Source organism: Ambystoma mexicanum, chromosome 6q, assembly GCF_040938575.1.
Source record: "Ambystoma mexicanum isolate Mex_15411 chromosome 6q, UKY_AmexF1_1, whole genome shotgun sequence".
NCBI classification, from domain to species: Eukaryota; Metazoa; Chordata; class Amphibia; order Caudata; family Ambystomatidae; genus Ambystoma; species Ambystoma mexicanum.
In genome coordinates this window covers 12,103,327-12,175,415 of record NC_090937.1, presented here as the reverse complement: position 1 = coordinate 12,175,415, position 72,089 = coordinate 12,103,327, and positions in this window count along the sequence as shown.

Genomic DNA, 72,089 nt, shown 5'->3' with positions numbered 1-72,089 from the left:
AACACAACCTGGCGGCAGTTGCAGAGCAGGACTCCCTTGTAAGCTGGTCAGTCAACTGGATGGCCCAGAGACACTTCCGAAGGCTTACTTGGCAGGAGATGATGAAGTCGCCGGGAATAGCTGTTCCTGCTATTCCAAAGGTCGAAGCACCAGTACAGGCCTTCTGGTTCGATCCAAGGAGGAAAGGGTTTCACAGGACGACAGCAGTGCAAAGGAGGATTCCTTCAGCGGGTCACCAGCGATTCCTCGGTCCAGCCTCTTGGTTGCAGGATACTTGGCTCCTGTATTCCTTCGTTCGTGAGAACTCAGGAGATCGACATGGTAGTGGTGTTTCCAGCTCCCTCTTATCCACGGTTCCCTTCGCGCCAAAACGGAGGGGAGCCAATGGGAGATCCGCTCATCAACACACATACCATACGTGGACCAATCACGGACCACGGTGGTCCCAGGCATTCACACCACCCTAGACTCTCTGGCACCCAGGATGTGTATTGGGACCAGACATCCCAGCCCACACCCTGGAGGCACACAAACGACATGTAGAAGCCCGCGAAAGCAACCACGTTTCGCGGGAAAGTACATGCCCAAATAAGGAAGGCCCCGGGTCGCCCGACCTGGGGAAGGTGAAGGGAGCAAGACGGTCAGTGGACAGGACAAAGGAGCCTCGTGGACTGGCCATTTTGGGAGCCAGGCCACCATTTTGGGTTCAGTGCGAAAAACGTGCTCAGAACGCCAAAAGGAGCTCAAAATAAACAAAACGATCGCTGCCACCATTCCAGTCCCTGAATGACTTGCACCGATCAAATACCATCCTAAAAGAGTATCTAGGGCCTGTAGAAGGCTAGAGACCCAAGAGAGCTGTAACTTAGCTTACAGTGCCCTCTTGTGTCATGTTGCACTAAAGCCGCAACACGATAAAAGAAACTACGGGAAACAGCGTTCCCCGGTACTGACTGTCTTAAGGGCATGTCAGTTTCCCCGTAAGAAAAGGAGCGAAAGCCCAGAGAAGTGCGGCAGAAGGCTGTACTTCTCTGGCAAAGTCAAGAACAAGGTTAAAAACAATAGCAAAAAGTTTAGGGGTTGCCACATGGAAGGAAAATTACTTACAATTACGAAATCTTTCCTAACACGCGTACACACGTAAGTGACGCTGTGCGTGTGGGCCACTTTAAAAGGTACGTGTAGGACACCATTCCCTTGTACGTGCTTTTCGTGGAGAGCGAGTGGGTGAATTCTGTACTTCTTTTCGGTTCACACGCGATTACCTCACAGCATTTCAAGTTCGTACTCCCTGTTACCTCTGACAACGTTCTTTATTTTTTTAGGGCATGTTTCCTCAAACAGCGTTCACTTCTTCTTTTGTCCTGTCTCCTCAGACAGCGTACAATTCTTCCTTTGGCGGGGGTGTTGCCTACACGCACACGCGCATTTTTTTCACATTATTTTTCCAGGCAGACGGTGAGTCGCGCATGCATTTACCAACTGTGCTTGCGTACCCCTTCAGAGGTCACTGTAGGCTGCGTGTAACACGCGTACGCTTATTTTTGTGTTTCTTGGTGCCACAGCGTAGTGCGGGTTCATTTTTCCACACACGTGGTCTACGAGGGGTTGCGTGCATGTTGCTTTTTGTTTTCGGGGTGCCTGTGCGTTGCGTGACCCGTCATCTTCCCCCAGGGGTCACAGACAGCCTTGCTAGAGCACTAGGGTACGAATTCCATCTAGTACCCTACCCCTTTAACCCCCAATTGCCCAGGACAATTGTTTACTGCAACTCCCATACGCACAACAACATCAGTGCCATGGTTGGGAGGCAACCAAGCGGTAAGGGAGGCAAAGGTGGCTGACCTCCAAAAGGTGGGTGTGGTGGGTGCGGTAGGGGACTTGGCCAGGATTTGCAGGGTCCCTCTAGACCCCCATGTGTGGAGGACCAATCAGGGACACCCATTCTCCCCCCCCCCCATGGTTGAGGGAAACGTGGCTGACACCATCCCAGCTCAGCCCTTGTTGGACCAGCCCATTGTGGCACCTGACCCGGCACAGGATGACTCCCAGGCTGACTTCCAGGTCAGCAAGTCTAAGCCATGTGTGCCGGTGCAAGTTGGTGTCACCAGGCCACCTGGATCTGGGGCAGCAATGTCATCTGCTGCCCCAAGAAGGCAGGGTGGGGAGGCTGCAGGGGCAGCAGCAGCTCTATCCACCCCAGCTCTGAGTCTCCCAGCCAGGACAGTGTCGGTCCTGGTCCATCAAACTGACGTTGCCCCTGCCAACATCACACTTCAGACAATGCCTGCACCAAGACCTATGGTCATTGTGCATTCGCACACTCCCAGTACCCAGTCCACCTGCGCTTCTGCCCCTACTGACCAGAGCGGCGCAAGCCACTCAGGCTCTGCTCCACCTTTGAAGAAGAGGAAGAAGGGTGCTCTGGCACTACAGGCTGAGACCCCAGATACGGCTACACAGTCTGGCACATCAAGGAAGCCTAGCTTTAATGACCCCGAACTTGATGCACTTGTGACCTATGTGTCAGCACATAGCCGCGAAATGGTGGTGACTGCAGGGTGCAAGACCACACCTGGTCAACGTAGGGCACACTGGCAGACCATTGCGGACCACATAAGTGCCCTTGGATTTTTGAGGCGTACAGCTGATGATTGCTACAAGCGGTGGAATGACCTGAAACGCAGAGCAAAGAACAAGCTGTCCTCAAATCATGCCGCTACTCTTTTGACTGGCTGTGGGTCTCCACCACAGGACAACAAACTCACCGAACATGAGTCTGTTGCTGGGACCTTCGTCACAGAGGAACAGATCCAAGGCTTGGGAGAGCTACCTGATTACGAGGCATTGTCCGGTGAGTGCCCATGCATGTGTGTGTAATCCATGTGTATGTTGTTTGGGTGACGGGTTCTGATTGAGTGCCAGGTGAGGGAGTGTTATGGGTCACCCATGTGCTTCATCCAATACATTCACGTGCCTTTGATTTGGGTATGACAGTATCCCTTATGCCCACAGTAGCCAATTAGCCCCACATTACTGCTGTTGCACTTGAACTATCATCTTGCAACAACATTGTTCTGTTTTTTTCTGTGTTCATTCAGGCTCATTGTTTAGATTATCCAATTTTTCATATGCTTTTTTCATTCCTAATGCCACATATGTGACATGCTTCTGTCATTGTTTACACCCCACATTGTGCCACTTTAGTTACCTGGTTATGTTAATGATTAAACCATTCAGGGCGAGGGAGTATTGGCCTGTTGAAATTTATTTTTAGGGCATGTTTTCATGTGGAACATGATAGTTGTTTCCTGTCATGTTGAAGTGACCAACCATTGATGTGTGCACCTGCCTACAATCACTGTCTAATTGTACACTGGATGTGTTGCAGTGTGCGGCACATGCATATTTTGCAACACTATTCTGCATTAATCTTCTCATCATGTCCATGTGACATGGATGTGTGACAGTACTCATTCACTGACATATCGCTGTAGTTGTCTAATTTACCATGGCTATGCTACATGACATCTGTGTGCTGGCATGTGTCATGTATGTGTATTGGACATGCCACTCACAGGCTGATGTGTGATGCCAGTGCTAGACGACATGCTGCGAATGTGTTGCTTTTCCATCTTGGTGTCCTCATTGTCTGCCTTTTTGACTCCCCTTCACAATCATTGACAGTGCATGCATGCCAGGGTTATAGTCATGTGGGACATGTGTAAACCATGTACAGGATCTCTGTCTTGTCAGGCCTATGTGTGTGCTATGGTGCTCATGCCTGTTTCCATTTCTTGTGTTTCATGTTTTTGCAGGTGACGACGCACTTGATGCTGGTGAGGTTCAGGATATGGTGCAGACCCAGGAGGATTCTCAGCCACGACCAGGCACCAGTGGGGGACGTGGTGTGGTGGTGGGTGAAAACACTTTGGTACTGCAGACCATACTGTTGAGGGGTGCCTCTGGGTGCAGCTCCCCAGACCTCTATTCAGGTGCTGAGTCGGATGATGAGACTTATGTGCTGTCGCAGGTCAGTGATTCTGGCAGGGATTCTGTTCTGTCCAACCCACCTGCACCAGGGTTAGAACCCTCTATGGGGATGACAGTGTTGGTAGGTCCGCCTTTGGCGGTTACGGATGCAGGGTCACACTCCACAGCATCTGATCCTGTTCCTGGGCCAGCAGATCAGAGGGGGAATGCAGTCCTGCAGCCTCAGGCAGTGCCAGCACAGCAAGGTGCAGAACACCTTGCCCCAAACAGGTGTGGTGCCTGCCAACGCGGTGGCCGTGCGCCATCAGGCAATACTGTATGGGAAAACTCCATGTACGGTATGGCAACCCAACAGGCAGCATCAGTAGAAATGATGGCTCAGGCAATGGAGAGGGTGGCCACTTCCATTATCCCCCTGAAAGGCAGATGGAGCAACAACAGCAGGCAACAGACTCCATTTGTCAATCACACAGGGAAGACAGACGGGCGGCACTGGAGACTCTGCACAAATCCATATCAATAGAGTCACAGGGCCAACAGGAAGCCCTGAGAGTGGAACTCCATAACCTCAGGCAGAGTCTGCTTGAACTTGAGGCTTCCCGAAATGTTAGGGCAGAACAGCAGCTGGAGCAGCTCACACGTTCGCTCTCAGCTGAGCTGCAGGCAACACGTGAGGAGATCCGGGCATCCCGCGAGGCCATGCGTGCAGAAGTGCAGGAAACCCGTGACGTGCTGCATGGGGATCTCCGCACTTTAATCCTCCAGAATCAGACCTTCCAGACCCACATTCTTGCTGCCATGGAGGACCATACCAGGGCTTTGCGTGGGCTGCCTCCCATAGTGCCACCACCTCCTGATGCAGCAGCAGAAGGTGAAGAGAGCGACAGCAGTTCTCCCACAATGGCATAGCCGTGCAGGCCATGAGCCCATGGAGGTATTTTATTTTCCGCAACATCCACACAGGTGGGTGTTGGTGTGCACCCTGTCCTCGAACCTCCTGGGTGCCCCCCCTCTGACCTCCACATGGCCATTTTTGATTTTTTTCTTTTTTCTTTTTCTTTTTTTTACAGTGTGTTGCCTTGTGTGGCTCCCGTGGGCATCCACTGTATTCCGGCTGGGCACATGCAGGCTTGTCCTGAGTTTGGGTTAGATGCTTGAGTTTGTGACACACACACCCCTCCTGCTTCCCGTTTCCATGGGCTTGCAAAGGGTGTGACCAAGTGACAGTGACTTACACAGTGACATTGGGCTCCCATGAGCTGTGTGGGCAGTCTCTAGTCAATACTGTGTGTACATCCCTAGTGGGTATTGTTGTTGTATTGTACAATGCATGGTGTATTGATATGTGCTTGTGCATCCATGTCTTCCTCCTAATTTGCAGGTTCCTTCCTCATGTCTTCACAAGGCTGTCTACTTTGCAGATGGAATTCATGTTGTATGCAGTACACTGACACATTTGCGTGGCAGCAACACTCTACAGTTGGAAGGGGTCGATGTGCTGCCTTATTCAGGTTGTAAGACTACCACTACTTTCACTTAGTACTGTCATGTTTTTGCAATGTTTCATGGTGTGTTGCTGTATTGTGTTGGTGGTAAGTATTTGTTCATGTGTGCTCTTTGTTATTGATTACTGGGAGCATATTGTCTGTGGGCAGTTTCCATTTGGGACAGTGCACTTTGTGACACTTGTCTCAGGTCTTGTGCATTGCTTTGTTTGCTTTCACATTGCATGACATGCCATGGTGTGTTGGGTGGCGGAGCTGGGGAGGGGTTGGGTGACATGGCGCTATTTTCATGTTGTATTTTGCAAGGGGGTAGTCATTTATGCAGCATAAATGTGTGTTATTTTTGTGACACAGCATTCGTTGTCTTTCAGCAGGTAGGGATGCACACAAGGTAACAATTCCAGGTGACCAATCTCAGGCTGGTATGGTTGTGACAGTTGACTGTCCCTTATGTCATCATCATTGTTTGTCAGCTGGTATGTGCCAGGGCTGTGTGCACTCCACAAGGGTGTGATTTTAGGTGAAGTAATTAGCCAGCTGCATACGGGCTGCCTCACCACGTGCCCTTTCCCCTCCCATGTGCAGCGGCCGTGCTTGTGGTTGGGGATGTGGGGGCACCAACATGTCCACTGGCAGGCCCCGGTGTGTTGCAACGTTGTGCAGGACACATGCTGCCTCTATGATCCTGCACACTACTGGGGGCGCGTATAGCAGCTGCCCACCAGAGCGGTCAAGGGAGCGAAAACGTGACTTGAGCACTCCGAATGTGCACTCCACTATGCCCTGGCTTGCAATATGGGCTGTGTTGTATCTTACCTCGGGTGGTGTGGTGGGGTTCCGAATTGGCGTTATCATGTGGGTGCTAAGTGGGTAGGCACTGTCCCCTGGGGAGGTGATGATGGGTATCATTAGTGGGGTTGTGACATTACTCAGTATCTGACATGCATGCATGTGCAGGGGCATTTATACTCACCAAGCAGCCATGTATCGCCATGCTGCCCAGCTTCTAAGTCCCGGTTTAGGGTTGACCTTCTGTAAAGGAAACTATCATGGGTGGACCCTGGATAGTTGGCATATACTGAGGTGATGATTCCCTTGGTATCACATACTACCTGCATGTTGATGGAATGCCAGTGCTTGCGGTTTCTGTAGATGTGCTCAGTTGCCCTGGGAGGACGTAGAGCCACATGGGTGCAGTCAATGGCACCTAGCACTTTGGGGAAGTGTGCCACCCCGTAAAAATCCTGGACGATAGCCTGCCTTTCTGCAGGTGTTCTGGGCAGGTATATGTGCCTGCGGACTGATGGGCGTGCAGTCATGATGGCCAACACCTGGTGCAGGCAGCGTGACTGCATGGCCTGTGAGACCCCCACACGATGGCAGTTGTTTGCTGAAATGAACCAGTGTTCAAGAAGTGCAGTACATTGAGCACCTTTTCCAAGGGGCTCAGTGCTTGGGAGCACAGGGTGGGTGATGTGAGGTCATCCTCCCACTCACTCACCAGGTCGAGTATTATGTGAGGTGGAAACCTGTACCTCCCATACACCTGGTCATCAGGCATCCCAAAAAGGCTGGTTCTGGGTGTAAGAATTCTGGGCCTGACTATCCTCTTCCTTCTCCTGCGATATCCCACAACCACTGCTGCGAGGAACGCTATATTTATCTTGGTGTCTGAGCTTGTTTGTTGTTTGCGCGCACTTTTATGCTGCGCGGGTCCACGTACGCCTGCTTCCTGCTGGCGTACGTGTTTCCGGATTAGTACGTCTTTTTTAGTGCACGCATTGGCCCCATTCGATTCAATGAATATGTGTTGTAGACGCGCGTGTGGGCGTTCCGCGCATTTGGATCCTGTACTTCCCACCGTGATGGCCACATTTTCACGCGTTGTTCCCCATTCCGCGTGTTATGCCCCCTGTTCCGCCTACTTTAGTTGTGTGCGCTGCGCTATGGGCGCTTTCGCTGTGCGCGTAGCGCACGCTGTTTGGAGAAGTGTGCGCCAGCGTGCGCCATGCGAGATTTTAGCGCACATCCAGGGATTGACACCTGCACGGACTTCCATGAATCGCTGTGTGCGGGTTTCGCTGCGATTTTCGCACTTGCGCTGCGATTCGCACGCTTTCGCACGCTTGCGTGGGAATTTTCAGCGCACATTAATTCCATGAATTGGCCTCTTAGTGTCATTCTTGATTCCACATTATCTATCCGAGAACGAGTTAATTCTATTAGTTTCACATCAGCTTTTTATCTGAAACTATTATGTTGTATTAAACCATATCTTTCTTCTGAAAATTGTGCAAGTGTGTCTCGTGCCATTGTAGGTGCAAACATGGACTATTGTGGCAACCTTCTTTTCGGTACCGCACACAAACACGTGACTAAACTGCAAGTCCCGCAAAATAGCGCAGTTCGTATTGTTTCTAATATCAGTCGAAGAGCGCATGTCACAGCTGCCCGAAGAGCCTTTCGCTAGTTACCTATCAAACATAAAAGAATCTATGGTAAAAGTCCAGAGTATTTGAAAAATAGGATTCAGAAGAAATGTCACACTCGTTCACTGAGATCACGTCATGGGAACCTGCAGCGTTGTGTATCAGGCTGGGCAAGGGGCTGGGCTGCTCCCCCGGTCTTGTCAACCTCGCCCTTTCCATACATGCGCTTATGATGTGCACTAACTTATCTGATGGATTGTTCCCGAGTGATTTGTTATGCTTTCTTTTCTACAGTTTTTAATCTTTCCATCTGAAATGGCAAAAAGGCTGACCAGGGAGCAGTAGCACAGGTAGACCTATGTGGCAACTGCCTCCTCATTGCCAGTTTGTGTTACCTCTCATGTATAACTGATGAGCACATGGCATGATCCCGTGAAGATGGCCGTTATAGCCCTGCTGGAAATAATGTCACACACTTGCTGCAATACATTCTCTTCAGGATCGGCAGTGCACGTAGGTTGCCTAGATATTTATTGGCATAGCACAGACAAAATTGTAAAATTAATCCCGTCGAAATGTGAACATTTTGCGCCATCCACTTTTCTGAGCGAAAAGAAACACAAAAAAACTCAGGTACCTTCAGATGGGATGATGCAAGCCTGTCCAAAGAAGTTCATAATACAGAAATAATATGACGCAATAGTCCGAGAGATATCTGAGGTGCCCACCTTGCAGATGACATGGGAACCCCAGGATGCTTATACAACCCCCGGAAACTTACACATCTGAAAATCCAAGATAGAGTAGCTTACATACAGATCCAAAAGCACCTTGAATCCAACAACCTACTTGGCCTGCATCAATCTGGTTTTCGCCCCAGTCATGGAACTGAAACAACCATCCATGATTTAAAGAGGCAAATGGATGAATGCATGGATAATGGTAAATGTGCCCTTCTCCTCCTTCTTGACCTCTCATCCGCCTTATAACTGGTAGACAACACACTCTGCCAACACCTGACCTCAACAGCACACTTCTCACCCGAAGCGATCACCTGGATTAAATCTTTTCTGTCCAACAGAATCATGAGAGTCTTCTCATCATGAGCTGCAGAAGGCCCAGCAACAGTCACCGCTGGTGTCCCGCAAGGCTCATGTGTCTCCCCCACACTCTACAATATCTTTACTGTGATGCTGGAAATGCATCGGAGGGACAGGGCCTCCGTATCCTTGTCCTTTACTGCTTTTTATCGTGTGTCTGTCGTGTTTTCCGTGCAGGAGTTCATGTGGGACTCCTGGCTGTGCAGCTCTCTCTCTTTTGGTTTGGTGAACGGACCCGTGGGATACCCTTATGGCACCCATGGGTGGGGCTACAACCCTGTGCCCCTAGTGTATGTTTTTGGGCACCTGTGGGTGGCCCGCAGAGGAGGGTATGGGCTGGTGGCAGCTCCATGCTGAAATTGACAGGTGCACGGAGCATCCTCCATTTTGGGATATCCCGGCCCTGCCATTGGGATCAGTTGATTCCTGATGGAAAACAAGATGGCCCCTGTGGCCTCTTGCTTTCTATTACCCAGTACCTTGTTTTCCCAAAGTCCTGGGAAGCCCTGACTCTGTCCCTTCCCCCTGACTGGCTGTTGGGTGGAAGTGCCATATATGGTGTTGTTGTGAAGGCCCGGCCAGACTAGCTGGAGCCTTCCCGGTGATGTATGTTGTGGGTACCTCCTGTGGGTGGGACCTGGGTGAATAGAGTGTGTGACGAATATGCATTCTGTGTTGTGGATGTCTAGTATCTGGTGGTTGACACAATGACTGAGACAGCCCTGCCCGAAACCGGTATGAATGCAGCTTGGAGTGTTGAATGGCTCGGTACTTGTCCCAATACACATAACTTGTTGTGAGTGTCTGAAGAGAAGTGAATGGCCTAAATACCTCGTGTGCCTGATTGGCTGCCTGCCTGCATGAATGCCCTTAGTCGTGATTGGATGCTTGAGTGTGACCCAGCGGAATGAATGGGAGATCAACAGTATATCTGGGGACCTCTCACTGCTAGGAATCATGTTCAGAAGCTGAAGTCCACTACGACGAGTAACTGGAGTAACTGAAGCTTGACCTTGAAGCACTGCTGGAGGAGAAGAATTGCTGTTGCTCTCCTTCACAATCTGAAAGCTGCTGTGCCTCCAAGGACTGACCCAGAGAGGACCTGGTAAGACGCCCTCTTCCCGAGCTACGAGGGACCATCGTGCACAGCTGATCTTTGCCAAAGCTCCCTGGTAGACAGACCTTCGACAGGCTGCCGACCTGAGACGGGGACTGCCGTGGAATCTCAAAGAGAAGCACTCGGACTGTTGTCCGCCACTTTCGACGACCGCCGTCGATGACCGGAGCCGCCGTGCTCCCGTTTGCCTAAGAACTTCCATTGATCATCGGACGCTCTCGTCTGCATCGTCACCCGCTTTTCTCCCGCTGGAGAAGGCCCGACCGTCGACGCGCTGAGGAGCATCCGCCGGTGGGTTTCCCGCCACCTAAAGACCACAGAGACGCCGACGACTCGACTCCCTTGCGGGGCCACAGTTCTTCGTCATCTCTTTGCGGTCCAGAACTATCGTCACCGAGGTGCCCCGCATGCCTCTTCCTTGCAGGGCGCCAATGCTCTGTCGTCGACGAGCACCGCTAGGAACAAAGCTGCCACTTCACCGCCGTAGTTCTACCTGTTCTCCGTCGGACGTTCGACGACCCGTGACTCCTGCCTTAAAGGGAGGGCACTCAAGAAGGGCCGTCGATTCCCTGACACCGAACGCCACGTTCCCCCAACGCCTCTCGACGATCCGTGGCTCCTGCTTTATAGGGAGGCACTTCAAGAAGGATCGGTCGACACATCTGCGGAGAACTCTACTCCACCAGGTACATTGGGGGGGTAAAACCTTAATAGGAGGAAATAAGACTATTGAACATTACATGGACTGGGCTTGTGCTATATATCTTTATTTACAGGTTGCCCAGGTGGGGGGATCTCCACACAGAACTGTCCCTACTGGTAGGGGTCAGCATTCTGCCTATTGTTTCAACCATCTTACGTTCCTGCCTATCTCTATTGCTGGTTTCCTCGTTATGATCTGTGTGACATTTTAACCGTACAGTTGATGCACTTTAATGAGATTCGATAACATTGGTGGTACCACTTTAGAATTGTATATATTTATCATTATTGACTTTCGAGTACAAAGTGCGTTATTGTGATCGTGTATATACCTTTGAATATTAATTATATAAAGACTCTGTTTTCAGTAATACAGTGTGTGGACATTCCTTTGTGGGGGTTCGGGGACTACACTGTACTTAAGAACCAGCCTGCATCGCCTCCTGAGAAGCTAGGCCTTGATTGCTCGACTACGTTACCAATAATAGAGAATCTTGGCTGGGGTCCTCTGTGCCTCTCCTCTACCATATAGAGAGCGGAAGTACAGACACCCCCGTCCAGTCTTTGCATTTACCAAGCCCCTTTTCGACTGCCTAGACTCCCTCGGTATCTTCTACACCAACTACACAGACGATACCCAAATCCTCATTCCCATCACCTGCAACTATGCCACAGACTGATGCGCCGTGAACGCCGTTTACCAAAACATCCAGGCCTGGATTGCCACGCACTCTTTGTGCATCAACGTAAAAAAAAACGAGCTTCTGCTCATTGGCTCACACATCCACCTAAACAAACTCAACAAATCCTACGCCTCCTGTGAGATAGACAGAAACACTATCCCTACCTCCAAATCAGTAAAAATGCTAGCAGTATATCTCGATGTCTCCCTCACCTACACCAGACAGGTCAATGCTATATCTGCCTCTTCAGCCTTAACAGCAAAATGAATGAATTACTGCAGATGCTTCCTGTCCACGGACAGTTGCCTTACCCTAGCCAGAGCCCTAATCCACTCAAGACTTGACTACTGCAATGCCCTCTTTTCAGGAACATCCACCAGTAATGTCAAAAAACTCCAATCCAGGATCATCCACCAGGGCGTGCACGGACTCTGTGTGAGCTCTGCACCCAACGGTCCTGAAAGTGGCATGAGCCCCCACCTAGGGACCCCCGCCACTCCAAAACTGATGGTTTGCTATAGTGGATGAACACCCCCCGCACGGGCCGACCAAAACAGCCGAGGAAATCGGACACATTTTGCCAGAGCAACATCCACCAGACCAACTGCTCTCCAAAAGAAACGTCTCGTGCCAATGATTGTGACTGTGGGCACCTCAGAACATACGTTTCATGCAGTATGGGCCCATATAGGACCTAACACGGAGACCCTTTGCCCTGGAGTGGAACCGAGAAGAAGGAGAGAGAAGGCCGGGCACCCCGATTGATCACCCCGACCCGAAACACATGACGCAGAGAGGATAGTGCTCCGATCCCCACTCCGGACCAGAGAACTGAGGTAAGGACACGCCGACTAGATTGCACCGCTGGACAACGGACGTGACCCGGGGAGAGAAGCCCCTGCAGTGGTCCCTGCTCCTCTCCCTCCACACCGGGTGAGTGTTGGGCAGCGGGTAGAAAAGAGGACTGACCCCCTTGTGGCACGCTTGGAGCTGGCACAGAGAGAGCAACCACTCTTCAAGCCCTCTGACTCACCCAGACGAACTCAGGAAACTCGGGGTACCCCGCCACTAGCGGCCAGAGCGACCCACGCAGGATGCGCCCTTCACCCCTGGGCCCAACAGCCCTCAAGACGCTACGCTCTTAAGCGTGGGACGACCTACTTCGCTCTGGACTGGTCCTGGGGGTGTCGGGCCTCCTATTGACATGAATATTGAACCTGAAACACAGGAAGAAGATATTAAGCCCCCCACAAGCCCCATAATCTGCTACAACAAGCAGATCACACGAATAGAACCCATTGACTCCCATTTGGGGCCTCTAACTACCTGCAAATTGAACTAATGCCTGCACGAGATGTGGGGGAGAGGGTTGGTGCCGGTTAACCCCTCCATCTTGATCTGCATATAATGGACGGACAAGGCCCTCGAGGGAACTGGCCTCCAGTCATCAGAACATTTGCAAAGGCACACGACCGCCACGGTTGCACTGGAGCAGGTGGGAGCTGACACCTGACTGGCAGTGGTCCGAGGAGGACCATCATACAACCCCAATTTCACCCGAGAGCACCAAGGGCCACAGTCCCACTCGCCTATAGGCACCTGCGACACCGGAACAGGAGGAATGGGCCCCCTGAAGGGAACCCTGCATGCACACACTGGAGGCAGCACCCATAGTTCCTGGTAAGATCTGAGTCAACGATCTATGGAAATAGGCGGGCACAATAGACTGGACTATTTCCGGACCCCTCTTGATGTTCTGCATTCCTCCCAGGCGGAGTGAGATTGGCCCCGAACCGGACAGAAGTGAGTACCCAGGGAAACAAAGGGTTGGGCCCCCTACTTCCCTCCAGACTCAGTGAACTAGGTCTAGCCACAGCGTGCCTGACCAAGGGGAAAGAGGGAGAAAGTGAACCTGAGGCCTCCCTACACGCACCTGGTTAAGTTATGCAGATCCAGTGGCGACTCAAGGCAGGCGAAAGAGAACAGATCCACGGCGGAACCACAACAGGAAGGCGCCCATTGAGCTCCTGGGTCGCACACTGACCTTGATCAAAATGGTTGACGGGCTGACTCTCCTCATGACTGTGAATCTTCACGAGGTTCCAGCAATCATGGTTCTGAAATTCATAAAGACCTGTTGAGTACATGTAAGTCTCACCTCACCCCGCATGGTGGTGCAGTCCCGCCCCAGTGAGACACTGTCTGTTCCTCTCAAATTATACACTGGTCCCCTCTGAAACACCTCTCCAAAGGTAGCCTGGGACTTTTCTGAAAACCCGGCTCACTTGAACCAGTGAGGGTTGGGCCCCCACAGCTGCTTGGGCGTGTGTCCTCCTCCAGGGTCTGAAACATCACAATCGAGTCAAGTTAAGATTGCCTCCACTGAGCAAAGGTAAAAAAGCCTGGTCACTACCAGTGTGCCGACAACTGTGCACCATCACATAAGTGGATATCATAGAATCCATGGACATGAGACTGAAACTGGCACTGTATGAATACACTCCTCCTAACCAGAGAACCAACACCTTTCAAGGATTAGAAATGGCGGCGTCAGGAGCAGAGGCTACAGCCACCAAGGGAGACGTTGCAGCTCTGTTGGATGAGATAAAAAAATGTTGGCCAACATTGGGGGAAAGATTGACAAAATCACACAGAGGATGGACAAGATGGAAGAGAGACTCAAAAAGGTCGAAAATAACCAAACATCGCTCAACACCTTGGAATCTCAAATGGACCGAAGGATCGCCGAAATAGAACAGTTGGAGGAGGGGTTTCACCTTAAGATGGACGATTTGGAAAATCTAGAGAGGCACAACAACCTATGCTTTTTTTTAATCCCGGAAAAGGAGGGCGAATCCGATCAGGGCCTGAAAAAGACGCTCCACGACATAATGCAACTCCTATTTGAAGATGATGCCATTGACAAGCCAAAAACTGCAGGGGCACAGAAGGAGGGCTGACGACAGTCCTAGTTTGTTTCCATAATTACCAAGACAAGGCCAGAATTCTGGAGAAGGCTAAACGTAGTGGGCCTATCACCCTGCATGAGGCGAGAGTGACCATATTCCAAGATTTGTCCTTCCTGGCTCTGGCCCTCAGGCAGACGTGCATCCCCCTCACAAAATGGTTGAAGGAACGAGGAGTCCTTTATAGATGGGGCTACCCATTCTCCCTTACATTTGAGTTGGAAGGCAAAAAAGAGAGGCTTAGATCTGAAAAGGACATCAAGAACTGTATCGCTGATTTTTTAGGCAGACACGAGGAGGGACAAAACCAGGAGCAGAAGAGAAGGGATGAGAGGCAATGGCGCAATCAAGGCCCAAGGAGAAGACGTATTCTTGGCTCCAGGAAATACAGAAGAGGGAATGTTTTCCCGGATGCAGAAGACTGAACACTTGTGATAATATTCAACATGGCAAATCGAGACCACGCATCACCCACTCCCAGGTTGAGATCTGAACATGCATTATTATATAAGTGCTTGTGGGGAGGGTCTGCAGGTTAATGTTAACCTATGATTATCACTTGGTCACCCAGAGTATGACAACCTAAAGTGCGCCGACCCTGAGCCTCAAGAGTGGGTGACTGAATATACCCCAGACCCCAGAGGGGGCTTAACTACGGAGGTGGTGATGTGAAAGAATTCACCCACTCTAGTGAGCTAAAATGCCGCTGTACGCATTATTATTAGAAGTCAGCATTTCAGATCCTAGGGACACATTTGCCAGGGGGAGGAGGAATAAGAATAATATTGGTCTGATTAGAAAATTAATGTTTTGATTTTGGTATGGATGGAGGCGGGGGAGAGGGCTCAATGTTATTTTGGTTGTTTTTCAGGCAGGATCGTGAGGCAACAGTCTCCACTGGTGGTCCTCACTTGACTCAGTGACTACAACTGGGTTGAATCGGATGCTGTCAGGGGATGGGGTTAGGAAGGAGGGGGTTGTCGCTGGGGGAGGGGCCAGATGGGGGGAGGGGCAGGAACGGGATCCTCTATAAGCTATGATTTTGCAATACTGTGGGTGCTCTCTTATGTGCCGGGCCGTCGATCCCCACACGGGGGACATCTAAGGTACACAATAACAGATGGTGGATGATCTGGAATCTCTGAGGGGTGGTCTCCTCAGGGTGGGAATGCTGAAGATCAAGGGTCTGAACTCTCCAACTAAAAGATCTCTGGTATGCAGGGAGTTCCGAAAGGGCAGGACTGGATGTGATGTTCCTTCAGGAAACCAAGTATGCTTGTGGGAAGGAACAGAGAATATTGAACCCGAGAATAGGGACCGAAAACTGGGGCTCTGCCCCCCTGAGGAAAGCGGGGGTGGGGACTTTCTTCAGAAAGGGAATAGGATTTGAGGTTACCAGGGTATTGGCAGATATAGAGGGAAGAGCGCTACTCGCGGCAGGGGTGGTGCAGAAAGTTACGATCACCTTCACCACAGTGTATTACCCCAACTTGGGACAGTCCCATTTTCTTGCCGGCACAGTCCCCAAAATAATGCTGAAGGCCTTGGGACATGTAATCCTGGGATGAGATTTTAATATGTTGGCCAGATCTCAGATTGGACAGTTGAGATAGCAGTCCCAGTACACGTGAACCAGTAGAAGGGGGGCGGGTGGGGGTCATAGAGATGTTAGATCTGTAAAAGTTGCAAGATGTATGGAGTGGATTCCACCCAGAGGAGAGAGGTTAAACCTTCTACTCTGCCCCACATCGAACTTTTATGAGGATTGATTACCTCTATCTTACTGACGAACTAAGCGATGCCACGAGGGGGTCTGACATAGTTCTGGTCATATAGTCAGACCATGACATGGTCACGGCAGACCTGAGCTGGGATGGCCTCCCTCATGAGGGATCAAGGTGGTGATGCAATGAATCCCTCTGGAAGGACCTGGTCTTCAAGACTGAACTGGAGGGCGAAATCAGGGAATACTTTAAGACAAACAACATGGGAGAGGTCTCGAGGATGATGTTGTGGGAGGCGGGGAAAGCAACCTAGTGGGGTATCTTTATTCGAGAGGGGGCCATTAAAAAGTGGGAGAGGGGTCTAATAGAAACTAAATTGAGGAAAGAGACAGCCCGACTATACGAAGAGGCGTGGAAAGCTGGGGACAGTAGGGAATTGAAGGTCCTGGAGGCAAAACAGAAGAGGGAGGAGCTTTCACTCCTTGAAGAGGGGCAGGTAATCCGAAAATTGCAACTTCTCAAACAGAGGTTTTATGAAAAGGGGGACAAGGCGGACGTGCTGTTGGCTGCCAGACTACGGGGCCAACGTGCTGAGAGGAGGGTGGCGTCTATAGAGGGAGGTGTTGCTGTCCAGGGAACAGAGCAGGGCAACATCCCGGAGGCATTCGCACATTTTTATGAGGCGTTATATAAATCGGAGGCCAACCCTACACAATCGTGTTTAGACAAATATCTAGTACAGGTTGAGATGCCGAAGCTCACCCGTGACAAAACCCTTGTTCTAGACGTCCCCATAACCGCCGAAGAAATTAAGAAGGCTGTGAAGAGGCTCTCGCTAGGGAAATACCCAGGAGAAGACGGTTACACTGCCGCGTTTCACAAATCCTTCCTCTCCCAACTCCTCCCCTTCATGGTCGACCTCTTCAATGAGATCCTGGAGACAGGAACTTGTCTGGAATCTTTCACACAGGCCCTCATTACAGTAATTCCCAAAGAAGGGCGAGACCCCAAACAGTGTGGATCATATCGCCCCATATCCTTGCTCAATATCGATTCCAAGATACACAACAATCAGGTTGGATTCATTATTGGGAGACAAGGGGTGGTCACTATGCGAAAGACCCTACATCTGATTCACGAATCAAGAAAGATGACTAGCGATCCGGCCCTTCTCTTGGTCGATGCAGAAAAGGCCTCTGACAGGGTGGAATGGGGCTTTTTGATAGGGGTCTTGGGCAAGGTGGGAATTGGTCCCAAATTAAGAAAAGGGATACAGACTGTATACACGTTGCCAAAGCGTCAGTGTTTGTAAATGGTGAATGCTCTCGCTGGTTTGGCATGGGCAGAGGCACACCACAGGGGTGCTCCCTCTGCGCTATATTGTTCGCCCTCTCTCTGTCTCTCTGGAGCCTCATGCCCAGAAACTTAGGGAAGACAAATATGTGGAAGGACTTCAGATGGCCTGGAAGGAATATAAGGTTGCTCTTTATGCAGACAACCTACTACTACACATCCAGGATCCACTGTCGCCCATACCCATAGTGGTACATCTGATTGAAGAGTATGGTGAATTCTCTGGGTTTAAACTAAACAAAGCTAAGTCCATCCTATTCCCCCTACATGAGCCCACACAATCTGATATCGAAAGATTCTCCCCGATGGGACTAACAATCAGGGGCAATACTCTAAAGTATCTGGGAATAAACATCACAAGAGACTTAAAAATGTTGTATGACACCAATTTCCCTCCACTACTCATGAGTTTTCATGATGATCTGGTCAGGTGGGAGAAGTTGACAATATCATGGATAGGAAGGCTAAATGCATTTAAGCTGGTGTGTCTCCCTAGATTCCTCTACCCTTTACAGATGCTCCTGATTCCAATGCTGAAATCCTTCTTTGATGAAGTATAAAGGGCAATTTTACAATTCTTGTGGCAGGGCAAGAGGGCCAAGGTATCTTATGAGATTTTGACACTACCCAAGGACAAGGGTGGTGTGGGCCTACCAGACCTCAGAAAGTATTATGAAACGGCCCAGTTGAGAATCCTGGTTCCTCATCTGAGAAAGCAGAAAGGCCTCCAATGGATTGAGCTAGACAACTCCCAACTTGTCCCAGCCACTGTTTCTGAATGGCCGTGGGTCCCGAGGAAAAAGCTAATAAGGAGATTGAGAGACCACCCGATACTGGGGACCATATGGGGCATATGGATAGAGGGGGTCAACATGAGGGGAATCACTTCACAGCCATCCCCCCTGAGCCACATCTGGGCACCTTGAGTCAGAGAGGACATCCCCATCCACGGTACATTTCAGACCTGGTTTGAGGCTGGTTTGGAGAGGGTGGGCCAATTGTGGAGGGAGTGGACCTTTGTCACAATTTCGGAGCTGGAGGAAGCAGTGGGGCTAGGCCCCTTTCCCATCTTCCCCTTCCTACAACTCAACGGAATCTTCATGAGGGACAAGTGGAGGGAGAAGATCCAGAGGGACCTCACACTCTTTGAAAAGCTGTTGAATTCGAAAACCAAAACTAAAAGCTTGATCTCTGCTATGTACAGAGAACTCATTGAGGCTGGAAAAGGATCAACCCTAAATTTGAAACATAGGTGGGAGAGAGACCTAGGTGAAGAAGTTGAACCTGGCATGTGGGTGAAAATGTGTAAGTCTGCCTCCCAAGTCTCGATAGCCAGCTAGAATAAGCTGCATGCCATTAAACTTTTAAATAGATGGCAGTATGACCCAATAAGACTCTCAAAGATGTTTCAGTCAACGAGCCCACTGTGTTGGCGGGGGTGTGAAGAAAATGCAAATTATTGGCACATGTGGTGGGGAGACCCCCATATCAGGATATTTTGGAGCCAGTTTTTGGGGTGGATCAAAGACCTGGATGGGATTCAATGAACCACCGACCCCCTTCTAATATTGTTTGGGTTTGAAGAATGAACAGATGAACGTAAGAGAGTAACAGGGCTGGCAGCCCCTCTGTTATTAGCGGCACGGGTCACCCTAGTGATGAGGTGGATGGCAAACCGAGTACCAGGAAAGACTGAATGGGTGAATGTGGCCACCAATATTTGTATAATGGAGAAAATCGCTGCAGGCCCTCCATGGGAACTCCACTTAATACAAACTTTTATGGGGAGACTTTGAGAAAAAATATATCCTGGGATCTTGTTAACTTGTATCGGAAGGGAATGATGACTCGTCACTGTCTACTGCAAATGGTAAGGCAATCCCCAGGAGGAGACCATTGTGACTTTTTCAATTAGATATCAAAGAAGCGGCCACAATTCCTAATGTTTGATATGTCGGATCTTCACACACGAATCACGATCAAGACATCTGTTATAAGGAGCTTAGTAACCAGAGGACACACCGTTCCAAAGTACAGGGAGGGGGTTAAAGGGAAAAATGTTGTTGGAGACTTGGCATTTGGGGGTAGTTGGGGGTGGGGTTGAATTGGAATGTTATTGAGTTTAATATGTTCCTTACAATGTAACTGTATTTTTTTTTGACTGTTCTGAAAACTCGAATAAAAACAAATAATATAAAAATAAAACTTCAAGTCACCCAAAATAACACTCCCAGAGCAGCCTCGAACAGCCAGAAAAATGATCACATCGCTGCTGCCAGAAGGAACGCCTACTGGCTTCCTATCCGTGAGAGAATCCACTTCAAAAGCCTCACCATCACAGATACATGCTTTGCCAACACTGCCCCCAAATACCTCACCACAAAATTCAAGAATATCCAAACAAACACATCAACTAGGGCATGCATTCCTGTCCAACATGCTCTGTAAAACACCCAAATTCAAATTGCAAAAATCTGGAGGCCGCAGCTTTCCTCTAGTCGCAGAAAAACATTGCAACGTCCTCCCGACACACCTGAAAGCCAACACCTCCTATTGGGCATTCCGCAAATAAATCTAAACTTGGCGGTTTTCAGAAGACAACTAACTCCCTTAGCATATACACCCAAAGCCTACCTGCCAAGAAATGTTAGCCTGCTATTGTAACTGAATAATGTTCTCTTTTTTGCACTGTACTACTCCCAAAGCAACGAAAGACTGTCTATAAATTTAATCTGCCAATGTAACTGAACTTTTTTGCACTGTACATTTTCCAATTTAACAAACAATTGTCTATAAATGTCTGTATAAGATAAAGGAGATAGAGTACAAGGTACTGGGAGCAAAGATCAAAGTGTACAAAAATGTAACTCTTTGTATAGAAAAACAATAGAAATATTTTAATACTGAAAACAATGGTTAAAACAGGATTAAATGGATACATATAAGAAAACAATAAGTCTTGCTAATATACACAAAAGTCTAAAAACCAGTAACATAGGAAAACTTCAGAATCAATAGATGATTTGTGTCACAAGAATTAATGTTCAGTGTATCAATGCATTTCATTCATTAGATACATTTATCAACTTGATAACAATCATCACATATGTATTTTCTCTGTTAACATCCAGAGCAGAGCTGTCTCAACATGTTTCTGTTCATAATAAATTAATATAGAACATTTATCATGAGAAAGATTATGGAGCGAGATCCTATTCAGAAACTCCCGAAGGAGAGAGAGAGGTCTAAGCAACCTGTAGAATTAAAAGAGATAGGACAGAGCTAGTTACTAGCTGTGAATCCAACTGGGTTAATTAAATTGAACTATGAACCTAACTACAAGTGTAAAAAATACCTTGAGGGGTTCTTGTGGGGGCAGACTGCTTCACAAGTGAGCTAGGACTTCTTAATGTGTCCTCAGTTGCAAAAACTGCAAAGAGAAGCAAACACTAAGCATTTCTAACGTGCTAAAACAAGTACCAAAATACAGCTGTCATTAGGGCGGAACGTCGGACACTCACCTGAAAGGTACGTTTAGGTAATAAGATGGCCGGTGAGATAAACTTATAAGATTTGGATTCACAGCTAGTAACTAGCTATCTTCTATTTCTTTTTAATTCTACAGGTTGCTTAGACCTCACTCTCTCCTTCTGGAGTTTCTGAATAGGATCTTGCTCCATAATCTTTCTCCTGATGAATGTTCTATATTAATTTATTACGAACAGAAACATGTCGAGACACCTCTGCTCTGTATGTTAACAGAGCGAATGCATATGTGATGAGTGTTATCAAGTTGATAAATGTATCTAATGAATGAAATGCATTGATACACTGAAGATTAATTCTTGTAACAAATCATCTATTGATTCTGACGTTTTCCTATATTACTGGTTTTTAGACTTTTTGTGTGTATTAGAAAGACTTATTGCTTTCTTATATGTATCCATTTAATCCAGTTTTAACCATTGTTTTCAGTATTAAAATATTTCTATTGTTTTTCTATACGAAGAGTACCATTTTTGTACACTTTGATCTTTGCTCCCTGTACCCTGTACTCTATCTCCTTTATCTTATATAGTTTACCCACTCCAGGCCTAGATAGAGTCTACACTCCTAACCCACGTTAGTTTAGTGTTTACCGGGATTCCTCACAGATCCCAATTATTCTATAGATGTCTGTTTCAGCGCCCTGATGCCCACGGGTTTGATGCGCTATACAAATAAATAAATAAAGTAGAAAGAGCGTGGCAAGTAGGCACAGAGATCTGAATGAAGCAGGCACTGGGCCCTGGTACACTGTTCTCAATGTCTGTGAATTTTTTTTTTTAAAGCCTGTGATAAATGAGTGTGACTTCTGCACTATAATCACTCTATTTTTCGCAAGCTTCATAGGTGGCAACCTTCAGATAGAAAATCAGTGTCTTCGTATTTTACTGAAGATAAACAAGCACAACCAAAAATTCAGAATGATAAATTGACATTAAAAATGCCTTTTTAACCTACTTACAGCTCGGATTTCAATGCTTGTGTGTCGGAATCAATAATAAGTCCCAAGTGCAGTCAAAGGGCCCGATTCATGGAATAATATGCACTGAAAATAGAGTACTTGTGTGCAAAATCGTGCGCAAGTCCCCGTTCGTCAATTCATGGAAAACAATGCGCGGGGCTTATCCGGGACTTGCGAGGAATCTGCGCTGGTCCACCACGTCATTGCGACTCGACTAACGCCTTGTGCAAGACTCCAAGAGAAGGGCCGGCCGGTTCTGCGCAGCCACCTAAAAAGAGGGCGGAACATGTGGTGTAAGAGGATTCAATTCAGCACTACAGCTAAGTCAACGCCTAGTCTAGAATACTGAATGAAAACCCTTATTGATATATCTTTATGTCCAGTTCATGCGTTCTGGATGACTACCCCTATATAACACCCCTCCCTTGGAATCCCCCTGACCCCACTGAGCCAAGAAGTAGTTCTGTTTTGCAAGTTAAAAGGTTTATTTGAGAAGTAAAGCAATATATATCTATCACACTTTTTAATAATTAATAATTGAATATCACACTTAATCTGATATGATAAAGATTAACAACGGAGAATCTGGCACTAGCACACTTCTTTATAATCAATGATGAGTGGTTATAGGATGGATAAGATAGCAACAATACTTTTATGGTTTCCAATGGATGCAATGTGGAATGAAATGCAGTACAGAAAATAACTTGATAGGATTTCAGCAAAAGACAATGTAATCACTTTCTTGGACAATTCACCCCCCCCCCTTTTATGCAATGCAAGGAAATGGAAGGTAGGCACACAGTTCTCAGAAATGCAATTAAATGTGATTCAGTTCACCCCAGCAAGCTTAGACTACAGAAGTTGGAAACACAGGCCCAAAATGCTTTTATATGTGCTGGCAATGAAGTGAAAAATATGCTAAAATGCTTTTAATTCCCTCTAGAGGTTCAGGTTGAGGATTAGTTGGTTTAAATTAGTTGCAGGCTTACTTTAGCAATGTCCTAGGAATGATTAGCAGGTTAAACGAATTTCTGCAACGGAAGCAAAAACAAACTGCTGTTTTCACACGTGGAGAAATTTGCAAATCGCGGTAAATTCGCGGGTGCGCCGGGCGCGATTACAGAGGAACCACAGGGACTATCACTATCGTTTTGGGGCCCTAGGACAGCCTAGGATCTCAGCCTCCAGATGAAAGTTACTGCAGGTCTCTAGCACAAACGGTCACGGAGATAGGAGCGATTAAATAAAGGTCGTTTTTCAGATTTGAAATTTTAAAGTTCAAAAAGACAAGTGCAGCTTGCAACTAGAAAATGACAAGTGACAGCTTTACAAATGACAGGTGACAGTTAGGAGACAGTTCTACTTAGATTAAAATAGGATTGAATTATATTATTTTAACTAAGTGTCACGTCCCCCGGTTTCTTAGGGTATTCTTATGCCCAGGGAAGAAGCCCGTGGCGTTTAACTTGGCGTTTGCGGCAACGCCGACGCCACCGCCGGTAATCAACTACATCTCCCAAGAGGACGATGCCCGCCAGGAACCTTTGGAACGTTTTTTACTTTCTTTTTGTGTGCGTTCCACGCCTCGATTGCATTTCACTCCCTATAATTGGCCACGCCCCCAGTAAGCCGGTGCTCCTAAACCATTGCGTTACGCGAGCTACGCTCTTGGAATAAGTTCCTTCTCCCCTTTTCCTTGCCTTTCTGGTTCCTGAATTCTATGCTTACCTTGGACCTTGGACCTTGTTATCGTCTCCTTGGTTCTGCCTTAGACCTTCGTTTGATCAACTCCCCTGCTCGACCACGGAATACACCTCGGACTTGTTTTGGATTCTGCTTCTCATCTCTGGTTTCCGGCTCCCTTCAACCCCGTAGTCTTCAAATCACTCCTGGCCACCCGCTCCCCGAGTGGAGAAACCTCACTTTTTGGTTATTGTTGGGACGCTTTGCTGTGCTCATCACTTGTGGGATTTTTTGGGACGCTTTGCTGTGTTCATCACTTGTGGGATTTTTTGGGACGCTTTGCTGTGCTCATCATAAACTCCGCCCCCTTGGATCTTGAGACACTTGGCTTCACTCCTTGGATAGTGGGACGCTCTGCTGTTTTCTTTTGCCTACTTGCTCTTGGAACATTTGATTTTGTTTTCACTCATTGGAATGGGGGACACTCTACTGTTGACATCACTAATCCATCATTGAGGGAAGTCTATGGTCCCCCTTCATTCAAGCAAGAAAACTTCCCCTGACCTTCACGCACTCCCATTCTTGTGTATTGTCACAAGTAGGTATTCCGCTGAAGGAAAAGAATACACAGGTAAGCTTGTGGGGCTCGGAGGGGGTAGAGGGACTGGAATTGTCAACAAACGGTATGCAATATTTGCTTTGTTTGTTTTCTTCCCTCTAGCTCCGCTGTGCGTTCTGCCTTTTTGCCTGAGCCCTTGGCCTGACAGGTGTGAAGTGGGAGAATGGAAGACCAGGCTCCCGTCCTTCACCTCTCGCGCCTGGCCTAGAGGGTCACGGCCCAGACACCCGCCGCGAGAAGAGTTTGTCCATTTACCAGACGACCAGGTACCCTGGTACAGGAACATACGGATGTGTCCATCTGCCTGCCCAGCAGCCCGCACTGGCCATGCCGACACCTGCGGCTCGGATCAGCTAGACTAAAATCCACACGTCGTTAGAGATGCCATGACGACCTAGACAACGGGAAGCACATCTGTACAAATATACACACTGAACATTTCCACACCAATATACACGAAGAACATACTCAGTGCTCTGACGTAGGCGACAGGCATATTCACGGACGTGCATCTTTATTATTTTTACATAGGCTTTCAGAATGCAGAAACGCAAGACGCATCATGAACTCATCTATAACGCTTGCTCACGCTTCTCTTGAAACCCGTTACCACCATGAGAGGTATAATGGAAACACGATACTGGTCATGGAAATATATGCCATTATAACCTAAAAGCACCTATGCACCAAACGGACTACTTAAGCACCAGGCCCGAGTAGGCCTCAAACAAGAGCTCCCGTGGACATTAACAAAGCAAGAGTCAGGTTGCTGATCCTGCAGAAAGAACCCGGTGGAGCAACCAGCCAAGGTCGCAATGTTGCAAACCCACATCCAAGAACAAATCATCAAAGGCACGATGTTGCAACCTCGCACTCCGCGCCCCAACGATAAAGGCACGCCGGCAAATTAAACCAGACGCGCAGTAGAAAAAACAATATTAATTGTGCAGAATTCTGCCTCTTTCACGGTCCCTCCCCACGTGACCAAGCCGAACCTGACGAGATGCCAAAACCCAGGAGAGAAAAGGCGTCTGGGTCCCTCGCTACGAGACACAGGCCGATACACTTGAAAGGCTCAATGGACATCTGCTACAGTGGGAGCGGTCAGCCTTCCACCTATGAATAAATCCTCACATTGTCTGCACGTACCCATATTGAAACATTGTTGCAATCACAGGTACACCGAGAGCTGGGAACAACGGTGGTCCTAGGCTGGGAAGCTCACGGGTGCACCAATCAGAACATGGGGCTCTTATCTCAGACGTCAGTAATATTAGCCAATCCTCAGGAGTCTTCATGTAGCAATTCTTATGTATCTAATTGTAGGGACAACCCAGATATACCACCTGACTACACCTTGTCCACTAATATCATTCTCTATATGTGTACTATACTAACCCTACCACTCGAGCAACCAATTAAGAGTGGCGATAGGTTTTTTGTTAACTTTCTGAAGTGACGCAAGTAGCGCGTCATAATGCAGTAAAAAGGGCCTGCGAGCCCCACGATTGTGTGTGTGTCAGGACGAACGCGTACGCTCCTTGACCCATCCCTGCCGTTTTGTCTAAATAAACAGCAGAGTCACCTTGCTCCTTGTGTGTGTCTCATACTCTATCTCATCTGGGATATACGGGAGGAGTTGGGGCCTCCCTGCCCGGAGGTCTGCGGACGGCCCGGCCGACCCCGGCAGAATTTCCCCCCGACAAGTTGGAGGCACTGCTGAGATCTGTTTAAGATCGACTTTTATTTTTAATTTTTCCAGGCACTCCCGTTGCGAGGAGGCCCGGCGGCGCGGCCCCCTCTGCCGTTGCCCCCTTCTGAGGACTACAGGACCATCGCGGAGCTGCGAGAAGACCGGACAGCGCAATCCGGATATTGGCCCTCGGGAGCCGGTTGAGAAGTATCCCGCCCGCGGTCGGCGAGTGTCCAGACGTGGTCCAGACGAGGGGAGATGGCGAGCCGCTTGGAGGGGTGCACGCAGTCGAGCGGCCCTGCATCGAGAGAACTTGGTGAGCATGACACGCACAACAAGCAATGCGAAATTGTGAGGGAGGGGGAGGAAGTAAATAAGGGAGGAGGGAGGTATTGTACAGATGTGCGGCGAAGGTTTAACTGAGTGTTGCCAATGGAATGAATGGTAGCGAAACGAGTGCGAGAGCAGTCGGCTACGTTACGCGAACGAGGGGGGCGGGGCACGAAAACATCACGTGCAGCCGCTCGTAAGACACTGATGGCCAAAATTGCGACTACGTGTGAGGGTGGGTGTGTGTGGTTTCCTACGATTTGACATTTATTGATCAATGAGTAGATGAGGTTCCCTATTGTTCGAGCAAGAAACTCGATAGGTAGATGACGTTTCCCTGTGGGCGGTAGCTAGTTACATAGTTGCCCAAAACGGAAGATAATTGGCTGGTTAAGCCCTCCTGTTGAGGGGCGTATCACACGCGAGGCGACGCAGCGTGCGCAGTCCGGTTATATTATTGATGAGATTACCTTGTTCCAGGAGAGACAGGAAGACAGCTGTAGGGTTAGCGGGGTAGATTGCAAGTGTATTTTGAACTTAAAGAACATAACAAGAATATACCAGTAGCTCGAAGAAATCGGTGACGTCACCAGTAGGGATTTAATAGGATATCGCGAGCACAAGGAACTTTGGGTTTGAGAGTGGTGGGGAAGAGAAACATGATAAAGGAGCGGATACGGAGATAAACGATAAACGAGTGGATCGAAAGAGGAGAAGGGGAAAGGGGCGTGGCTGCGGAGAACGCCGGCCACGGCAAGTGTAAAAGGGGGAGGAGAACGGAGAAACAGGACGACTGTATAAGATCGTCGTAAGGGGTACGCAGCCGCAGGGGGCTGCGTGCGCTTCGGCCGCAGGGGGCCGTAGGGGAAGGAATATAATATAACATCATATACATTAGTAATCTCTTCGGAATTCAACCTTATCTGACTAGGAGCACTTTTAAATCAGAAAGGTGGTTGATCACGAGGGCCCGCTTTGACTGCCTCCGGCTACAGGGAAATACATGCAACTGGAAAAGTTTTCCTAGTGATGCCGGCTGTCCAGTCTGTGGTTACAAGCGCGAGGACCTTTCGCACCTATTGTTTTTTTGTATAGGATATGCGGGTATACGCAGAGTGACCTTGGTCCCCGCGCTTAAGAAAACGGAGATCCGTCTACATAAGGCAGCACTCGAGTTTCTTCTGAGGGCTGAGTCAGTTTTTACATCCTGGGCCCTGTTGTCTTTCTTAAAAAGAGCGATGCATTTTAGAAAGAATCTATTGAATCTACAAGATGGGGGCAGTTAGCGCCACCAATTTTAATAATGAATTATGTTGGGGGAAAAGTGGTTGAGTTTTGTTTTATGCTTGATTATAATGTACAATTTTTAAAACATTGCCCTCTTGATTGGCAAGCAAGTGTAAGTTAGGATTATTAATGCTGATTGTGTTTTGTAATACTCGGTATCTATTTCTATCCGTTTTTTTATTCAATTGGTGCTTTTGTATTATTGGAATTGTGTAAATTATATTTCTTTTTTCTGTCGTTTAATGGAAATTTTCTTATTTCCGAATAAACTTGTTTGACCATTGACCACATCATATTTATTATTATTGCATAATTTGTCAAAGGATTGTCGTAAGTCCCCACACTTGCGGGGCAAGGTAAGCAATACAAGGTTGTATATTGTAAACTGCTAGTAAAGGGAAGGGTAACAAGGGGAGTGCCACTATGTCATACGGGAGAGGGTCGGGAGGGTGGGGGAACACCCTCACTACCCCACTACAACACATATGCACCACACTGCCACCACATAGGGAGAAATTAATTAAGTACAGCATAGAGTGGACCCAGGGGACGGACAACAAAATGTTAACACCATGGCCGCCTAATGGTAGTTTCGATCCATATGCCCAACATTCACTACTAAACCATCTGCACAATACATACAAGGGGAAGAAGTTGGCAAACCATGTGGAGGTGTTTAACTTATGGAGGATGTTCCAGGGGTCCCGACCAGGACCAAATGGAATGTTCACTATGGGGGAAACACCGGAAGAAAAGGAGATTAAGAAAGAAGGAACGGATGGGGAAAAGGGGTGTGAAAGCACAAAGAATACGGGGAACGGAGGACAGGGAGGAGAAAAGATTGATAAATCAGACGACATAAAAAAGGAACCGAGCAATGAGATACCCATAATACCGGGAGTGAAAACAGAGGGAGGAGGGTTGTACCCTTTAAGAGAATTAGGAGAAATAGAAGGACAGTTCAGGGCGGCTGAAGGATACTCGAACCCGGCATACAGCCCTCCACCATATGTGGCTCATAGGAAGATACCAATGGGGGAAGGGAGGATTGGAGAAGAGCAGACTGTAGAGATAGGAAACGATGAGTGGGTAGCTGCACAGATATTATTGAAATTACGAGGCTCACTAACTGGAGAAGAAAGGGAGGCGGTAAAGAGAACAAACGAGGATAGTGCCAGAGAGAGTGAAATGAGGGGAGAGGAGCTACTACGGCAGAAGTAAGAGATTTTGGAGGAAAGATTAGCAAAACTAAGGGATTAGCAGAATGAATTGATCAAACAACTTGAGAGGGAGGAAAGAGAGAGAGTGAGGAAAAGGAAAGAAGGTAAGAACGAATTGGAAAAATTAAGGGAACGAAATGAGGAGCAAAAGAGAGAAGCTGAAAGGGTAAAAGCAGCAGCAGATAGGGTATCAAGAGTAGTGCTGAGAGAGAAGAAGAAGGAAGAAGAAGAAAAGGAAAAGGAAATGGAAATATGGAGGAGGAGGATAGTATCAGAGACAGCTAAGAAATATGAAGAGGGGAAGGTAATAGAGAGTATAGTAGAAAGAGAAAGGGTGAAATGAGAAAGGAAGAAAGAGGATGAAAGAATATTGGAACAGATGAGCAACGAAGTAATGGAGGAATTGAAAAGGAAAAGGGAGGAAAATAGTAGGGAAATGGAGGAGAGAAGTGAAGGGGGAAGAGAAGGGAGGAGTAGGGAGAGTGAAAGATGGGGAGATGTATATAAAAGTAGAGAGGTAGCAACAACATCAGCACTAGGGGGAACAGTTGGTAACAACGGAAGGGGAGAAGGAGACCTAATAGACTTAAAAACAGTAACAATAAAAGGAAAAAAGGCAGAGTGGGGGGTGCCATTTATGAATGACTTTTGCAGTGAGGAGGAAGAAGGAGTGGAGAAGGATGGAAGAAAGAGTGAAAGGGAAAGCTTAGATAAACTATACCTCACTAGAACAAACATAGATTCGCCATGGATGAGTAGAAGATGGGAGGAGCTGGAGAGAAGTAAGGAGGGAGTGAAAGGAATAGGGGAAACACAAACCCATGAAACCACGCCACCCACATCCCCATCACGCCCTCCCACATCACACCCTACATGTTCAACCACCGCACGCTCACTGCACAGAATAAAGCTCGCGCCCTTCATGAACGAACTTACACCTTATGCATGTCGGCTTAGGGACCTCCCTAGTCGCAGGCAAGACAGACAAATAAACATACCCATATTGAACACAGGAAATGACGAAAAAAGGGGAAAGGAAGAAGAGGGAGGTAGGAGCAGAGGTAGTAAGGAAGAATTTGAAGTAGTAAAGGAAACGGGGGAAGAGGAGGGGTGTGAAGACCCAATATTATGGAGCGTAAAGGGTGACACAAGACAGAATTTAATGCCACTGTTGGAGAGAGGAGGGGTTAGACCACAGTATGTACCTTGGAAACATACGGATAAAGAAAATATAAAATGTAGGCTCCCATCACTAAGTGGAGGTGCGGGTAAGTGGATATATGAAATGGAAAAACACACCGCAGGACAGAAACTAGCAGTAGGAGATGTGAAGGGCCTGTTAATATCAATATTAGGGGATAGAGCGGATGACATTTGGAAGAGAGCGGGATTCCATGGGGTAACAATAACGAACACATCGCATGATGGGGCACCATTTGCAAACTGCAGACATGCGCTATGGCAGGCACTGAGAGTGCAGTACCCAGACACATCAGACATAGGAGCCATTACTTCCCGTAAGATGGGTGAGAATGAGGATCCTGTTGATTATATCCAGGATATTCAAGAGAAGTGGCGCATGGAAACTAGAGAACAATGGGACAAAACACCAGCCATATTTTATCATATACTAGTACAAGGGCTCCCAGAAGGAGTTCAGAAACAACTAAAGAAAGTAGTGGGGATGGAAGCAAAACCATGGCCAGAAATACAACTGACTATAGTACACCACTGCAGGACATGGCAAGGAAAAATGAAACAAAAGGAAGAGGACAGGAAAACAGAAGAGGCCAAACTAGTACAGAAAAAACTTACTAAATACACAATGGAAGGGGCACTAATAACTACGCCCACACCAATGGCCCAAAGCCCAACGCAAGTAGTGGCTGCACAAGATCCCGCTCAAATAGCGCCTCCACAAAGTGTAATACAGCAAGTGCCGCCTCTGCAATTACACGCACCAAACATGGGAGGAGGGTACCCAATGCAAGGAACTGGGTATTATAGTTATAACAGAGGGAGAGGAGGATTTATGAGAGGGAGAGGATACGGATATAATACCCAACAACAGGCTGGGGGACTTAGAAATTACTACCCCACAGGGCAACCCGTATACCAGGACAACACAGGGAGCTTCCCATGGCAAAGCAGGGAACCACCCGTGTGTTGGAGCTGCGGACTATTAGGTCACATGTCACGTACGTGTAGGGTCAGGCCAGGAACACCAGCATGGAATGAACAAGCACAACCTAGGACCTCACAAGAACAGCAGGGCATACAACAACAGCAGATGTCACAACAAGGGAGTGACCCACAACAACAAACAACACAACAGCCACAAACATATGCACTGCCACAACAACAAATAACACAGCAACTGCCACCGCCACAACAACAAGTAGCGTTAATACAACCACCACCCCAAACTCAACAAACGCAATTGGGTAGGGTGACGGTGTTGGGACACAACCCTTACACAGGGAATGGCCAATCATTGTACCCCCAATAGGTCAGCCCACAGACGGCCTTGGTGTGTCCCATCCTGTCAGTAACACCTAATAGTGCGGAGGAACCACGCATAGAGGTAACGATAGGTGACAAAAAATTATCATTCCTTGTTGACACCGGGGCAACCCGGTCTTGCATAAGGGAAGGTAAATTTAAGATGTCAGGCGAAGCCATGAACACCCAAGGATTTTCTGGGGCTAAAGGGTTGGTTCCATTTACTGATAACGTTCCCTTATCTATTGGAGATTATGATCTGTCAGTCCCACTTTTGTATTATAGTGCCTCACCAGTAAATATACTGGGGAGGGACATAATGAACAGGTTGAATATGACGATCTCCTTTACAGAGGATGGCATAATTTGCTCTACTCCAGGGATTAACATGCTCGCAGCATGACAGATTTTGCAAGCATACTGTGGACAGACAGCGATTAGGGCGGAGCCAGTAGATGGCGAGCTATTCCAGTATGGCACAGACATGGCATTTGCATGGATGCCAGGGATAGAAGGGAAAATATGGAGGAGGCCAGCAGCCTATCTGTTCCGACCAGAAACACCAGTTAATAAACTGGAAGGAAAGGTGTTTGTAATGGACATTGAGAGCATTATTGCAACAGCTGATTATGTTGCTGTGCACGCCCAAGATAAAGAAGGGAGAGCATGGAGGGCAGTGATAGCACTAGCAGAAGGATGTAGGCTGACCCAGGTGTCAGATGAAGAGCTGTTCTCAGAAGAAAAGGAGGAAGGTGAAATGGTGTTCATGATGAGTGTAGAAATATGGCTAAGAGTGGCTCACAAACAAGTAGCACAGAAAATTGCAATGGCACTTGAGGCACCCGCAGGCACCCCAGTCCCATTTTTTAAGGAAGATATGTCAAAGGTGCCCAAATCATTATGGACTATTAGCCCTTATGACGTGGGATGCATAAAAAGCATAGGGGGTGTAAGGATAAAATTGAAAAAAGGTGCCATACTACCAAGAGTGAAACAGTGCCCATTGTCAAAAGAGGCAGATGAGGGCATATATGAAACCATAACGGCCCTTATAAACAATGGCATATTGGTCCCCTCAGAATCACCATGTAACACAGCTGTGTACCCGGTGCGCAAGGCTAAAGGGGGGTCTTGGCACTTCATACAGGACCTCAGACCCTTGAACAACATAGTAGAAGCAGAGTATCCAGTAACAGCAAACCCGGCCACAATATTGTGTGGCATTCCAGCAGAAGCATCACGATTTACAGTGATTGACCTTAAAAATGCTTTTTTCTCAATACCATTACACCCAGACTCACAAGATTTGACAAGCTTCACTTACCGAAATACAAAGTGGAAACATACCAGATTACCACAGGGGTATTGTGAATCACCCTCAATTTTCAATAGAGTAATACAGATGGATTTGGGTAACGTTGAGGTGGAAAGCACAGTGTTACAGTATGTGGATGACATAATAATTTGCAGTACAAACGAAAGTAAATGTAGAGAGGACTCCTTAAAAATGTTGACAATATTGGCTGAAAAGGGGTACAAGGTAGACATGGAAAAGATACAATACTGTCAGGAACAGATACTTTACATTGGCCAACTGATATCCCAACATGGAAGAAGGATTGCACCACAAAGAGCACAGGCCATCTCAAGCACTCCCGTGCCACAGACTGTGAGAGAACTGCAGCAATTTCTGGGGCTGTGCAACTACTGTAGAGCATGGGTATTTGATTACAGCTCATACATAGGACCCCTGCTTGAGGGTTTGAAGGAAGCAAATAAAGGGGAGAAAAAGTTGGGGTGGACTATGGAAATGAGGGAGGCATTTGACGAATTGAAAGACGCGATATCAACTGCTCCAGTACTGGCATCCCCAGACTATGAGCGACGCTTTTTTATATTTTCACATTGCGACTCAGCAGTGATGAAAGCAGTGTTGGCCCAAAAAACGAGCATGGGCTATAAACCAGTAGCATTTTACAGCGGTCACTTAGACCCTGTGATGTTAGGCCACTTCCCTTGTGAACAAGGTCTTGCTGCAGCTGCTTTTGCAGTAGAAAAAGCATCAGCAATAACTATGGGGTGTCCAACTACACTGTTTGTGGAACATGCACTATTTGCGATATTGAATAAACCTAAGTCCACACTAACTACACAGAGGGCATCAGGTTATGAGATTATTTTGTCTAAAGCTGAACTAGCAATTGTTAGATGTAGCACGGTTAACCCTGCAAGGTTACTAGCAGAAGTAATTGAAGAGGGAGATTACGCCCACGACTGCACCCAAATAACTAAAATGTACTCATGTACTAGGAAAGTTGAAGAAAACGCACTAGAGGGAGGTGAGCTTTTGTTTATTGATGGGTCATCAACTATTGATCAAGGAGATGGGATATGAAGGACTGGGGCAGCAGTAGTAAAAATGATGGAGGCGCCGGTGTGTGTGGCTATGAAGTGTGTACAATTACCACAGCATTACTCTGCTCAAGCCGCGGAACTGGTTGCACTAATATTGGCATTAAAGGAAAGTTTTAATAAAAGAGTAACCATATATTCCGACAGTGCATATGTTACATCCACTGTCCACTCAGGGTTATCAAAATGGAGAAGAAGAGGGTTTAGGAGAGCTGATGGCACTCCAGTACAACATGCCCTCTTGTTGGCTGAACTAATTGAAGTAATAAACGACCCCCAAGAACTAGCCCTAGTCAAATGCACCGCACACACCAATGGAGAAGACTACGTCTCAAAAGGGAATGCAGCAGCAGACGCACATGCGAAATATGCTGCATACTTTGGTGAGATATGGAACCCCACAGACTCACAGAGAGGGAGAGGGAGGGGAATAGCTAGGGAGATGTTAATAAGAGAAGGGTACACCCACCTCCCAGCCACACAGATTATGGAGCTACAAGCGGCTGCACCAATGGCCGAAAAAGAAGTATGGGTAAAAAGAGGATGTACAATGTCACCAACCGACGCACTATGGCGCCAGGGTGGCACTGTGAAAGTTGTAATACCGTTGGCACTGTTAAATACCGCCCTGAGCCAATTACATCACCCTGCCCATACAGGCAAGGAAATAATCGCAGCATGAATTAGAGAAGATTGGTTTTGTCCTGAGTTAAACTCTCATGTGTCAAATTTTATCAGCAATTGCCTCACATGTCAACAGTTTACGGCCGGTCATACTCTAAAAGTGATAAGAGGTACCATACCCCGGCCAGAAGGACCTTTTCGGCACCTTCACATTGACTATGTTGATATGATCAACATATGTCAAGGTAATAGGTATATGATTGTAGTAGTATGCCCATTTTCTAGGTGGATTGAAGCAGGGCCCTGTTCACACCCTGATGCGTTTAGAGCAGCCAAATTCATAGTAAGGGAGGTCTTCCCCAGGTGGGGAGTGTGCGAGGTGTTAAGATCAGACAACGGCCCACATTTCGCAAACGAAATGTTCCAGCATATCACATCCCTGCTGAACATTAAACACAAATTTGCATGTGCATACCACCCACAGGCTAATGGTGTATGTGAATGCCTGAATGGCTTATTGAAGGAGACAATTGCTAAAATACAACAAACAACAAAGAAAAGTTGGTTGTATTGCCTTCCGTTAGCTTTATTTGAACTTAGAAATAGGCCAGGGTCCGACCACCACCTCACCCCTCACGAAGTGGTTACTGGACGTCAAATGCGCCTTCCCCTAACCCCAACGTCAAGGGCATTCACCGACCACGAAAGTTCAGCGAGTGTGTTAGGTGATGAAATGTATCAATATGTGTCTTCTTTGATTACTAGTGTCGTGTTTGTGTCTCAACAGCTCGAGCGCACACGGGGCGGGTCTACCAGCAATCAAGAAAAAGGCGCAAGTACAGAATTGGGAAAGGAGAACTTGTGCAAACTTGCCAAAGGTGACCACGTGCTACTTCGCAATTTCAATAGAAAGTGGAACGAGAAGAGGTTCACTGGCCCCCATCTGGTAGAGGACGTATCAACAAGAGCAGTAAAACTAAAGGATAAGCGTGCCTGGAACCACCTACATGACGTAAAGATCTACAAACTGCAGACCCGCCCCAGCGCCAACGACAGGTCCATTGGAAGAACAGCAACAACATCCCCGACAGCGGAAGAAAGTTCCACCACAGACAACGACCCAATTGTTCCCTCGGAGACGATAACTGACGAAGAAAGGGGTGATCCCCATACTGCCCACCCCATGGTCACACGCTCAAAGAGTAAAAATACTTCCGCCATCTGAGCGCAAATCCCCCCCCATTGACTCCTAAGTACAGTTGTAACTAAAACTGGAGGACATTGCTTGCACCAATACACATGTAAACACGTGAATGTTCTCTTTTTTCTCTCGCACATACAGGAACTGCGTAATATTGTATTGTTAAGAAAAAGCTAATTAACAAGTTCAGTGTACAGGCGTAGATGGTGCTGCCAGACGATAACTACCCAGAAGAATTGTCACACCAATTTGTATACGAAATAAAAAGGCCAACATACCTAAAAAGGAGAAGGGTACGTGTCTACTACACAGCCTTCCTCCTGGCCATAGAATATTACATGCCCCACCTCCGCCCATACTTGCCGGTCCTAAGAGACCGATCACTTAGAGTAGCGTGGGAGCAGCTCTTCACCTGGGCACTGAATGACTACTTGATAGGGAGAGCTTAAAGGAAACAAAACTAACATTTAATAACGAGCACTTTTGAGAATTTTTAGGCGGGCAACTTTAACGTCGCAAGAATACGCTGCCAGGACTGCAGCAAGGTAAGAGCAAAATGCCGGTGAGATTAGCATATGTAATAAAAATAATAGGGATTTTTATGATCACCGGGTTCTTGGCTGCCTCTGTCTGGCAGTACAGCTATGCTATCAATTTTATTGCTGCACCCAAACCTAATATACCCCCGTTCCCTGCTGCAACAGGTGTTACGTCAGGTGGTAATAGTAACATTGCACCCAAGCAAAATAGAGTTAAACACAGCACATACTCAGACAATAAAGGTATTGATAATTATGTACAAGATTCAGCACACGTCACAAACAACATATGGTACCAGCACATGACCCGCATTGGTAAGCAGACAACTGAGGATAGCTGTTACGTTTGCTCATTAATACCATACGCCATGAGCGCTTCACGAACATTTGTTGCCACAGAAATAGATGAAAAGACAGCACAGTGCATAATATATTTGGCCCTGTTCCAAACGAAAGGAAGATTTCAAGGAACAGTAGTGCACATGACATGGAAAACATGAGACTCATACCCATATGAAAACAACTTCCTCAAGACCTATCTGAGTTATCACAAGACCAGTTTACATGCTGAAGCATTCAAATACATAACAAGTAGATCAAATTATTGTGAATTACTATCTACACAGGCTGCGCTTGGTAACCAACGTAAAGCCACTGATGTGCAAAATTTAAACAAGAATGATGGGGAATTAATCACAGAGATATTCTACTGGTTTATTAGTAACAAAGAGCAAAGTTGTTCATTCACAGGTAAAGTGTAACACATCAATTGTGTTGAATGAGTCTGAACTTGGATGAATTACACAGAGCAATTTATATGCAATCAATAAAACACCCACAATTTATATGCAATTGCGCAGCATATTTGTTGAGTACTTCAAAAACCAAAACTTGAATGAATCACATTGTTTGAGATAGGCTTATTCGCCAAAACACACACAATTTATATGCAATTGCGCAGCGTATTTCACATTAAAGAAAAGCCAAGAATTTGCCAAAACATGCCCACAATTTATATGCAACAATGTGATTCATTCAAGTTTTGGTTTTTGAAGTACTCAACAAATATGCTGCGCAATTGCATATAAATTGTGGGTGTTTTATTGATTGCATATAAATTGCTCTGTGTAATTCATCCAAGTTCAGACTCATTCAACACAATTGATGTGTTACACTTTACCTGTGAATGAACAACTTTGCTCTTTGTTACTAATAAACCAGTAGAATATCTCTGTGATTAATTCCCCATCATTCTTGTTTAAATTTTGCACATCAGTGGCTTTACGTTGGTTACCAAGCGCAGCCTGTGTAGATAGTAATTCACAATAATTTGATATACTTCAAGGTGATAGTGGCAGATCATCTCACTACCTACACGACAGCAGCTCAACCACAATTTTACTTTACTTCCTTTCATGAAAATCCAGTTGTGCGCATTCCTGACTAGGGCTTCACTTCCACATACCGTATTTTCAGGTACATAACAAGTAGCCCTGCAAAAGGAGAAACAAAGAAGGTAACACTGCAGTATCTACCATGTGATTGGTACGCCACTGAAGTTCCGGGTAAACAAGGATGCTGGGAGAGGCCGCTACTGACGATAACAGGAAAGGTGTATCTGGACAACAGCTGGGAGATAGGAGTGATTGGCAGCAACATGGTAACAAAAGAAACTATCTCAACCATCGAGACACACAATCATCGATGTTGGACGACGTGGATCAAGTATGTACCAATGCTCACGTGGGTAGAAGAAGATGAAGACCCAATAACAATACTACCATTGACTGCGCCCAAAGTATGCTACCAGCATAAAGGAGAGGTGGACGTAGGATATAACACCAATTGTGCAAGCGTGATGGAGTTACCTGAGGGGGGAGCGGGAACAGCAGTAATAATGGACCATTATTGGGCCTGTGGAGAAAAGGCATATCATACACTGCCTCCCCTGTGGAATGGTGTGTGCACAATGGTACACGTCAATGTACCATCACTAGTGGTACCTAAGAAGCATGTCGATGTGGCGAAATTTCCTAAAATGGATGAAGGGGATAAGAGAAGAAAGAGATCTGCACCACTTCAGAAGGAGCAAGAGAACAGGACCAACAGCAATGATACTGTCCTAAATAGGAGAAAAAGACAAGGAGAGCCACTGACAGGAAATTACCTGTGGGGAAGGTCGGAAACGGAACTAACATCAATACCGCCAGAACACAGACTATTCAGCAGAGCAGCAATGTTCTTCTCCTCAATAATACATCCGGGACTGCAGGCATACGCAAACGCAAAATGGCTCCAAATAACCAGATGGGAACTAATGATGACCATCAATTCAACAGTAAATGGGTTCAACGCAATTAAAGAGGAGCTGCGAGCTGTAAGGATGGTAGCACTCCAGAACAGATATGTATTGGACCTTCTCACAGCAATGGAAGGAGGAGTTTGTGCAAAGATAGGACAATCTTGCTGCACGTTCATACCTGCCAACGATGCTGACAATGGTACACTGACAGAAGCAGTCTCACAATTGGCCCAGATGCACTCCAAAATGATGGATGAAAGTAACGGTGTAGACAAGGATAAGAGCTGGTTTTCACTATTATGGTCATGGATGCCATCTTGGCTGTCAGATGGACTGAAAATAATAGTGGGGTGTACTATTTTGGCTGGAGCTACTCTGATCATAATTAGGTTTTGGAAGGCCCGGAAGGCACGCACGACTGACGAGTTGCTGGAAATGGTGGGAATGCACCCCTTAATGCCAGCAGATGACGGCCAGCATACAGGTGTGATAATACAAGAGAGGGAGAAGTTGCGCACCCAAATCATCACCAACCATCTAGACCCACCATCAGTGAAGATCGAGAACCCGAGGAACCCCAGGAGCTACATAGGAAGATGGGTATACTGTACTCCTGGAGGAACATGTGAATATATGTATTGGTCATTTGAAGATCATGTAAACCATTATGGACATCTCGGAGGGATAACTAAGATATGGAGGGTAAGAGGAGATAACGAGAAGGATATGTTTGTGGTCGACAAGTCGACCAGAGGGGGGACTGAAGTGGGAGAATGGAAGACCAGGCTCCCGTCCTTCACCTCTCGCGCCTGCCCGAGAGGGTCACGGCCCAGACACCCGCCGCGAGAAGAGTTTGTCCATTTACCAGACGACCAGGTACCCTGGTACAGGAACATACGGATGTGTCCATCTGCCTGCCCAGCAGCCCGCACTGGCCATGCCGACACCTGCGGCTCGGATCAGCTAGACTAAAATCCACACGTCGTTAGAGATGCCATGACGACCTAGACAACGGGAAGCACATCTGTACAAATATACACACTGAACATTTCCACACCAATATACACGAAGAACATACTCAGTGCTCTGACGTAGGCGACAGGCATATTCACGGACGTGCATCTTTATTATTTTTACATAGGCTTTCAGAATGCAGAAACGCAAGACGCATCATGAACTCATCTATAACGCTTGCTCACGCTTCTCTTGAAACCCGTTACCACCATGAGAGGTATAATGGAAACACGATACTGGTCATGGAAATATATGCCATTATAACCTAAAAGCACCTATGCACCAAACGGACTACTTAAGCACCAGGCCCGAGTAGGCCTCAAACAAGAGCTCCCGTGGACATTAACAAAGCAAGAGTCAGGTTGCTGATCCTGCAGAAAGAACCCGGTGGAGCAACCAGCCAAGGTCGCAATGTTGCAAACCCACATCCAAGAACAAATCATCAAAGGCACGATGTTGCAACCTCGCACTCCGCGCCCCAACGATAAAGGCACGCCGGCAAATTAAACCAGACGCGCAGTAGAAAAAACAATATTAATTGTGCAGAATTCTGCCTCTTTCACGGTCCCTCCCCACGTGACCAAGCCGAACCTGACGAGATGCCAAAACCCAGGAGAGAAAAGGCGTCTGGGTCCCTCGCTACGAGACACAGGCCGATACACTTGAAAGGCTCAATGGACATCTGCTACAGTGGGAGCGGTCAGCCTTCCACCTATGAATAAATCCTCACATTGTCTGCACGTACCCATATTGAAACATTGTTGCAATCACAGGTACACCGAGAGCTGGGAACAACGGTGGTCCCAGGCTGGGAAGCTCACGGGTGCACCAATCAGAACATGGGGCTCTTATCTCAGACGTCAGTAATATTAGCCAATCCTCAGGAGTCTTCATGTAGCAATTCTTATGTATCTAATTGTAGGGACAACCCAGATATACCACCTGACTACACCTTGTCCACTAATATCATTCTCTATATGTGTACTATACTAACCCTACCACTCGAGCAACCAATTAAGAGTGGCGATAGGTTTTTTGTTAACTTTCTGAAGTGACGCAAGTAGCGCGTCATAATGCAGTAAAAAGGGCCTGCGAGCCCCACGATTGTGTGTGTGTCAGGACGAACGCGTACGCTCCTTGACCCATCCCTGCCGTTTTGTCTAAATAAACAGCAGAGTCACCTTGCTCCTTGTGTGTGTCTCATACTCTATCTCATCTGGGATATACGGGAGGAGTTGGGGCCTCCCTGCCCGGAGGTCTGCGGACGGCCCGGCCGACCCCGGCAGAATTTCCCCCCGACAGGTGTTTTCTTTTCCCTGCAAGCTGTGCTCTCAGGAAGGAAGTCTGAATTGCTTTAGCGGTATCTAACCCAAGTGATTCCTCAGACTGATCGTGGAACCCACGAAACGCGACAGATTTAGGAGCCCAATACTGTCTGTCCGAGATGGATCCTAATGCAGATCCTATGGCTGCTATGATGCAAGCCTTTACCACGTTACGCACAGACATGGCAGCAGCACATGCCGCTTTGCACCAACGCATGGATGTCATGCAAAGCTTTGTGCAACCCTTGCCGGTGGATGAGGAGTTTGGGGATGTCCCCGCTCCTGTACCACCACCAGTTCCTCCGACACCCCTAGCCCCTGTGGTGTTGCCGGGTCCTTTTCCATTGGCACCACCGGAACGCTTCACGGGAGACCCAAAAACGTATAGGACATTTGTCAATCAATGTCGTTTACATTTCCTATGCCGTCCCTTGGCATTCCCTAATTCTGAAACAAAAGCAGCTTTTGTGCTCTCTCATCTAGGGGGTATGGCTGCGGCCTGGGCGAATCCGTTGTTGGAGTCCAATGACCCGGTCTTGTACGATTTCGATGCCCTACTAGTCGCCATGAATCTGGTCTTTGACACCAGATATAAGGCTCAGGCTTCGGATTTAGAGTTTTTGGCAATATCCCAGGGGAAACAACCTCTTTTGGCGTATTTAGCCCGATTTAATCAGCTGGCCGCAGAAACCTCTTGGCCTGAATCAAAAAAGGCGGCAGTCTTTTATAAGGGGTTATCAGACGAACTTAAGGACGCATTGTCCGTTGTCCCTTCTATCCCTTCAGTATTTCCTGAATTGCTTGATTTGGTATTACAGGTCGATGCTCGGATGCAACAAAGGCGTGGAGAACGCCGTCACCTTGATCCTCGCCCTGGCAAATCCGAATTAGGATCTTCTCCAACCTCTGGAGAGGTAGAACCCATGCAAATTGGGGCAGTAAAAGGTCCCCTCTCAAAAGCAGAGAGGGAGAGAAGAATGCAAAACAATCTGTGTCTGTATTGTGGACAAACGGGACATTTCATTCGTGTCTGCCCTAAACGCCCTGTTAAACGGGCGGGAAACGCCACGACCCGTCCCTAAATCGAGCCGACGTGACGGGTCAGCCTTCCAATGGCTCATTCCTTCAAACAGCTGCCACGCACATATATTTAGATATGTCTTTTATGTTGCCCAACTCTCAAGTCTTTTCTAGTCCAGTCATGATAGATTCCGGGGCAACAGGTAATTATATGGATGAACATCTGGCAGCAACCTATGGTATCCCGGTAGACCCTAAGGAGTCACCAGAACTTGTCTATGCAGTAGACGGCTCCTGTTTGGTTTCGGGTCATGTTGTAAAACAAACACAACCCTTGCGGATGAGCACAACGGAAGGGCATGCAGAATACCTGTCCTTCGATCTCATTTCCACACCACAATTTGGGGTCATCTTGGGCCTCCCATGGTTGCGTAAACATAACCCTATCATCGATTGGGTGGAGCAAACAGTGCTTTTTTCTTCTCCCCTGTGTTTGAGGGACTGTTTTCCACTTTACGGGACATCTCACCCATCTCCATGTAAGGCTCTGATTTCAAGTATCCTCACTTGTAACGCTACTACTAGGATGACGGTGGAAATTCCTTCTGCATATCAGGACCTGATGGAAGTGTTTGACAAAGGTTTGTCTGAACAACTGCCGCCACATCGGGAATATGACTGTCCGATTGATTTGGTACCCAATGCCATTCTCCCCCACGGAAGGATATATTCTTTGGCACGACCTGAGGAAGAACTCCTAAAGGAGTACGTTGAGAAATCTCTGAGATTGGGCCATATAAGACCTTCCCGCTCTCCAGCTGCTTCTCCGATTTTTTTTGTCCCAAAAAAGGAAGGGGATCTCCGGCCTTGTGTAGATTATCGTACACTTAATGCTGTGACAATAAAAAACCAGTACCCATTACCCCTCATTTCGGAGTTGTTGGATCGTCTCTCTACCGCCAAACTCTTTACGAAACTAGATCTAAGGGGGGCCTACAATCTGGTGAGAGTGCGTGCGGGCGACGAGTGGAAGACTGCCTTCAAGTGCAAATACGGCCTTTTTGAATACCTAGTAATGCCGTTTGGTCTATGTAACGCCCCCGCAATCTTCCAACACTTTGTCAATGACATCTTCCGAGACCTGTTGGATGTTTTTGTTGTGATATATCTGGAGGATATATTAATATTCTCGGAAACGTTATCACAACATGAGAACCATGTCCGGACGGTGTTACTCCATCTTCGGGAACATGGGTTATATGCAAAGGCTGAAAAATGTGTCTTTCATGTTTCCTCTGTGGAGTTTCTAGGATTCGTGATATCCTCTCAGGGTGTTCATATGCATGATGCAAAGATACGAGCAGTCCTTGATTGGCCTGCTCCTACTTCGCTTAAGGGTTTGCAATCTTTCCTAGGATTTGCTAACTTTTATAGACGCTTTATTGCATCCTTTTCAGCCATTGTAGCCTCATTGACACGCCTTACCAGTCCCTCAGTTCCCTTTTGTTGGGACATTCAGGCTCAGGACGCCTTTCAGGCCTTGAAAGAGGCGTTCACTACGGCTCCGGTCTTGCTACATCCAAACCCCCTATTACCTTTCATCATCGAAGCTGATGCCTCTGCCCTTGCCCTTGGGGCGATCTTATCTCAAAAATGCCCCACGACTCGGCAACTACACCCAGTAGCCTTCTTTTCCAGGAAATTGACTTCTCCGGAGAAACATTATACTATAATGGAACGTGAGCTATTGGCTATTCGAGCTGCTTTTAAGGAGTGGAGACACCATCTACTGGGGGGTCGACACCCTGTCACGGTTTACACGGACCACCGTAACCTACAAGCTCTATCCACGGTGAAATGTACCAACTCTAGACAAATCAGATGGCATTTGTTTTTTGCACAATTCAATTTCACGGTTTCTTATCGACCGGGCCCCTTGCATGGCAAGGCCGATGCACTTTCTCGTATCGGAGTTGATATCCCCTTCGAGGAGGCAGTCCTTCCTGTTTTGCCACACAACACGGTTATGTGTGTCTGTGCTGCAACCGATTCCTTATTAGAACGGATCCGTCACTGGGCTGCTGACCATGGGGAGGTACTTCAAGGGCTAAAAGCACAATTGATATCGGGATTACCTTACATACAGGAACGTCTATATATCCCTGATGCTCGGACTCGGTTACAGGCCCTAAACTGGTCCCATGATACTCGCCTGGCGGCCCATCCAGGACAAACTAAGACAACTGATCTACTCCTCCGGTGGTGTTGGTGGCCCAATATGAAACGGGATGTGGCAGACTATGTATCTAAATGTGCCGTCTGTACACAATGCAAAACGTTACCTGGAAAACCGGTGGGGCTTCTCCAGAAAATGCCCATCCCATCACGCCCATGGCACACTGTGTCACTTGATTTTGTGGTAGAGCTACCACCAGTCCAGGGGTTTACCACTATCTTGGTGGTGGTAGATGCCTTCACCAAGATGGCACGCTTTGTCCCCTGCAATGGTGTTCCTTCTGCTCCTACATTGGCCAAGTTGTTCTTCGAACAGGTGGTTCGCCTATTCGGCCTCCCTCTGATCCTTATCTCAGATCGTGGATCCCAATTCACCTCGCGTTTCTGGGTGGCTCTCACTCGATTTCTTGGCATTGACGTTCGCCTATCCTCAGCATACCATCCTCAGACGGACGGGCAGACAGAACGTCTCAATGCCACAATGGAGCAGTATCTCCGATGTTTGTGTCTACAATATCAATCGGACTGGCTGTCTGTATTGGGGGCTGCGGAATTCGCTTACAACAATGCCTGCCATGCATCGGCTGGTTGTTCACCCTTCTATGCCATGTATGGTTTACATCCTCGAGTTCTACCATCCACCCTTCCTTCGGTGGCACGAGTACCCGCAGCTCAGGCAACAGCCCAGTCCTTACGATCTATCCGTGCCGCTGTGCTTCAGCATCTACACCAAGCACAGGATCGCACGAAACGAAATGCTGATAGGCATCGTAGGACAGCCCCGGAGTATCACCTGGGGGACAAGGTCTGGCTATCCACTGTGCACCTTCGCATACCAGGCAAACGTAAGCTGAATCCCCGCTACGTGGGTCCCTATACCATCACGCGATGCATCAACGCAGTGGCCTATCGTTTGGGCATACCCTCGGCTTGGAAGATCCACCCCGTGTTCCACGTCTCCCTATTACGGCCTTATGTTGCCGGTACACGTTTGGGTGATCGTCCCGCTCCCATTGCGATTCAGGGGGAAGAAGAATATGAGGTTCAGGCCATATTGGATACTCGAGTAATCCGGGGCACCCGGCATTATCTAGTAGAATGGAAAGGCTATGGCCCCGAAGATCGTACCTGGGAACCCGCCTCAAATCTTCACGCTCCGCGTCTTTTGCGGGCGTTTCTCCGGTCTAATGGTTCGAGACCCGGGGGAGGCCCATCTTTGAGGAGGGGTACTGTCACGTCCCCCGGTTTCTTAGGGTATTCTTATGCCCAGGGAAGAAGCCCGTGGCGTTTAACTTGGCGTTTGCGGCAACGCCGACGCCACCGCCGGTAATCAACTACATCTCCCAAGAGGACGATGCCCGCCAGGAACCTTTGGAACGTTTTTTACTTTCTTTTTGCGTGCGTTCCACGCCTCGATTGCATTTCACTCCCTATAATTGGCCACGCCCCCAGTAAGCCGGTGCTCCTAAACCATTGCGTTACGCGAGCTACGCTCTTGGAATAAGTTCCTTCTCCCCTTTTCCTTGCCTTTCTGGTTCCTGAATTCTATGCTTACCTTGGACCTTGGACCTTGTTATCGTCTCCTTGGTTCTGCCTTAGACCTTCGTTTGATCAACTCCCCTGCTCGACCACGGAATACACCTCGGACTTGTTTTGGATTCTGCTTCTCATCTCTGGTTTCTGGCTCCCTTCAACCCCGTAGTCTTCAAATCACTCCTGGCCACCCGCTCCCCGAGTGGAGAAACCTCACTTTTTGGTTATTGTTGGGACGCTTTGCTGTGCTCATCACTTGTGGGATTTTTTGGGACGCTTTGCTGTGTTCATCACTTGTGGGATTTTTTGGGACGCTTTGCTGTGCTCATCATAAACTCCGCCCCCTTGGATCTTGAGACACTTGGCTTCACTCCTTGGATAGTGGGACGCTCTGCTGTTTTCTTTTGCCTACTTGCTCTTGGAACATTTGATTTTGTTTTCACTCATTGGAATGGGGGACACTCTACTGTTGACATCACTAATCCATCATTGAGGGAAGTCTATGGTCCCCCTTCATTCAAGCAAGAAAACTTCCCCTGACCTTCACGCACTCCCATTCTTGTGTATTGTCACAAGTAGGTATTCCGCTGAAGGAAAAGAATACACAGGTAAGCTTGTGGGGCTCGGAGGGGGTAGAGGGACTGGAATTGTCAACAAACGGTATGTAATATTTGCTTTGTTTGTTTTCTTCCCTCTAGCTCCGCTGTGCGTTCTGCCTTTTTGCCTGAGCCCTTGGCCTGACAGGTGTTTTCTTTTCCCTGCAAGCTGTGCTCTCAGGAAGGAAGTCTGAATTGCTTTAGCGGTATCTAACCCAAGTGATTCCTCAGACTGATTGTGGAACCCACGAAACGCGACACTAAGAGATTGGTTCTGCACAGTCTGGTAGGTACTCACAATATATTTTTTAAAATAGCTGGGCCTCACCACGGATCTGGTCAGGTTTTGGAATGGACTCTGGTCTCTGCACTTCACAGTGATCTGGGTCAGCTCTGCTCTGCCTCTGGTTCAGGATATTGATAGATTTGAAGTCTCTATGTTGGCTCTCTGAAGGTTGATGGAGGTAAAGTATGGATTTTCCGGCAGAGCTTCCAGCTGCAAATGGATTTGAAGGTTTCTATCTGTCCTGTCTGTCTGCTTTTATCTGTTTTTAAAATGGGTGTGTGTGCAGCATCACTAGCCCCTACCCCTCTCCACTTGTCATTGGCCACTTCATCCGCTTCCACTTGATTGGGGGAATGAAATGAAGTGTCATCATGATGAGGTCTGTTTATGATACAGAGAACCCACCCCTGAACATGCCAACGGTTCTAAAAACCTCTTAAAATGTGGGCAGAAAAATCACAAGAATTATGGTGTCATTTAAATAATTTTCACAAGTCCGTACTATGAGTTATTCATCTTTTTAGAGTTATGTTCTGGCCCCAAAGGGGTGTGGTTTCCCCCCAGCACAAGGTTGAATTTCTGGTTTTTCCAGTTCTGCCAAGCCAGCTTGCTCTCACAGGCAGTGCCCCTCCCCTTCCCTTCCAGGAGGAAGCTACATTTACGACATCTGCAATAAACCATCTGCCTTGGTGAAGGGGGTTGCATTGTTCAGAGCTCCTGTATTCTGTGGGGGCTCCCCTTAATTCAATTATCAGAGAGATGGCATATCCTTAGTGTGGCCAGCAAAAGGCAGATAGGCCTGGGAACACAGCTGTGACTAAAGTTTCACTCCTGATGGGGGGTAGTTGCCAGGCAAAAGTGGAATCTCTTTAAGCCAGTTTTTAGCTACATGTCATTTCTGTTCCCCAGTTTTCTGCATTCAAATAAAACTAAACATTTTTACATATGCAGCTAGAATGCTGATTCTAAGTTTAAAACTATGACATTTAAACAATTGAAACCTATGTGACACTCAAAAGTAGGTCACTCAGTCAATTTAAACATTTAGATTTTTAGTGTCTTTCAGTCCAAATTTACTTAAACTGCTGAAATCCACAGCTCAGCCAGTCTTGTTATAAACCTTCAAGTCACTTCAGAATATAACTTTACATTGGATCCACCTCTCAGTAAGTCTTTCTTTGGCATGTTTTGGGTTCATTTATTCAGTTTTCTACAAAAAAGTAAAATCTGGTGTTGTTTTAAAACGCCGGCTTTCTGATAGTGGTGAGTACTGGTACTGCACCCCTTTTTGGGATTTAAGAAAATGAATTCCCAACAGTTATGGGTTTGCTTTTGGCAATCAGCATTGCCACTCCCAATGGTTTCAGACTACTGTGTGGGTAGTCCAATGGTGGTTTTAGGCAGTGTCCTTCTGTGCCCATAACATCGGCAAAAATGAGTGGCAGCCTATTCTTCATGCATTTCCCTGTGCATTTTCTGGGAAGCTCTGGCCATCATGATGTTTTCCATGTCAGTACTGCACAGTTTTGAGGTAGGGCTTGGATGCGTGGATAAAAACATCCCACAAGCCCCCCTCTTGCGATGGCCATTCTATTTCACTAATGGGACTCGCAAGACCTGGGATGTTTCCTCATCTTCTTCCAATAGATGGCACAGTTCAGCATCTTTTCCTCCATCCGGTACTGATCGATCGGTTCTCCTCGCCGGTCCTGATGGGAAGATTGGGCGGTACCCCGGGCCCATTGGATCTTCGTTCCCGGTCTCCAGATCGTCCTCCTTGTCCCGTCTCCAGGTTTTCTTTCTCCTAGGACGACAAAGGAAGAGCGGCAATACCTATTCATAGACATTTTTCCACCACTGTTGAGATAGTGGGGCAGCATATGCATTTCATCATAACGAAACATTACATTCTTATTTTGAAAAAAAAACAGTATAACTAAGAGACAGTTTCATGCAAATCACAATATTTTAGAGACTAGATGTGGTATGTTTTATGGTTGGAACTGAATTAGTCTGAGACAGTACCCGCTAGGATTCCAGAGGATTCCTCCAGTTGTTGCAGAGTGTGCCTGGGATGGCAACATTTCAACTGGTTTATGTGGACCCACTTGTCTTCCCCCTCTGCCAAACCGCCTTTGGGGATGTGGATTTTGTAGGCCACAGGGGAGATTTTGTCTATAATCTCAAAGGGTCCCTTCCATGTAGGCAAGAATTTTCGCTGTTTGGCCTGGTTCCTTTGGAAATTGTATAGATAGACCCGGTCCCCCACCTGATATTCCTTCCTGGAAGTCTTCAGGTCATAGTGGGTCTTCATGCTATCAGCTGATCTTTCTAGATTCCGCTGAGCATAAGCAAAAGCATGTTGAAGGTGTTTCCTTAAATTCTCCACATACTCATGAGTGGTGGAGGCATTTATCAGTGTCTGCTCTTGGGTCCTGTAGAGCAAATGCTGAGGAAGCACCATCATGCGCCCAGTCATCAACTCAAATGGTGACATTTTGGTTGCAGATGAAGGGGTAGATCTGATGGCCATTAGGACCAGAGGTAATCGGATATCCCAACTTGGCCCAGAATCTGCCACAAACTTTTTTAAGATGCTCACAATTGTCCGGTTATATCTCTCTACTGCCCCAGAAGAAGCTGGCCTGTAAGCAATATGCAACTTCCTTTTGACCCCCAGTATCTCCCACATCTTTGTCATTACTTCACTGGTGAAGTGGCTACCTCTGTCTGACTCAATCCTTTGAGGTAGACCAAAACGGGAAAAGATATGGTTAATCATCAGGGCAGCTGCGGTTTCTGCCTTGCAATTTGGGGCTGGGAGACATTCCACCCACTTGGTAAACAAGCATGTCACAGTCAACATGTACTTATTCCCCCTAGCAGAGCGAATCACGGGGCCTACAAAGTCGATTTGTAAATCTGACCATGGCAGTGTCATCCCCCTCTTTTGGAGAGGCGCACGGTGCGTGAGGGATGATGGCTGAAATTGTGCACACACAAGACACCCCTTCAAGTATTGGTCGAGGTCCTGCCCCATGTGTGGCCAGTATGCAACGTCTCTTAAGATTTCCAGTGTTGTGTGAAACCCCCTATGACCGGCGGTGACCGCATCATGGGCGTGACTTAACATCAGGCTTCGGAATGAGGTAGGAACCACCCACTGATCGTGGCCAGCTTTGGATTTCCTTACCAACAAACCGTCTTGGATCCGGAACATTTTTGGACATTTCATCAACACTCTTAGGTCCTCTTTCCCAATATAATCGGTATCCGTCAGGGGAAAGTTCTCAGGGTCCGCAAGGTGTTGGTAAAACTTACCAATAATTGGATCCCCCTTCTGAGCTGTAATCAAATCAGCATCAGGGGTCTCCTTACTCCATTGTGCAATTGAAAGGTCGTTGTGAGCATTTGTCTGGGACCTAGTGATAGCAGTGACCTGGATTTCCCCCAACAAGGACTCAATCTCAATTAGATCCCCTTGGATGGCCCCAGTTTTTGCCAGCTGATCAGCTAAGTCATTTCCAGTTTTGTCTGGTCCCTCTACTTTGGAATGACCCTTGATCTTTTTCCAATAGATGGTCATCTCATTCGAGGTGACCAGATCATCAATGTTTTGGATCAACTTCCCATGTTTCAAGGGTTTGTTGTTAGCACATAACATGCCTCTGGTTTTCCAATTAACCAGGTGCTCCACCAACCCGTTCCGTACATAATCTGAATCTGTGATTATGACCAGTTCGTGGAGTTGATGCTGGACAGCAGTGAGGATGGCCTGATGCACAGCCACTAATTCTGCCACCTGACTACTTCGGGGACCAATTTTGTATCCAGCGGAGGGTTCTGGGGACTCATTCACCCATGCATTCCCTACGCCGGCCACCAGTTCTTTCTCCCCGTCGTTGTCAACATGGTAAGAGCATCCATCCACATACACAGTGGGCATTCCCTCACACTTGTCTTCTTCAAAGACTTTGTGTGGGGAATTAAGGTATGCCTCCGTGTTGTCCTTGATTTTTAGACTTTCGTCCTCGAGACAGTTTTCTCTGGCACAATCATGCAAGTCAGCCAGACCTTGCGCGAGGGGACTCTTCTTGTTTTGGCCATATCTGACCTCCACAGGAAAGCCTTGCATTGATAGAATCCAGGAAGTAATTCGGGAATTACTCACATTTCCGGCCCGGATTCTGTCACTTTGGAGATATTGCAGAGGCTGGTGTGGAGTCTCCACTATGATGTGTTCCCCCTGGATAAACGGGCGGTAATTCTTCAATGCCCACACCGTCGCCAGGAGTGCCTTCTCACAATCGTTGAATTTTTCCTCCACAGAGGATAAAGTTTTGCTCGCATAGGAGATTACTTTATTGACCTTGTCATGCTTTTGGTATAATACGGCCGTCAAGCACGTATTAGAGAACCCTGTCTCCAGGAAGAACTCCTTGTTTCTGACAGGGTAAGCTAGGCAAGGCACTTGTGAGAGGCTTCTTTTGAGTTGTTTTACTGCCTCGGCTTGTTCTGGACCACATTCCCACTTGACCCCCCCTTCAGGAGATGAATCAGGGGTCTGGTGATCTCTGCGTAGCCCTCAATGAACTTTCTGCTGTAATTAGTCAGTCCAAGGAGGCTCCTTAGTTCCCGCAGAGTTGTGGGGTCTTTGAGATTCTGAAGTGCTTCCACTTTCTTTTCCTGGGGACAGAGGCCCTGAGCAGTAATCTCATGCCCCAAGAAATTAACACGGGTTCTACACCACTGTGCTTTCTGAAAGGAAAGTTTTGCTCCGGCGGCCCTCAACTGCGTCAGAACATAACGGATCTCCGCTATGTGTTCCTCCACAGATAAACTTTTGATGAGGACATCATCTACATAAGCCAGGTTACCCCTCGCACCCAAGTCGGGCATGGCCTTGTGTAGAAAAATGTTGAATTCATTGCCGGAGTTGAGGTATCCGAAGGGAGTCCGGGTCCATGTGTACTGCTGGCCCCCAAAGGTAAAAGCCAGCTTGTATTGGTCCTCCCTGCTGGCAGGCACGGTCTAGTATCCATTGGTCAGGTCTATTGCAGTGAATACCTGTGACCCCTGGATCTGGGCCAGCCCTTGGTCAATGTAGGGCAGAGGCCATCGGGAAGTATGGACCCGTTTGTTGAGCTCCCTGAGGTCGGCGCAGAGTCTCCACTGGCCGTTTGGCTTTAATATTCCCAGCACCGGATTATTGAAGGTGCTGTGGACTGGACGGATTATTCCCCGGGACTCAAGGTTCTTAATTATTTCAGTAAGGGACTCCATTGATGCGAGAGGCAAGCGATATTGCTTCACAAACACTGGAGTCATGCCAGGGTCCGTGGGGATTGTTGTTGTGTGGATGTCAGTGCGACCACAGTCATATGAGTCTACCGCAAAGAGATCTTGGAAATCCAAGAAAACTTGTTTCAACTTTTGCTTTTGTTCCAGAGTCACACAGGCATCAGCTAGGTTGACGCTCTCTTTCACCATCTGCCTGAAGCCTGGAAAGACTTCTGGTTTGGCTATCTCCGCGGCCTCCTCCAGCTGGGTGGAGAAGTCCCTGGTCAGAGTGCTGATTTGGACTGGAGGCTTCAAGTGGGAAAGGCAGCCCTCATGGACCTGGAAAATCACCTCATCCCTCCTGAAGTCACACGTCACATCTTCCTTACCATAAGGGCAGGAAGTGTACACCAGGAAGTTCCCCCCATGCCGAGTAAAAATCCTGTCTGGTGTTGTATTGTCATCCCTGTCACTGTCAAAACAGTCCTTGGGGATTGGTCCTAACAGTTCATTTCCAAGATCAATGGAGAAATGTCGGTCATCAACCGCCATTCCAATAATGGTGCCTGCGGCTAGAGTAATACTCTTTAAGTCGCTGTTATCCACCTCTATTGGAATGGTGTCATGTTCTATGTTGACTAATGGTGTTGGGTTTACCCCTAACCCTTGCTGTTGGAGAGAAGCATTTAGATGTATGTAAGCATCAGGGTTTTGCAAATATTGTCCTCTTTTAACTTTCACTTCCAGGGAGAATTGTCGGGTTCTTTCTGGGATGGTGACTTCCTCTTTGATCTGAATTTCAACTGCATAAGGTAGCAATTGAGCTGACCTAAATGCTTTTTCTGGATCATCAAAGCCCATGGGATTATCCGCTAATCGGGACCAAGCTTTGAAGTTTATTAGGTCCAAACTAATGGCAAAGCGATTGAGAATGTCACTGCCTAAGTAAAAGGCGGCAGGGACGTCTCGCACGACCCAACAATTGTGGACTATGCTCTTGTTGCCAATGGAGATTTTGAGCATGCACCTGCTTGGCAGGAGATGTTTGGAATTGGGTGCTTCCAGGTCCATTTCCCATTTGTCTATCAGTTTGAAGGTGGGAATGGCTGGATCTTTTGGGAGTTGGCGGAACATGGCTTCGCTGATGAAGCTCTTACCGTTGTTCACACACACTCGAGCGAGAAGAGTCCTTCCCATCATTTAACTGAACAGGGATGAACAACTGTTTTCCAATTTGCTGAATATCAGCCAGGCTCTGAGCTGATTTCACATCTTTCTGGACTATAGGAGTGGGAGTTTCTGATTGTGGATTAGTATAGAATCTCAGAGTGTTTCCCTCCAGCGTGGAGTACCACTTTAGACTGGAAGGAAGGTTGATTTTCAGAAATAGAGAGGACCCTCCATCACTAGTCTGTTGTCCTACTGCTATTACTGTCACGTCTGGAATTTGGCTATTCTGGAAGTGAAATTCTACTTGGTCAGATTTTTGTTCAACCATGTGGCAGGTGCCGTTTAAACTAACATGGTTGACACTCTGTTTTAATTTTATTGGTCGGCTAGTCTGGGTCCAGAGGACCTTGTTTACACAATCTATTAGGGGTGACAACCTTCTCAGGAGGTCATTCCCCAGTAAACAAGGGGTGCCCTCTGGAGTCACAACTATGACCGGGTGTTTCAACTTGTGTCGCCCGATCTTAATGTCCAAGTCTGCAGTCCCCTCAACGGGAATTTCCTTCCCGTCAAAGTTCTGCAGTTGTCCAGGAAGAGAGGTGAGAGGAATTTGGTAATTCTCTCTCCTTCCTGCATTCAGTTCGTCAAAGGCCCTTCTGGACAGAAGGGTAGCTTGAGATCCAGTGTCCACCAGCGCTGAGATTGTACCCTGCCCCTGTACTTGTACCGGGGCATAATATCTTCCCTCCTTCTCCTCAAGGGGGCACAGATAATGTACATTTTTGGACAACTGGTGGGCTAATTTTCTGGTTTTGGACATGGCGAGAGAAGAGATTTGGGCAGAATTCTGTGGAGAGTCTTGGGAATCTGAAAGAAAAAGTTGGCAACTGGAGATCAGAGCCATTGTGGGTTCCCCTGGTTCCGGTTCTGGGCCGCCCCCCCCTTTTTGGAGGCAGTCACCAGGATGGGTTTGAACCAGGGGGTTTTCTTGCGGTTGGTTCTGGGATGAGATGGTGGGCGGCGGTAGCTCAGTCTCCACATCTCCCCAGTCTGGATTTGCATCCCTAGGGACCCATTTTTCTTTGGGAGGAGTTCCCCCCTCCCTGAAGGAGAAGATCCTTTTCCCAGGATCCTCTGAGGATCCCTCTCCCTCAAATTGGAAGACCTGTACCTCCTCCTCAAACTGAGTCTGTTTGGGTCTTTTGTTTCTCCTACCCCCCTCTGCTCCTTAGGAGGCAGACTTTCAGGGGCAAGAGATTTTGTTTCCGGTTCCTGGGTTTCCAGGGACTGTTTACAAGTGAGGAAGGAAGCTTCCCCCAAGGCTTTACACCCCCCTTCCCTTTGTGCCTCCTCCCTGGGAACCGGTGAGTTATCGGGGTGCTGCCCCCGTCATTGTTCTGGAGCACCAGGTCCAGAGTTGGGTGCGTTCTGCGCCGGCACGCCGATCTGAATGTTCTGCTGAGCCATCAGTATGTGACCCAGATCCCGCGCCATGTTTTGAACCTGGCGCTCTAACTGGGACACCCGCTCAGGCTGATACGGGGCCCTGTTTTCTCCCCTGGGCTGATCCCGGGAAGGGTAACTATCCCTTCTCTGGTAATACCCCGGATTGGGAAGATTTGGGTACCCCTCCACCCTTGGCCTCCCCTCTCCCGGATTAGGTTGTCTGGGCTCAGGGAATTGGGGAAAGAAGGATGGATGATTTTGGGGTTGGAAATTGGGTGGATACCTGGGGAAAAAGTTCTGCCCAGGATTTGGTAAGTTTCTGCCCTCCGGTGGGAAGTTAGGAGGGAAGTTCCCGGGGTTAGGTGCTTGGCTGGACCCCCCCCCTTGGGCTGGAGGAGTCCACACATAACCCAGGATGGGTCGATTACCCTTGTAACGGGGACTTACATAGTCAGGAGAGCGAGGGACCCCATTTGTGGGGCTGCCTCCCTGGCCCCCTGTCTGTGACTGGCCCGAGGACCTTCTGGGCCTAGCATTATTAGGTGCAGGTAGGTTTTTAAGCCCCCCCCATCTCCAAATCCAAAACGGGGGTGACCTTTACCTCTGCCACCTTGGCAGCAGCAGGGGTGCTGTTGGTTTTGGGGTTTTTCTGGGCATTACTTTTGCTATCTACCGGTTTCTGCACCTCATAGATCCGGGTAGCCTGTTCAATGACCCAGTCTAAAGATCTTTTCTCGTGAAAATCCCTCACGAGCTGGGTCATTATGTATTTGGGCAAGGCATGAAAAAATGTATTAATGAATTCTCTACTGTCTGTGCGCACCCTTCTGGTGGTCTGCGCAAAAGCACGTTTCAGTTCTTGCACAAATTCTTGTGGGGCCTGATCCTCCCCACATTGCAAATTGTAGGCTGCCTTGCGAGCCTCTTGAGGATTTCTGTGAACAGAAAAATGTTTCAAGATGGCCGCCTTATAGGTGGACCATCTTAAATGATTTTGGTCCTCCAGCCCCGCAAAGAAACTGGAGTATTCCGGGGAGAAGGTCCACTTTACATATTGAATACAGCTTTGGCTGTCCTTCAAATGGAAAGTCTCCATCATTTGCTCAAACAACTCTAAGTGCTCCCAAACAGAATACTTAGCGTTCTTATGGTAAGGCGTGATGACGCTCCTGATCGCCTTAATCTGCTTTAAGGGGTCCTTAAGCAAGGCCCTTTTTGCCTTACTGGCCCTTTTGGTTCGGGTAACCCTGGTCCATTCATCTTCTGACTCAGAGGCACTGCTCCCAGAGGTTCCCGTCAGATCTTCCAGGTTTTCCCGGATTCTACGAGCCTGGGAATGGCTGGCAGAATGTGGGGACCTGGTCTCCTGTTTCCCGTGGTGCTCAGAGGAGTCTTCAGATCCCTCCTTGCTGCCAGGATTTGATGGGTACCCCCCCCACTGACCTAACTGGGCAGAGGTTTTCAGGATGCCCTTAATGGGCCTACTCACCTGGGGTTCCCCATCAAATTGCACTGTGCTTGGGTGCCCATACCCGGATGCCCACCCCTCCATTCCTGAGTGGTACTGGCCTATGAGCCCCATACTTTTAGCTGGATAGTAATCTGCCATCCCTGTGGCCCTGTGCTCATGTGCGCCAGGGGACATGGGGGTGGCAGAGTCCAGGGACTGAGAGAGATAAAGGCTTCTGGTACTAGGGCTCCTGAGGTTATGCTCAGGAGTTTCCCTTTCCCAGCGAACTTGGTCTCCATCCGCCCCTGCTCCCTGTTGCAATGCAAGAGCCTGCATTTGTGCCTTCAGTTCCTCAGTTAAGGCCTTACTAGACTCTATCAGTCTCTCCTGCATCGCTACCTGTTGTTGGAGCCTATCATTGTGTTGACAGAGGGCCTCATTTTCCCTCTGTGCTTCCTGGTTGGTCCTGGAGAACTGGGCCAGTCTTTGCTGCAGGAGGTTTACCTCCTGAGTCCCATCCCTACTGGCCTGCTCCTTTCTTGCCAGAGCCTCTTCCACCCTTCTGGTGTGCTCTACCAAGTTCCGGTTTTCTTTTTGGAGGTCACCCAGCCCCTGGAGGGCCAGGTGATTTTCTTCAATTTCCTTTTTTAAGTGGCAGACTTCCTGGCCTAAAGTGTCTCTTTCCTGACTGAGAGCCTGCATCTGTGCTGCCAGGTCGTCCCTCTGTCGTTGAAAGGCACCAGCTTTTTGGCGCTCCTCATCAAACTCTGCCTGGGTATCCAGGTCTTTCAGAATCAGTTTATTGCTCTCCTCTTTCTCTCTATCTAGCTGGCTTTGCAGGGTGACTACCTGCTCCGCGCATGCCCTGTTGAAATTGATCTGTTGCTCCAACTTTTTCTGGTTCTGCAGTAAGGAGTCCAAACTGTCTTGGTGCTCCTTCTGCAGGGCCAGAAATCTGGTATCCTGGTCTGTCTTTTCCTGTTGTAGGATGCCCATATCCTCTTTTATTTTAATGATATATTGCCTACTATCATTTTCTGACTCCTGGCTCCTCTGCAGCCTCTGCTCAGAAGAGGCCAGATCAGATCGGGCCTTCTCTAACGCCATCTGTCGCTTGTTCGCCAGATCTTGGCTTTCCGTACATTTATCCTGCATGTCTCCCATATATAGGTACAGGTATGCCGCTATCCTAACCATCTTGTCTTGTTCATCCTTGGCTTTAGGAGCCATGTATAGTTCACTCAGGGCCACATGTAGGGGACCCTGATCTCCCCATATATCTGACACTGTTTCAGTGACCTGTCACGTGATGGCCTGCAACCAGGCATCCTGGCCCTGTTCAGTCCATTCACCTCTCACAAATAGTTTATGTAAGAGGTGCTCTCTGGCTATTTTCATGTCTACTAAGGTCGTCATTCTAGAGATTGGTCTCTGTCCTGACTTACAGAAGTTTGTATTTTATTTTTGCAAAACAGACCTTTTCCTAAGAGCGTTCCTTTGAGGAGTGCTTTACAGCGTAACACAGCGTGGTGATCCGACCGGATATGTGTATCTGGTCAGCTGGCACGCTGTATTAATCTGCACAAATGGTAGATCTAACCCAAACGTCCGGCACGAGCCCCCAATTAGTAAGAGGATTCAATTCAGCACTACAGCTAAGTCAACGCCTAGTCTAGAATACTGAATGAAAACCCTTATTGATATATCTTTATGTCCAGTTCATGCGTTCTGGATGACTACCCCTATATAACACCCCTCCCTTGGAATCCCCCTGACCCCACTGAGCCAAGAAGTAGTTCTGTTTTGCAAGTTAAAAGGTTTATTTGAGAAGTAAAGCAATATATATCTATCACACTTTTTAATAATTAATAATTGAATATCACACTTAATCTGATATGATAAAGATTAACAACGGAGAATCTGGCACTAGCACACTTCTTTATAATCAATGATGAGTGGTTATAGGATGGATAAGATAGCAACAATACTTTTATGGTTTCCAATGGATGCAATGTGGAATGAAATGCAGTACAGAAAATAACTTGATAGGATTTCAGCAAAAGACAATGTAATCTCTTTCTTGGACAATTCACCCCCCCCCCTTTTATGCAATGCAAGGAAATGGAAGGAAGGCACACAGTTCTCAGAAATGCAATTAAATGTGATTCAGTTCACCCCAGCAAGCTTAGACTACAGAAGTTGGAAACACAGGCCCAAAATGCTTTTATATGTGCTGGCAATGAAGTGAAAAATATGCTAAAATGCTTTTAATTCCCTCTAGAGGTTCAGGTTGAGGATTAATTGGTTTAAATTAGTTGCAGGCTTACTTTAGCAATGTCCTAGGAATGATTAGCAGGTTAAACGAATTTCTGCAACGGAAGCAAAAACAAACTGCTGTTTTCACACGTGGAGAAATTTGCAAATCGCGGTAAATTCGCGGGTGCGCCGGGCGTGATTACAGAGGAACTACAAGGACTATCACTATCGTTTTGGGGTCCTAGGACAGCCTAGGATCTCAGCTTCCAGATGAAAGTTACTGCAGGTCTCTAGCACAAACGGTCACGGAGATATGAGCGATTAAATAAAGGTCGTTTTTCAGATTTGAAATTTTAAAGTTCAAAAAGACAAGTGCAGCTTGCAACTAGAAAATGACAAGTGACAGCTTTACAAATGACAGGTGACAGTTAGGAGACAGTTCTACTTAGATTAAAATAGGATTGAATTATATTATTTTAACTAAGAGATTGGTTCTGCACAGTCTGCTAGGTACTCACAATATATTTTTTAAAATAGCTGGACCTCGCCACGGATCTGGTCAGGTTTTGGAATGGACTCTGGTCTCTGCACTTCACAGTGATCTGGGTCAGCTCTGCTCTGCCTCTGGTTCAGGATATTGATAGATTTGAAGTCTCTATGTTGGCTCTCTGAAGGTTGATGGAGGTAAAGTATGGATTTTCCGGCAGAGCTTCCAGCTGCAAATGGATTTGAAGGTTTCTATCTGTCCTGTCTGTCTGCTTTTATCTGTTTTTAAAATGGGTGTGTGTGCAGCATCACTAGCCCCTACCCCTCTCCACTTGTCATTGGCCACTTCATCCGCTTCCACTTGATTGGGGGAATGAAATGAAGTGTCATCATGATGAGGTCTGTTTATGATACAGAGAACCCACCCCTGAACATGCCACCGGTTCTAAAAACCTCTTAAAATGTGGGCAGAAAAATCACAAGAATTATGGTGTCATTTAAATAATTTTCACAAGTCCGTACTATGAGTTATTCATCTTTTTAGAGTTATGTTCTGGCCCCAAAGGGGTGTGGTTTCCCCCAGCACAAGGTTGAATTTCTGGTTTTTCCAGTTCTGCCAAGCCAGCTTGCTCTCACAGGCAGTGCCCCTCCCCTTCCCTTCCAGGAGGAAGCTACATTTACGACATCTGCAATAAACCATCTGCCTGGATGAAGGGGGTTGCATTGTTCAGAGCTCCTGTATTCTGTGGGGGCTCCCCTTAATTCAATTATCAGAGAGATGGCATATCCTTAGTGTGGCCAGCAAAAGGCAGATAGGCCTGGGAACACAGCTGTGACTCAAGTTTCACTCCTGATGGGGGGTAGTTGCCAGGCAAAAGTGGAATCTCTTTAAGCCAGTTTTTAGCTACATGTCATTTCTGTTCCCCAGTTTTCTGCATTCAAATAAAACTAAACATTTTTACATATGCAGCTAGAATGCTGATTCTAAGTTTAAAACTATGACATTTAAACAATTGAAACCTATGTGACACTCAAAAGTAGGTCACTCAGTCAATTTAAACATTTAGATTTTTAGTGTCTTTCAGTCCAAATTTACTTAAACTGCTGAAATCCACAGCTCAGCCAGTCTTGTTATAAACCTTCAAGTCACTTCAGAATATAACTTTACATTGGATCCACCTCTCAGTAAGTCTTTCTTTGGCATGTTTTGGGTTCATTTATTCAGTTTTCTACAAAAAAGTAAAATCTGGTGTTGTTTTAAAACGCCGGCTTTCTGATAGTGGTGAGTACTGGTACTGCACCCCTTTTTGGGATTTAAGAAAATGAATTCCCAACAGTTATGGGTTTGCTTTTGGCAATCAGCATTGCCACTCCCAATGGTTTCAGACTACTGTGTGGGTAGTACAATGGTGGTTTTAGGCAGTGTCCTTCTGTGCCCATAACATCGGCAAAAATGAGTGGCAGCCTATTCTTCATGCATTTCCCTGTGCATTTTCTGGGAAGCTCTGGCCATCATGATGTTTTCCATGTCAGTACTGCACAGTTTTGAGGTAGGGCTTGGATGCGTGGATAAAAACATCCCACAGTGGAATGAGGAAGAACAAGCTCAAATGTGGGTGTTGCGAGTTCACCATCAAACAATCGCACCTCCCGTATGCGTGCAAATCAAACATATTCCCGGAATCGAACATGGAACTGCCGGGTCGCAAAAAAGCAAGTGCAAATTCAGAAACACCTACACCATGTGATAGCAGGCATAAACGTCAACACGCACACTAACAAATACATGAAAAGCACACATGCTCAACAAATGCATGGATACAGCCACGATGAATGCACCATTTGTTGCAACAATCATCCAGGGACACCACAGGAGGAGGAGGATGGCCAGGGCCCGGATCTTCCACCCAAGGTCCAGCCTTTTTGGGATGCCTGATGACCAGGTCTATGGGAGGTATAGGTCCCACCCCCATATCATCCTAGACCTGGACAGGGAGTGGGAAGATGACCTCCCAAGCACTGAGCCCCTTGCAAAAGGTGGTCACTGCTCTATATTTCTTGGCCACTGGCTCATTCCAGCAGACCACCGCCATAGTATGTGGCATCTCCCAGGCCACGCAGTCTCGCTGCTTACACCAGGTGTTGGCAATCATATCTGCACGTCCTTCTTTCCACCGGCATATCTATATGCGCAGAAAGGCAAGCAGTGATCCAGGATTTTTATGGGGTGGCATACTTCCCAAAAGTGCTAGGTGCAATTGATTGCACCCATGTTGCTGTACGTCCACCTAGAGTAACAGAGCACAGCTACTGCAACCAGAAACATTGGCACTCCATCAATTTTCAGGTTGTGTGTGACGCTAAGGGCATCATTACTGAAGAGTATGCCAACTATCCTGGTAGCACACATGATAGTTACATCTTCAGGATGTCCCTGATACACCGGGCCCTGGAAGCTGGGAATCATGGCAACACATGACTCATTGGTGAGTATCAATGGCCATGCATATGCATGCATGTTGCACACAGCCCAATACAAGGTAGAGACAAGAGGGGATATTTATATGGACCTATCCAAACAATCCCTCCTAAAAAAAATATATATTTTTTAAATTGCTTATGTTTGGACGGTCCTTTGTCTTTTCAGACTTTCACTGTATGACTGTTAAGATAGTGTTTTGTATTATATCTCTATCCTGTTTAGCTATCTTCAATAAATCACCCACAAATCCTTTGTATTTATCTTAAAATATACTTTTTATTTATCTTAAAAACATATTCCTTCCTAAAAACAGACATTTTGCCAAATTATATTGATCAAATGCTGAAAATTGTATCTTAAGTTTTTTCAATCTCAGTTTTTCACCAATAATGAAAACAACATGTAATTTTGTTTCCGGAGAGAACCTAACAACAATGATAAAGAATTCAAAGTTCACCATTTGTGTAGGTTTCAGTTTTTTCTTCAGTCATCCTTTTTCTTATAAACCATTTATCCCAATAGGTTTCAGTCCACAGCATTCATTCTTACACACTTAGTATTCTTCAGGGGAATACAATCCAATACTGATCAAACAACTTCTTCGTTCACTCTGACAAATTTTTAACAGGTCAAATTCAAGCATGGTTTAGTTCCTCGCTAATCTTAATTCTTCAACAATTACAGTGACTTCCTTGATTTTTATTCTGCCAGATAGCAAAAAACTGAGGTCCCTGTGCGGTGCCTCCTTTCCTCACCTGTGCGGTGCTCAAACATTTCTCACAGAAACATCATAGGGGACCCGCAAATGGATTTTCCAACTCGATTTGCAACCTTAGGTCCTCTGTTACATCCGTAGGCTCTGATCCTGTTGCTTCACTATATCCACAAGGAATCAGTGCACACAGACCAATAGACACTGTCAACAAATGACAATGACAACCATTCTCACCTCTACAGGAGACAGTGCCTACCCTCTGAGCACATACATGATGACGCCAATATGCAACCCCAACACACCTGCTAAGGTAAGGTACAACAGTGCCCATATTGCAACTCGGGACATAGTGGAGCGCACATTCGGAGTGCTCAAGTCACGTTTCTGCTTCCTTGACCACTCTGGTGGTGTGTTGCTAGTTGCACCACAGTGTCTGTAGGATCATTGTGGCAGCATGTGTCCTTCCCAATGTTGCAACACAGTGTGGTGTCCCGGTGGACATGGTGGTGGCACACCATCCACACCCACAGGCACACTGCTTGAGTATGGCTGTCCAAAGGCCACATGGAGAGGCTGCACGTACTCAGATTGTGCATTCTTTTTTCACCTAAAATCCTTCCCCTGTGGAGTACAGACAATCCCGCCAAATCCCAAGTGCCATTCAATGATGACAATGGGAAAATCCACTGTGCACACAAATCCACCCTGAGGAAGTGCCCTTGGAAGTGCAAATTTGTGTGCATCCCTTAAAACTAAAAAGACATTTCATTTTGTGTTTCCAGAAGAAACACATTGAAGAGGGAGGACTCCACTACTGCCATATAATGAAATCACTCATTTGACACCAACAACATCCAATATGACTAACTAACATACCTGTCAAATGTGTAAGCAGCAATAAACCCTGAAACATCATGTCTGAGCTGCAAGGCATACATGGCCTCAAAAATTAATATGGACACAAAATACAACAAGCGCAATGGCATGTTGCTGCACACATGTCGTACAATGTGCATGATGTGCACTAACATATCCCTATTGTGGGGTGTAGAAAAGCAGTGCAGTAACGATTCACATGTGACACCATCTGGCAACCTGACCGCAATAAACCATCCCAAAAGCACAAATGAACAAGAGGTAATTGACAATTGTGACAAAGAGGCCGACACACCAGAATGGCAACATCCAGATATGCAGCAACAAAAGTAGCCATTCCGTAACGATAAAGATAAATGCACATCTTACCTGTCCCCTTGGCATGCAGTCGACAGTCAAATTTCATCCCATGAAATAGCCATCATTCTGTGATGGAAGGATCTGCAGACAATGAACAAAATTAAACAGAGTGCAGCTAACACATCATGCACCCAAAAATTCAAGACCCAATGGCCCACCTCAGTGACATACAACACATGCAAAGAACAACTCACAAGACAAACATCAACATGTGTCCCAGCACACATGCAGCAACACCTGCACACTGCATGCAAATCAAACACACAAAACACACAGACTAACAAACAACAACCCCCACACTGCCTGTGCCCCTAAATGACATGCAGCAAATATGCATGTCACATATCCCCATTCACAAGATGTTGGCACATACACAACACACACATCAGTCAACATGCTGCATGAAAATGAGAAGCCATCAAATATGCAGATAATTGAGCCCCCAACAAAGCAAGGACACCCCTGGAAGACTATCAATGACATGACAAGGCATGCCATCACCTGCGTAGTATTGGGACAGTGCAGTGAACACAGACATGGGAGCCCATAATGCAAAGCATAAGAAGGCCAGTTCACAAATACTCACCTCTTGCACTCCAGGCAGGATCATGCTTGAGGAAGCATTACACAGAGGCCGATTTCAGGCTGGAAGGCTGTCCACCGAGGCAACTGCCATGGAAGATATAAGCAGACAAGACAAAGCTATGTGATACTGCAAGCAAGGATAAATGCATGCTGAATGTAGGATGAAAAATAAAAGTGCAAGGTCAATGCAGACTTCATTGTCCACAGCATACAATTGATCCAATTGTGTATTCAATTCAATGCAGCAGTAACACACACCCAGCTCTGGTCAACTTGAAGCTGCAAACACCATGGTGCAGCATGCATGGGACATGCTTGTGGAAACACCAACACCGCACAACGCAATGTGCTGGTTCCCAACACAACATCCCAAAAATGTGCATCAATGGTTCCATGGTTGTGGCTTATAACTGGGGCAGCACACCATAATTGGGGAACCCTAAGTAAGAGAGGCCAAATATGCTGTTGAACCATTACCCCACAAACTTTGCAAGTGATGTGAAGTGTCACTCGGTACACATGGTCAAAGTGCAATGAGACATACCAGCACACCCATCAAAACCTGACACAGGGCCACAAACAACCGGCCCTGCCACCCACTCCCAACCACCCAAGAAAGGCTCACACAGTTGGAACTCCCACAATTTTGAATTAGAAACATGTGGCCCCACTAATCCATAGAAACAACACAATGCCCAGACCTATCACCAAAACCACACCCTGTGAAACATGCACCCATGAAGTAGTTCTGGTGCCCCACAAGACAAGTCAATCCAAAGTGATCACACACAGTGCAAGACTCCTGGCCAAAGACCACACAAGCGTCTGCCCATTCACTTACCTGCACAGGGTACCCACCTGCCTTGCATACGATACAATCCATCAGATCAGGAGATGCATCCCCTAAATGCAATGACATGCACAGTAACAACAGAAAGAACATGCACATCCATGACATCACATGAATGGATCATGAAAAAAGGCAGAGAGCACTTACTGCGGAAGTACCAAAGGATGCAAGAGGGTGACAGGACATAGATTGTGATCTGCCCATGAGTGCAGCATAGCACAACAGAGAGAGGGAGAGAGAGTGACAGTGAGAGGGAAGGCCAAGTTAAACTCACATCAAGGACTGCACTGCCTGGACTGGAGATGGCCAATGTCATGCATTACACCACAGTAGGTGCGGTCATAGATGAGTTGAACGAGGGAGGTACCATAGTGACATGAGTATCACTTAAAAGCATGCAAAGCACATATAAGTTGATCCCCACATGCAGCCAACATAGGGAACAACGATGCATGCTCAAAATGCAATACAATGCTCATGCTTACCCGCTGACTGCACCAGCATGGTTTGAATCCCGCATCACCTTCACCAGAAACTGTGTCTCTGAATTAGCAACGTGAGGACTAGTGCCTGGTGGATTGCATGGGGAGCATTGATGTCAAAGGGTGAAGGGTTTCTCCGCCGGAACAGCAGTCACTGCCACATTACAGATTACTGAACCAACATGGGAGAAGTCATTACAACAGGCATAGTGAAGTACCATTCACACAGCACACATGTGCGAGGAAACACTAAACCCATAGTTACCTGCACATGCCATCCTGCGCATCACCATGCTGACCTGCATGTCCACCACTGCAAACGTCATGGCCTTGAGAGGGCAACCGTTACTACCACAGAAGTATGTGCCACCACTTGCTGGCCTTGAGAAGGCTGCTGACCCCCTGCAGACTCACGGGCCCCAACTGCTCCACCCATTGGCACACACGCCTCTGCCAGCATTGAGGACTGTATATCCAGTTCAGCATCACAGCCAGTGAGTCCAAAGAGTCAGAAGTGTCTGCGGCACTGCTCAGGATGGTCTGTAGCACCGGTGGGTTCTCATGGCCTGGTGGTCTGAAGCACCACAGACTCTTCTTCATCCTCCCCTCCTCCTCTGCATCTGGTGCATTCTCACCTGCACATGGACAGAAAAAGACACGTGGCGTCATGTGCAACGTGTCTACAGTAAACATGTGTATCACATTGCTGTCATGCAACAAAATGCAGGGCATGTCGCCATAAGAAATACAGTATCCACACACTATGGACAACAAGCTATCTGAGCATGGCATATTCTGACTGGGAACGGAATTCCCTGCTCAGGGCCATGCTGTCACTGGACACGTTGCCAACCAACAGGGTCATTGAGAAGCACATAGTGGCCCACGGTACCACAAACTGTCAACTGATACCAGTAAAATGGGCATGGACATGTGGCTCTGTGACGTGCAATTACATCACATGGCAAACAGGCAGACACACATATCCACATTTAAGTCTACATCCATCACATGCCACACCAGTGTTGTCTTGGTAGAGGGACTGTACACAATGGGAACATGCCGTAAGTCTGGTAAAAAGGAAACAGTTTCAGGTGATGTATAGCTGTAAGAATACCATCCAGGCAATGTCTGTGAAGTTGAGAGAGTAAGTCAATGGAGTTGTAGATATGAACAAGCTACAGTGACCCACAAGAGGGAGAGGGGCGTGGTACCATGGAGTGTTGGCTGAGTGTGGGAGGGTAACAGGGAGCAGGCCTCACAACGATTTGACTCAGGATTCATTGTCATTAGGGCAGCAGAGATGTGCACAGTCTGGACATATGCATACTCACTCAGGGCACGCCATAAGGCGTGTTGGAAGTCATCTTGGATGTTCTATATAGCATGGAAGCACATGCATACATGTGTGAAAATTGATTCTATACCCTTCAGGGCATGAAGTGTAACTCGGATTTCGGACACATGTACAACTCTAGCAGAGCAGAGTCCAACAAACAACTGTGCACGTTGTGGGATCATGTTAGAGATGTTGGGGGTATGCTAGTGGGGGATGAGTACTGTCACACGGACATGTTCAACTGATATACAACACATGGTGTGTATCCACTCTTGTGTACACTGGACAGGAGTCAGTACACCACATGGCATGGTTCACCCGGGCCAGTCATTCCAGTGCAGCCAGATGTGCACCTCAATTATACATCTTGGTGATGCTTCACTTCACGTACTCAGGGTGAACAATGTTGGGCACTCACCAGACATGTCCTCGTCATTTTCCAGGCCTTCCACGCCTTGCACCTACTTTAGTAGAATTAATTGGCTCATAGCCTCTTCATGCTCTGTGAGCTCCCCCTCCTCTGGTGACCCCCCTCCAGTTGTCAGAGCAGAGGCTAGGTTGGCATCCAGAATGGACTTGGTGAGATAATTCCAGTGCTTCACTAACTGTGCAAAAGTGCGCTTCTCAAACCCTATGGCGTTGATCTCATCCGTGATATGCTGCCAATGCATTTTACTCTGAGCATTTGTATGTGTGCTCCCCGGATGCTGGCACATGTCACGGTGGTGAATGGTCACTTATTCCATGTGGATCTTGAGTTCTTCATCATGGAAGTTCTTCTTCCTCAACTTGCCATTGTCCTGTGCCGTGTCATGGGGTTGAGCCTTTTCCTACTTTGCAGGCTTTGCCTTCTTGCCATGAGGTGTTGGTGCCACCCTTGTGTGACTGGGACCACTGTGGGGTCCATATGCCGGAGCACAAGTGGTCTGGGGCATGGCATTATGCCCTAGGGCTGGGGCAGCTGCTTCCACAGCACGTCCTTTACCCTTTCAGGCTAGGACAGCTGCTTCCACAGCACGTTCCTTACCCTTTCAGGCTGGAACAGCTGCTTCCACAGCACATCCCGGAACCATTGGGACTGGAACAGCTGCTTCCACAGGATGTCCCGGATCCCTTGGGGTTGGGACAGCTGCTTCCACAGCACTTCCCGGAACCCTTGGGGCTGGGACAGCTGCAACCTCAGCACGTCCATGACACCTGCCCCGTCTGCTCCCTTTCCCTCTTGGGACCTTTCCACTCATGGTCCAGGTGTAACAAAAATCCAAGTAATTGTCCTGGGCACTCTATGTAACGGAAGATGTAGTTCTCTGATCCAGCAAGGATCAAATGTACCCCAGGTGTGGAAAATATGGTATGTGTACTGCACAGGTACCCCAAAATAAAAATAAATGCCTACGCGATACCAGGATAGTTTCCGAAATAAGAAAAAAGTGGTACGCGACACGCAGTGGTATCCAGCAACACTAAAAATGCATAAGCGAACCCCGGAAAGCTACCAGAAAGGTAAGAATAGTGGGACGCGATACACATGGGCACCCAGAGTTGGAAAAATGCGTGCGCAATGCACCGTTAGCCTCACAAAAGTAGATGCGCATACCCACCAAAATAAGAAATTTGTATAGTCCCTGAAGTGAACGGATTGCTTGCCACCCCAAAATACGCAGTAATCCACTCTTCCATCTCCTCCCCTTTGCACGCACATTCAGAGTTGCTTCTACATGTACTAATCTATCCCCGAATATGGCATGCTCAACTCCTGCATGCAGCGTGTGTCACATAAGTTACGCGCTGAGGGCCTTTCTTCTGATTTCACGTGTCCATGCTTTTCTCATTTTTTACATGCAAATTCCCTTCACTCTGTTCAGAGCTACCATCATTGCAATACACGCAAGACCCACGTTCCTGCCTCTGTGCCATTTTACCTACCTCCACCTGTCTTGTGTGGCCTCTAACCTTGCCATCTACTGCTGCCTGTACAGCGTGTGTGCCTGCTGCCCACTTACAGTGCATTTGGAGTGCCTGCTGTCCAGCCATTGCCTATGCTCCTGTATCCAGTACTGTGACCACCTCAGCTGCTTTGTTGGACTTCCACTGTGCCATTGCACCACCACCATTCCACTGCCCAGCTCCAGGACCACCTTGCCCACCCACACCTACCTCAGGGGTTACCATGTCTGCACCATCATCCTCAGACCAGAGCAGTAACCCCATGTCAACGAGAAAGAGGACTGTCAACTTCAGCGCCAGGGAAGTTGACATCCTTGTGGCATAGGTCCTGGAGCATTATGATGCCCTCTGCAACCCTGTGATGCATTTCAGCAAGGAAGGATGTCAGCAGATCTGGGTTGGGATCACGGATGCCATCAACAGGGGGGGTGGTGGGGTTCTAGTCTGCTCCTTCAAGACCATGCACAAGCGCTGGGGGAGGATCTTAAATCCAGGACCCACAGTAAGGCCATGTGATTCATCCAGGCCGGTGCTAGCACAAAGGGACACTGTGTGCACAACTTCGGGATTTCGAGGAATAACATGCAGGTCCTGGAGAGGTTTTACCTGGCGCTGTACACCCAGGTCTGTGAATTACGTCAATATCTGGAGTTGACTGGTGAGTAGCCATGTGGTGCACTGCTCTATGGTGCATGTGTGTTGCACATGTACCAGCATGTTGGCAGTGACCCCCTTAGGCTTACAGCAAGTATGCCTCTGAGACAGATGTCTGCATTCATGCCCCAGACATTGATGTCCATGTGTGCATTGAGACATCTTTGGATTTAAAATGTGCTCTTACTTGCATTGTGTGTTGTAGTGCTGTCTTGCAGACTGTACACCTGCAGCGTTACTTTTGTATGCAATATTCCAGGATGCCAAGTGTGCCAGTTGAGGTAGTGTTGCCCATGTCATGTGCATGCATGCTGCTCATGTGTATGTGCCCAAAATGGAAATGTGTGACTGTGCATCATTCACGCCTGGATGCAACACGTGCATATGGATGCCTGTTTTAGTCACGTTGAGGCATTGCAGTTCACAGATGCGATTGGTCATGGCACTGCTTGGTTCCTTTGAGTTGATGTGTGCACATGCCATGTGTATGTGCTTATTGCTATGGCATGCTCACATGTGCATGTGCAATTGATGCATGTGTGTATAGCATATGCAATAGATTGGTTGTGACAGTGGCATGTAGTTTGATGTGATCGTGTGGATTGATGGCCAGGCAGGTGTCTGCATGGATGTGGATTGCATGTCCATGTGTGTGGGTGTGGACGTTTATGGTTGTTCCCTTGGCAAGTCATGTTTCTGCGAATGTTGGTGATGCCACGCTGGCTTTGGTGCAGTACACTGATGTGGGTTGCTGTTCTGTGTCTCCTTTTCCACAGTTGCATCTGAGAAAGCGGGTGGAAGCAGTGCTGTGGAGTAGGCATACAGGGATGCCTCCACCAGGAAGAGGCGCACGCCACAAAAACGCAACCAGCTGATCTTCGGGGAGCGATGTGGCTGGGGCAGTGCCAGTGACATCAGGCATAGCTGGGGGTAAATCCAAGAAGGTGAAGGTGGGAGTGGACTCCTCAGCAGCTATAACGCCTTGTGACCTGACTTGCAACATGCCTGTTCAGTGGTGTACTCCATGGGATGTTCACTGCTTTAACCACATCCTCATCTTCCTCCTTTGTGCGCCAGTCATCCTTCAGAGTGCCGTCCAGTCCAGGTAACAGCAGGGCTCTCTGTGCACCAGTCCCACCCACAACACCCCGTCTGATAGGAGCTCACATCCCTTCCCACATTGGGGGTCCAAGGCACAGCAGCTGAGGTGGCCACCGTGCCTACCCAGGCACCGACAGGGGCATAGTCAATGGAGGGACAGCAGGCACCTATGAGCCGTGCAGGTGCTGTATGCCCCCAGGAATCATCATCAACTCAGAGGTCGTACCAACATAGCAGGCACCGGGCACTGGGCCAGCAGGTGGCAATGAGGAGGAGGCGGTTTTTGGCAAGGCAGGCGACCTAAAGGAGGCAGGTGGGAAGAGTGAGGCAGGGGGCACACGTGGACGTGCCGCACAGATTGTCTTTCGTGTTTGGGCGTTATGAACAGCAGATCATGGCAGAGTGGCAGCGGGGACAGGAAGCAAGAGTAGTGATGGCCAGGGCTGGGATTGCGCTGCATCATGCAAGGAGGTGGGCTGCCATCCTGGAGACCACTTGCAGGGTAGCGCAAGTGATGGATGCTGGACAAACTGCAAGCCCTCCAGGCAAGAACAGCGGCCCGCCTGAGGTGGAGCGGACGTGGCATGGGACACAGCCCCCAGGGAAAGGCTGATTGAGATTGTTCAGGAGGACTAGGGTCGTTTTTTTATTTCTGTTCTTATTTTCCCCTGGGCTGCTTTGACCTTCATTCTCCCTTTTACTTGTAAATATTTATTTGCAATACATATTTGATTTTTTTACATTCCATGCTTCATGCGGTTAATTTGTGTGTTGGCAACTTTGATAGTTCACTTTTCTGCAAGTGAATATCTCCATTGCAAGTCATGTGTCTTGTGGTGTGCATGCATGTGTTTTGCTGATGCTGTGATGGTTGCGGCTGGAAGGATGCACATGTGCCTGACATGTGGGGGGTGGGTCCATCAGATGGTTGGGTCTGAACTGTATGGTTTCATTTGCTTTTAGCGGTGCAGCATCACTGTGTGTTTACCATCAGTGTGGGTGGGTTGCAGGGAGGTGGGCTCACTGTGGCGGTGTTCCATGGTCCAGTAAATGGTACTTTTGTTTGTCATTGCTGTGTTAAACCCATGTCATGCAGACATGCCCACCAGAATGTGCAGTCACACACTGTCTTCTCTGATTTGTTGCTACACCTCGGACACTGGAATTCAGTAGTGAGCCATGTTTGCTCGTACTGAGTGGCAGTACAATTTTCTGGTCTCTGTGACTCATGCACTCTCTGACTGCCCTCCCATCACCCATGCATATCCCTGTCATGATATTTTTCCCTGTTGGGTAATTTTACACCCCTTCCACCCACGTCCCTAATGCGCAGGCAGTGATGCACCTGGCCATTGTTTGTGTATATTTCATATCTTTTAGTATGTTTATTGTTTTCGTGGCACGCATTCAGTTAGTGTGCATTGATGCCTTGGCAATGTGCCATGTCCATTGCCTTCACTTGTCACATGTGTATGGGGTGGGTTGATTAAGGTCGTGAGGGGTGTGTCAGCAGATGCTCCAGTCCTGGATTAATCTCTGGTGCTTTCTGTTGATCGTGTTGGCAGTGAGCATATTGGTGTTCCACTTTATGGTGCTGGCAGACCACGGTGATCGAGGTAGGCTGCAGACATGCATTGCACTGGTATTGTGGGAGACTGTCAGAGGGGTACCTGGGTGATTGCCCAGTCTGGAGGGGGCTGCCTGGGGGTGGTCCAGTATGGAGCTTGTTGCCAGGGGGGTGTCCAGTCTGGAGGGGGCTGCCTGGGGCGTGTCAAATGTGAGGGCGGTGTTGGGGGATGGTGTCCAGTCTGAAGGGGGGCTGTCTTGGGGTTGTCCACTCTGTAGGTGGCTGCCAGGGGGGTCACAGGTGAGGGGTCTGGGGGTGGTATCAAGTCTAGGGATTGCTGCCTGGGAGGTGTCCAATCTGGAGGGGGGTGATTGGGGGTGTCACAGGTGAGGGGGACCAGGGTGTGATGTCTCTCAACCACCAAAAACGGAATCATCAGTTTTCTCCCACCATGGAGGCGGTAAAGGTTTAAGGTATGCAAAATAAGCATAAGGTTCTTTGGCAAAAGAGTGTGGTAGTTGTGCCCTCACTTGCTGCACC